Genomic DNA, 72089 nt, shown 5'->3' with positions numbered 1-72089 from the left:
GATTTTCGAAAAAAAATTGTTCAAAATTAGTTAGAAAAATAAAAATTTTTTGAATTTTGAATTTTATGATGAAAGAGAAAAACACACAAAAGACACAAGACTTAAAATTTTTAGATCTAATGCTCCTTAATTTTCGAAAATTTTTGGAGGGAAAACACCAAGGAACACCAAACTTAAAAATTTTAGATCAAGCACAAGAAAAACTAGACACTTTGAAGATTCACAAACACAAAACAAAGAAGAACACCAACTAAAATTTTTAGAAAACCAAATAATTTCGAAATTAAAAATTAACAATAAAACACCAATTGGAGTTTGGCACAAGATTAAATCAAGAAAATTATTTTTGAAAAAGATTTTCAAAAGTACTGGTGCTCCTTATCAAGAATATAAGCCAATTGGGAATAAATATGACACTTGATGCAGATGTTCTTGAAAAGAAACTATCCTATCAAAATTTAATGACTCTATAACAATAAAAATAAAATAAAAATAAAAATAAATTATTCATAATCTAAGAAATAAAATAAACCTTCAATTGTCCAAACTCAATAATCCCCGGCAACGGCGCCAAAACTTGGTGGACGAAATTGTGATCTTTAATTAATGGCTCCTTGGCATGTGCCAAGGAGAACTAATTTAACTAACTGATTACTTGCTCAGAGCACAATTCCGTTCAACTAACCAGCAAGTGTACTGGGTCGTCCAAGTAATACCTTACGTGAGTAAGGTCGAATCCACAGAGATTATTGGTTTGAAGCAATCATATTTATTTTATTAGTCTTAGTCAGGATATCAATAGGATTATTTGGATTTATTTGTAAAAGCCAAACTGCAATTTCATAAAATTGTAAGTTAAAATAATAGAGTTACTTGATTTTCAGTACTGGGAATATGTTGGAGTTTTGGAGATGCTTTGCCTCTGCTTCACTCTTCCTTGAAATCCTCTTCTCACACGCAGGTTCCTTCCATGGCAAGCTCTATGTAGGGTGTCACCGTTGTCAATGGCTACTTCCCATCCTTGCAGTGAAAACTATGCACGCACTCTGTCACAGTACGGCTAATCACCGGTTGGTTCCCGCTCCTACTGGAATAGAATCACTCTTTTGCGTCTGTCACTAACGCCCAGCAGGTTAAAGTTTGAAGCACGTCACAGTCATTCAATCCCGGAATCCTACTCGGAATACCACAGACAAGGTTTAGACTTTCCGGATTCTCATGAATGCCGCCATCAATCCGGCTTATACCACGAAGATTCTGTTGGGGAATCTAAGAGATATTCATTCAATCTGATGTAGAACGGAGGTGGTTGTCAGGCACACGTTCATGGGTTGAGGAAGGTGATGAGTGTCACAGATCATCACCTTCTCCACAGTTAAGCGCGAATAAACATCTTAGATAAGAACAAGCGTGTTTGAATGGAAAACAAAGGAATTGTATTAAATCATCGAGACGCTGCAGAGCTCCTCACCCCCAACAATGGAGTTTAGAGACTCATGCCGTCACAAAGTATGTAATTCAGATCTGAAAATGTCATGTGGTACAAGATAAGTCTGTAAAAGTTGTTTAAATAGTAAACTAGTACCCTAGGTTTACAGGAAATGAATAAACTAAGATAATTGGTGCAGAAATCCACTTCTGGGGCCCACTTGGTGTGTGCTGGGGCTGAGACTAAAGCTTTTCACGTGTGGAGGCCTTTCTTGGCGTCAAACTTCAGGTTGTGACGTGTTTTGGGCGTCCAACTCCGGATAATGACGTTTTTCTGGCGTTTAACTCCAGACAGCAGCATGAACTTGGCGTTTAACGCCAAGTTACGTCGTCTATCCTCGCTCAAAGTATGGATTATTATATATTGCTGGAAAGCCCTGGATGTCTACTTTCCAACGCCGTTGAGAGCGCGTCAATTGGACTCCTGTAGCTCCAGAAAATCCATTTCGAGTGCAGGGAGGTCAGGATCCAACAACATCAGCAGTCCTTTTTCAGCCTAAGTCAGATTTTTGCTCAGCTCCCTCAATTTCAGTCAGAAAATACCTGAAATCACAGAAAAACACACAAACTCATAGTAAAGTCCAGAAATATGATTTTTGCCTAAAAACTAATATTATTCTACTAAAAACTAACTAAAACATGCTAAAATCTACATGAAATTACCCCCAAAAAGCGTACAAAATATCCGCTCATCACAACACCAAACTTAAACTGTTGCTTGTCCTCAAGCAACTAGATGAATAAAGTAGGTTCTAATAGAGATAAAGAAACAATAATATTCTCGAGTTCTAAATGAGGCTCAGATTCTTATTAGATGAGCGGGGCTTGTAGCTTTTTGTCTCTGAACAGTTTTGGCATCTCCCTGTATCTTTAAATTTTCAGAATGATTGGCATCCTTAGGAACTCGGAATTCAGATAGTATTGTTGATTCTCCTAGTGTAGTATGTTGATTCTTGAACACAGTCATTTTATGAGTCTTGGCTGTGGCCCTAAGCACTTTGTCTTCCAGTATTACCACCAGATACACAAATGCCACAGACACATGACTGGGTGAACCTTTTCAGATTGTGACTCAGCTTTGCTAAAGTCCCCAGTTAGTGGTGTCCAGAGCTCTTAAGCACACTCTTTAGCTTTGGATCACGACTTTAACCACTCAGTCTCAAGCTTTTCACTTGGACCTTCATGACACAAGCACATGGTTAGGGACAGCTTGGTTTAGCCGCTTAGGCCTGGATTTTATTTCCTTGGGCCCTCCTATCCATTGATGCTCAAAGCCTTGGATCCTTTTTACTCTTGGCTAGTGCTCATGGCTTGTGAATATTGTTTTTTTTTTTTTTGAACTGCTTTTTCTTGCTTCAAGAATCAATTTCATGATTTTTCAGATCATCAACAATATTTTTCGTGTTCCTCATCCTTTCAGGAGCCAATATTCATCAAATTCAAAGTACATATTATGCACTGTTCAAGCATTCATTCAGAGAACAAAAAGTATTGCCACCACATATAATTAATTATAAATTTTATTATTAAGAACTCGAAAAATATAAATTACTTCTTTATTCTAAAAGAATCTACTACTTTATTCATGCCTAATGATGATGAGAAAAATAAATTATAGCTTAATTGGAAATAAAATCAAAATAGACATCCTAATTACTGCTAAATATCTTCTAAGGTCAATTTCTAAAAGGAATAATCTCTACTAAGTTGGAACAGAGAAATTGGAACTCAGCAACCTGTTGTTTTGAGGAGTGGATGCTCCTCTGACTCTTTGGGGTGTGGTTCAAGGATTAATTTTTGGCGCTTCAGTTCCCTTAGATCACGCCCTTGCTCCTCTTGTTCCTTGAGCAGTTTGCAGATCATGCTACCTTGATTATTCTGTTCTTCCTTTATTTGATCCATAGCTTCTTGCAATCTGGAAACAGAAGCCTCAAGTTGTTCCCAATATTCATATTGGGGCAGTTCTGGGAGGGCTTCTTGTGCTCTCCTTCTGACAGGATCCTCTTGTTGCTGTTGCCTGACCATTGATATTCCAGTAATGGGCTTTTCAATTGGGATATATTCAGTTATTCCCATCTTTACTCCAGCCTCTTTGCAAAGCATAGAAACTAGGCTTGGATAAGCCAATTTGGCGTCCTTAGAATTCCTGTTTGCTATTTTATATAGCTCACAGGAGATCAGCTGATGGACTTCCACTTCTTTTCCCAACATGATGCAGTGAATCATGACAGCTCTTTTGATGGTAACTTCAGAATGGTTGCTGGTGGGCAAGATGGAACGACAAATAAAGTCCAGCCAGCCTCTGGCTACTGGTTTTAGATCTTCTCTTTTGAGTTGGACTGGGATGCCAGTTGTACTGGTAGTCCATTTGGATCCAGGGATGCATATGTCCTCCAGAACCTTATCCAGCCCTTTATTGACCCTTATCATTCTCCTATTAAAGGAGTCTGGGTCATCTTTCAGTTGAGGGATCTTGAATACCTCCCTGATCCTGTCAGAATGGGTATGAATGATTTTTCCTCTGACCACTATCTTATGGTCAAAGATAGCAGCTCCAATGATTCTTTGCCTTTCTGTCTGCTATAGATTAGCATAGAATTCTTGAACCATATTCTTCCCCACTTTCGTTTCAGGATTGGCCAGAATTTCCCAATTCCTGTTCCAAATTTGCTCTTGGATTTCCGGATATTCATCTTCTTTCAGATCAAATCTGACTTCCGGGATCACTGATCTGTGACTCATTATCTTGTAGTAATGGTCTGAATGTTCTTTAGTTAAGAACTTCCCTTGGTTCCAAAGTGGCTTTGGAACGCTTTCTTTCTTTCCTCTTGGGGTGGTTTGTTTCCCTTTAGGGGCCATGATCAAGAGACACAATAGTTTTTGTGATCACGGGAAAACACACCAAACTTAGAGCTTTGCTTGTCCTCAAGCAAAAGAGAGGAAAGAAGAGGGATAGGAGGAGAGCAATGTGGAATGGTGATGATGAGGAGGGCGCCGAACACAAGATATAGGGAGGGGGTGGGTAATTTTCGAAAAAAAATAAGAAAGAGATAAGATAAAAGATATAATTTTAAAAGATATGATCAGAAAAAGATATAATTTTAAAAAGGAAAAGATATAAATCAAAATTTAAAAGATATAATTGAATTTTTAATTTTGAAAAGGATTTTTTTAAAAGGAGTTAAAGATGTGTTGGAAACAAATTTGAAAAGCTGATGGCTTAAATTGGAAAGCCATTTGTTCTTTTGGGTTAAGATAAATCTAAAAAATTTGCAATCATTGGATTTTAGAAATTAGGATAAAAACTTTTGGAATTGAAAGTGATAATTTAAAATATGTTTATGCAAGAAATCATGAATTGAAACATAAAAATTTTGAAAAAATGCAAAGAAAAATGAAATTGTACCTCCTCCCACCATCCTGGCGTTAAACGCCCACATGGTGCATGGTTTGGGCGTTTAACGCCCAGATGTTGCTTCTCCTGGGCGTTCAACGCCCATGTGATGCTTCTTCCTGGCGTTTAACGCCAGGAGGTCCTTCTTTACTGGGCGTTTTTCTAAACGCCCAGAATGCTAGCAGATTGGCGTTAAACGCCCAGAAGGTGCATCTTTCTGGCGTTTAACGCCCAGAAGATGCTTCTTCTTGGCGTTTAACGCCCAGAAGGCTACCCTTACTGGCGTTAAACGCCCAGTGGGTGCTTCTTTTGGGCGTTTAACGCCCAAAGTATTTCTTACTGGCTTTTTCATGCCAGTGAGCTTCCAAATTTCTCTGTAACTCTTGGGACTTCAATCAATTACTAATTCACCTTTGAAGATACTTGGACTCAAACCTGTAAAGAAAAGAAAATTTATTTAATCAGTAGATAAACTTTGTAAATGGCTGGGTTGCCTCCCAGCAAGCGCTTCTTTAATGTCATTAGCTGGACTGACACTGATATTCAATGTAATCTCAGTCTTGAGCATTCTTGCTCGAAATTATCTTCAAGATAGTGTTTAACTCTTTGTCCATTGACAATGAACTTTTTGTTAGAGTCACTATCCTGAAGTTCTATGTATCCATATGGTGATACACTTGTGATTACATATGGACCTTTCCACCGGGATTTTAATTTCCCAGGGAATAATTTGAGCCTTGAATTAAATAGCAGAACTTTCTGTCCTGTCTCAAAGACTCTGGATGACAATTTCTTATCATGCCATCTTTTTGCTTTCTCTTTGTAAATTTTTGCATTTTCGAAAGCATTGAGTCTAAATTCCTCTAGCTCATTTAACTGGAGTAGTCGTTTTTCTCCAGCTAACTTGGCATCAAGGTTCAGGAATCTGGTTGCCCAATAGGCTTTGTGTTCCAGTTCCACTGGCAAGTGACATGCCTTTCCATACACAAGCTGGTATGGAGAGGTCCCTATAGGGGTCTTGAATGCTGTTCTATATGCCCACAGAGCATCATCCAAGCTTCTTGCCCAATCCTTTCTACGGTTAATTACAGTCCGTTCCAGGATTCTTTTAAGTTCTCTATTTGAGACTTCAGCTTGCCCATTAGTTTGTGGGTGATATGGAGTAGCCACCCTGTGGTTGACTCCATAACGTACTAGAGCAGAGTAGAGCTGCTTATTACAGAAATGAGTACCCCCATCACTGATTAACACTCTAGGGATACCAAATCTGCTGAAGATATGTTTCTGGAGGAATTTTAACACTGTTTTAGTGTCATTAGTGGGTGTTGCTATAGCTTCCACCCATTTGGATACATAATCCATTGCCACCAGAATATAGGTGTTTGAGTATGATGGTGGGAAAGGTCCCATGAAGTCAATGCCCCATACATCAAACAACTCAATTTCCAAGATTCCTTGTTGAGGCATAGCATAACTGTGAGGCAGGTTGCCTGATCTCTGGCAACTATCACAGTTAAGTACAAATGCTCGGGAATCTTTATAGAGAGTAGGCCAGTAGAAGCCACTCTGGAGGACTCTTGTGGCTGTTCGTTCACTTCCAAAATGTCCTCCATACTGTGATCCATGGCAATGCCAGAGGATCTTCTGTGCTTCTTCTTTAGGCACACATCTACGGATTACTCCGTCTGCACATCTCTTAAAGAGATATGGTTCATCCCAAAGATAGTACTTTGCATCTGTGATTAATTTCTTTGATTGCACCTTACTGTACTCTTTGGGTATGAATCTTACTGCTTTGTAGTTTGCAATGTCTGCAAACCATGGCACTTCCTGGACGGCTAGTAATTGCTCATCCGGAAAGGTTTCAGAAATTTCAGTGAGAGGGGGGGATGCCCCTTCCACTGGTTCTATTCGGGACAGGTGATCTGCTACTTGATTTTCTGTCCCTTTTCTGTCTCTTATTTCTATATCAAACTCTTGCAGAAGCAACACCCATCTAATGAGTCTGGGTTTTGAATCCTGCTTTGTGAGTAGATATTTAAGAGCAGCATGATCAGTGTACACAATCACTTTTGATCCTACTAAGTAGGATCTGAACTTGTCAATGGCGTAAACCACTGCAAGTAGCTCTTTTTCTGTGGTTGTGTAATTCTTCTGTGCATCATTTAGCACACGGCTGGCATAGTAAATGACATGCAGAAGCTTGTCATGCCTTTGTCCCAACACTGCACCAATGGCATGGTCACTGGCATCACACATCAGTTCAAATGGTAATGTCCAGTCTGGTGCAGAGATGATTGGTGCTGTAACCAATTTAGCCTTTAGAGTCTCAAATGCCTGCAGACACTCTTCATCAAAGATGAATGGCGTGTCTGCAGCTAGCAGGTTGCTCAGAGGTTTGGCGATTTTTGAAAAATCCTTTATAAACCTCCTATAGAACCCTGCATGTCCCAGAAAGCTTCTGATTGCCTTAACATTAGCGGGTGGTGGTAATTTTTCAATTACTTCTACCTTAGCTTGGTCCACCTCTATCCCCTTGTTCGAAATTTTGTGCCCAAGGACAATTCCTTCAGTCACCATAAAGTGACATTTTTCCCAGTTTAAAACCAGGTTAGTCTCTTGGCATCTTTTCAGAACAAGTGCTAAATGGTTAAGGCAGGAGCTGAATGAGTCTCCAAATACTGAAAAGTCATCCATGAAGACTTCCAGAAATTTTTCCACCATATCAGAGAAAATTGAGAGCATGCACCTCTGAAAGGTTGCAGGTGCATTGCACAGGCCAAATGGCATCCTTCTGTATGCAAATACTCCAGATGGACATGTGAAGGCCGTTTTCTCCTGATCCTGGGGATCTACTGCAATTTGATTGTAACCTGAATATCCATCCAGGAAGCAGTAGTATTCATGACCTGCTAGTCTTTCTAGCATCTGGTCTATGAATGGTAAAGGAAAATGATCCTTTCTGGTGGCTGTGTTGAGTCTTCTGTAATCAATGCACATGCGCCACCCTGTAACTGTTCTTGTAGGAACCAGTTCATTTTTTTCATTATGAACCACTGTCATGCCACCCTTCTTAGGGACAACTTGGACAGGGCTCACCCAGGGGCTGTCAGAAATAGGATAAATGATCCCAGCCTCTAGTAATTTAGTGACCTCTTTTTGCACCACTTCTTTCATAGCTGGGTTCAGCCGCCTTTGTGGTTGAACCACTGGCTTGGCGTCATCTTCCAACAAGATTTTGTGCATGCATCTGGCTGGGCTAATGCCCTTAAGATCACTAATGGACCACCCAAGAGCTGTCTTGTGTGTCCTTAGCACTTGAATTAGTGCTTCCTCTTCCTGTGGCTCTAAGGTAGAGCTTATAATTACAGGAAAGGTTTCACCTTCTCCCAGAAATGCATATTTCAGGGATGGTGGTAATGGTTTGAGCTCGGGTTTTGGAGGTTTCTCCTCTTCTTGAGGGATTTTCAGAGGTTCTATTATCTTCTCTGATTCCTCCAAATCAGGCTGAACATCTTTAAAGATGTCCTCCAGCTCTGATTCGAGACTCTCAGCCATGTTGACCTCCCTTACCAGAGAATCAATGAGATCAACACTCATGCAGTCATTTGGGGTGTCTGGATGTTGCATGGCTTTAACAACATTCAACTTGAACTCTTCCTCATTGACTCTCAAGGTTACTTCCCCTTTTTGGACATCAATGAGGGTTCGGCCAGTTGCTAGGAAAGGTCTTCCTAGAATGAGAGTTGCACTCTTGTGCTCCTCCATTTCCAGCACCACAAAGTCAGTAGGAAAGGCAAATGGCCCAACCTTGACAATCATATCTTCAATCACGCCTGATGGGTATTTAATGGAGCCATCAGCAAGTTGAAGACATATCCTGGTTGGTTTGATTTCTTCAGTCAAACCAAGCTTTCTGATAGTAGATGCAGGTATTAGGTTGATACTTGCCCCAAGATCGCATAAAGCTTGCTTGGTACAAATACCTTCTAATGTGCATGGTATCATAAAGCTCCCAGGATCTTTAAGCTTCTCAGGTAAGCTTTTCAGAATGACTGCACTGCATTCTTCAGTGAGGTAAACTTTTTCAGTTTCCCTCCAATCCTTCTTATGACTTAAGATCTCTTTCATGAACTTAGCATAAGAGGGTATTTGCTCAAGTGCTTCTGCAAACGGAATCTTTATTTCAAGAGTCCTGAGATAGTCTGCAAAGCGGGCAAATTGCTTATCCTGTTCCGCTTGGCGGAGTTTTTGAGGATAAGGCATTTTGGCTTTGTATTCCTCAACCTTAGTTGCTGCAGTTTTATTATCTACAGAAGTGGGTTGGGAAGCCTTTTTAGAAAGGTCAGCACTTGTATGTGACTGATTCCCTACTGGCATTTGAATGCTAGTGGTGGGAGCTGGAGTGGCGTCAAACGCTACTTCCTTGTTTGTTACTGGCGTTTGAACGCCAGAACCATGCTCCTTTTGGGCGTTCAACGCCAGATCCATGCTTGTTTCTGGCGTTGAACGCCAGGAATAAGCATGGTTTGGGCGTTCAGCGCCAGTTTTATCCCTTTCTGGGCTCTGCTTGTCCTCAGAGGGATTTTTAGTAGCCATTTGTTCATCTCCTGTCTTCTTGCTACTTTGAAGTGAGGTATTTAATGTTTTCCCACTTCTTAATTGAACTGCTTGACATTCTTCTGTTATTTGTCTTGACAGTTGCTTTTCTGTTTGCTTTAATTGTACTTCCATGTTCCTGTTAGCCATTCTTGTTTCCTGTAATATTTCCTTGAATTCGGCTAGCTGCTGAGTTAGAAAATCTAATTGCTGGTTGAATTTATTAGCCTGATCCACCGGACTGAGTTCTGCAGTTACTGTTTTAGCTTCTTCTTTCACGGAAGATTCACTGTTCAGATACAGATGCTGATTTCTGGCAACTGTATCAATAAGCTCTTGAGCTTCTTCAATTGTTTTTCTCATGTGTATAGATCCACCAGCTGAGTGGTCTAGAGAAATCTGAGCTTTTTCTGTAAGCCCATAGTAAAAGATGTCTAATTGCACCCATTCTGAAAACATTTCAGAGGGACATTTTCTTAGCATCTCTCTGTATCTCTCCCAGGCATCATAAAGGGACTCATTATCTCCTTGTTTGAAGCCTTGGATGCTTAGTCTTAGCTGTGTCATCCGTTTGGGAGGGAAATAGTGATTCAGGAATTTTTCTGACAGCTGTTTCCATGTTTTTATGCTGTTCTTAGGCTGGTTATTTAACCACCTCTTAGCTTGATCTTTTACAGCAAATGGAAACAGTAGTAATCTGTAGACATCCTGATTCACTTCCTTATCATGTACTGTATCAGCAATTTGCAGAAATTGTGCCAGAAACTCTGTAGGTTCTTCATGTGGAAGACCAGAATACTGGCAGTTTTGCTGCACCATGATAATGAGCTGAGGATTCAGCTCAAAGCTACTAACTCCAATGGAAGGTATACAGATACTACTCCCATATGAAGCAGTAGTGGGGTTAGCATATGACCCCAGAGTCCTCTTGGACTGTTCACTCATACTTACTTCCATAATGGAATACAAGTTGAGAATTTATAGTTTGGAATGTAGTAATAAAAATGGAATAAATACCAAAAGAAGTTAAAAATATATATATATATATATATATATATATATTTTAAAATAAAATAAAAACGAAATAAATAAAAGAAAGTGGAAATATTTTGAAATTGAAAATTGAATTTTTATAAAAGATTTTCGAAAAAAAATTGTTCAAAATTAGTTAGAAAAATAAAAATTTTTTGAATTTTGAATTTTATGATGAAAGAGAAAAACACACAAAAGACACAAGACTTAAAATTTTTAGATCTAATGCTCCTTAATTTTCGAAAATTTTTGGAGGGAAAACACCAAGGAACACCAAACTTAAAAATTTTAAGATCAAGGCACAAGAAAAACTCAAGAACACTTTGAAGATTCACAAGAACACCAAGAACACAAGGAAGAACACCAAACTTAAAATTTTTAGAAAACCAAAATAAATTTTCGAAAATTATAAAAATTAACAATAAAACACCAAACTTGGAGTTTGGCACAAGATTAAATCAAGAAAAATTATTTTTGAAAAAGATTTTCAAAAGTACTGGTGCTCCCTTATCAAGAATATAAGCCAATTGGGAATAAATATGACACTTGATGCAGATGTTCTTGAAAAGAAACTATCCTATCAAAATTTAATGACTCTATAACAATAAAAATAAAAATAAAAATAAAAATAAATTATTCATAATCTAAGAAATAAAATAAACCTTCAATTGTCCAAACTCAATAATCCCCGGCAACGGCGCCAAAAACTTGGTGGACGAAATTGTGATCTTTAATTAATGGCTCCTTGGCATGTGCCAAGGAGAACTAATTTAACTAACTGATTACTTGCTCAGAGCACAATTCCGTTCAACTAACCAGCAAGTGTACTGGGTCGTCCAAGTAATACCTTACGTGAGTAAGGGTCGAATCCACAGAGATTATTGGTTTGAAGCAATCAATATTTATTTTATTAGTCTTAGTCAGGATATCAATAGGATTATTTGGATTTATTTGTAAAAAGCCAAACTGCAAATTTCATAAAATTGTAAGTTAAAATAATAGAGTTACTTGATTTTCAGTACTGGGGAATATGTTGGAGTTTTGGAGATGCTTTGCCCTCTGACTTCAACTCTTCCTTGAAATCCTCTTCTCACACGCAGGTTCCTTCCATGGCAAGCTCTATGTAGGGTGTCACCGTTGTCAATGGCTACTTCCCATCCTTGCAGTGAAAACTATGCACGCACTCTGTCACAGTACGGCTAATCACCGGTTGGTTCCCGCTCCTACTGGAATAGAATCACTCTTTTGCGTCTGTCACTAACGCCCAGCAGGTTAAAGTTTGAAGCACGTCACAGTCATTCAATCCCGGAATCCTACTCGGAATACCACAGACAAGGTTTAGACTTTCCGGATTCTCATGAATGCCGCCATCAATCCGGCTTATACCACGAAGATTCTGTTGGGGAATCTAAGAGATATTCATTCAATCTGATGTAGAATGGAGGTGGTTGTCAGGCACACGTTCATGGGTTGAGGAAGGTGATGAGTGTCACAGATCATCACCTTCTCCACAGTTAAGCGCGAATAAACATCTTAGATAAGAACAAGCGTGTTTGAATGGAAAACAAAGGAATTGTATTAAATCATCGAGACGCTGCAGAGCTCCTCACCCCCAACAATGGAGTTTAGAGACTCATGCCGTCACAAAGTATGTAATTCAGATCTGAAAATGTCATGTGGTACAAGATAAGTCTGTAAAAGTTGTTTAAATAGTAAACTAGTACCCTAGGTTTACAGGAAATGAATAAACTAAGATAATTGGTGCAGAAATCCACTTCTGGGGCCCACTTGGTGTGTGCTGGGGCTGAGACTAAAGCTTTTCACGTGTGGAGGCCTTTCTTGGCGTCAAACTTCAGGTTGTGACGTGTTTTGGGCGTCCAACTCCGGATAATGACGTTTTTCTGGCGTTTAACTCCAGACAGCAGCATGAACTTGGCGTTTAACGCCAAGTTACGTCGTCTATCCTCGCTCAAAGTATGGACTATTATATATTGCTGGAAAGCCCTGGATGTCTACTTTCCAACGCCGTTGAGAGCGCGTCAATTGGACTCCTGTAGCTCCAGAAAATCCATTTCGAGTGCAGGGAGGTCAGGATCCAACAGCATCAGCAGTCCTTTTTCAGCCTAAGTCAGATTTTTGCTCAGCTCCCTCAATTTCAGTCAGAAAATACCTGAAATCACAGAAAAACACACAAACTCATAGTAAAGTCTAGAAATATGATTTTTGCCTAAAAACTAATATTATTCTACTAAAAACTAACTAAAACATGCTAAAATCTACATGAAATTACCCCCAAAAAGCGTACAAAATATCCGCTCATCACTAATCAACTTGCTGCCCAAGTTTCATGACTTACCTGCTTAAGAGCCTATTAAGCACCTTAGGGATTTCCAGACAGCCTGTTCTACTGTTAGTCGTCATGGTGCGAATGAAACTCCTATTCTGTTAACCACCTTCTCGTTTTCTCTTGAGGGAAATGCGAGGGAATGGTACTACACCCAACCTGAAGCGACTGTTACTAACTGGGATACGCTTAGAATAGAATTTTTGGAGAAATACTTTCCTGCTGAAGTTACTGATAGATTAAGGAAAAAAATTTTCATGATTATTCAAGGCGAATCCGAGACTCTCTACGAATATTGGGAGCGCTTCAACAATCTCCTGGACGCATGCCCCTATCACATGATCAACAAGATGGTGTTGATCAGCTACTTCACACAAGGCATGAATCCTCAGGATAAGACCACATTGGAAGGTGCTAGTAATGGTTCTATGAAAAAGTACAAGACCGAAGATGAAGTATGACAATTGATCAGCGACTTAGCTGAGTCCACTAGGAATCACAGGCATAGGCACAGCCACTCAAAAGCTGTTGCTGAAGTTTCTTCCAGCAAGGAGACTACTGCTCTGACCCAAAGTATATGTGAAATGACCAACCTACTGAAACAGATGCAGTTGAATTAACAACAAGCAGAATAAGCTCATCCTCCCCCGCCACAACAAAGCCAACAATTGGTTCCACAAAGAGTATGCAGGATCTGTGCTGATTATAGTTATTATACAGATGAATGTCCGCAGCTCCAACAGGAAGACAACACTGTGGCAGCCACTCACAACTTCTATGACTGCCCAAATCAAGGATACAATCAAGGTGGCAACTATAACCATGGATGGCAGGACAATTCCAACAAAGGTTGGAGAGACAATTCTAACCATGGTTAGAGGGACAACTATAACAGAGGAGGCAGGGATAACAATAGAAACTAAAGGTGGAATTACAGTAACAACAACAGACAGCAGAATCAGAACCAACCTTACAGAGCCCCTCACCTAAGACAGTTTCAAGGACCCCAGCACAACCAACAACAAGTACCTCAGATCACTTATTCAAATTCCTCATCAAATGAAGAGATGCTCCGTTATCTCGCACAAGGACAACAAGACATGCACACGCAGCTGAGTTCTACTTTGAATGGTCTAACTGCCACTTTACAAGCTCTTGTCTCCCGGTTAGATTCATCACCTAGTTCCACCAATCAACCTGCAAGCTCCAGTGGGATTCCTTCTCAACCCCTACTTAATCCCAAGGGTGGCATCAATGCTATCACTCTGAGGTCTGAAACCACATTACAGGAGAGGAACCAGGAAGAGCCAAGCTCAACAGTACACGTCCCATCTGAGGATGTAGTGGAAGTGGACGATGTTGAAGAGGAAGAGGATGTACAGAACATAGTTGAAGAAGAAGCAGCTCAACCACAGAATGAAACACCAAAGGATGCAGAAGCTGCAAACAACGCCCTCCTTATTCCCTTCCCACAACTTGCAAGGAAGCCCAGAAAGTAAATGGAACTTGATCCCAAAATGGTAGAAATATTCAAAAAGGTCGAGGTAACTATTCCCCTTTTTTATGTTATTCAGTAGGTACCTAAATATACAAAGTTTCTAAAAGATTTGTGCATACATAAAGATAAAATTAATGAATTTGAAACTATTCCTTTAAGTAGTTCTATATCTGCTTTAATGGGAAATATACCTGAAAAATGTAGTGATCCAGGTCCATGTATGGTTAAATGTACCATTGGAGGTGTAATTTTTTAGACTGCATGTGTGATCTAGGAGTGTGCGTGAGTATTAAGCCTTTGTCTATATATGATGCTTTGAGGCTCCCTCCTTTAAAAAGGTCGGCAGCTCGTTTTGTGTTAGTAGATAAGAGCATTATTACAGTGGCTGGAATTGCTGAAGATGTATTGGTGAGTGGTGCACGAAATTGTGATCTCAATGGCGCCAACAACTTGGTACGCACAATTGTAATCTCAACTCTTTTTCACAACTTTGCACAACTAACCAGCAAGTGCACTGGGTCGTCCAAGTAATAAACCTTATGTGAGTAATGGTCAATCCCACGGAGATTGTCGGCTTGAAGCAAGCTATGGTCACCTGGTAAATCTCAGTCAGGCGGATTCAAATGGTTGTGGAGTTTTGATAATTAAAAGATAAATAAACATAAAATAAAGATAGAGATACTTATGTAATTCATTGGTGGGAATTTCAGATAAGCGTATGCAGATGCTTCATTCTTTCTGGATCTCTGCTTTCCTACTGTCTTCATTCAATCATTCATACTCCTTTCCATGGCAAGCTGTATGTTGAGGGATCACCATTGTCAATGGCTACCGTCTGTCCTCTTAGTGAAAATGGTCCAAATGCACTGTCACTGCACGGTTAATCATCTGTCGGCTCTCACTCATGTTGGAATAGGATCCATTGATTCTTTTGCATCTGTCACTATGCCCAATACTTGCGAGTTTGAAGCTCATCATAGTCATCCCATCCCAGATCCTACTCGGAATACCACAGACAAGGTTTAGACTTTTCGTATCTCAAGAATGCTGGCAATTGATTCTAGCTTATACCACAAAGACTCTGATCGTGAACTAGAATGCTAAGAGATATGCATTCAAGCTCGTTTGCATGTAGAACGGGAGTGTTTGTCAGGCACGCATTTATAAGTGAGAATGGTGATGAGCGTCACATAATCATCACTTTCATCATGTTCTTGTATGCGAATGGATATCTTAGAACAAGAATAAGCATGAATTGAATAGAAAACAGTAGTAATTGCATTAATACTCGAGGTATAGCAGAGCTCCACACCTTAATATATGGTGTATAGAAACTCCACTGTTGAAAATACACAAGTGATTATAGTCCAGGCATGGCTGTGAGGCCAGCCCCCAATGTCTAAGGACTAAAAATGATCCCAAGATGACCCAAATGTCTAATACAATGAGAAAAAGTCCTATTTATACTAGACTAGTTTCTAGGGTTTACAGAGATAAGTAAATGATGTAGAAATCCACTTCCGGGCCCACTTGGTGTGTGCTTGCACTGAGCATTGAAGCTTTCATGTGTAGAGACTTCTCTTGGAGTTAAAGGCAAGTTTGCAGCCTGTTTTGGGCGTTTAACTCTAGCTTGTAACCTGTTTTTGGCGTTTAACGCCAGAATAGGGCAAGGAATTGGCGTTTGAACGCCAATTTTCATCATCAAAACTCGAGCAAAGTATGAACTATTATATATTTCTGGAAATTCCTGGATGTCTACTTTCCAATGCAATTGAGAGCGCACTATTTGGGTTTCTGTAGCTCCAAAAAATTCATTTCGAGTGTAGGGAGGTCAGAATCCAACAGCATCAGCAGTCTTTTTTCAGCCTCTGAATCAGATTTTTGCTCAAGTCCCTCAATTTCAGCCAAAAAATACCTGAAATCACAGAAAAACACACAAACTCATAGTAAAGTCCAGAAATGTGAATTTTGCTTAAAAACTAATAGAAATATACTAAAAACTAACTAAATCATACTAAAAACTATGTAAAATTAATGCCAAAAAGTGTATAAATTATCCGCTCATCACAACACCAAACTTAAATTGTTGCCTGTCCCCAAGCAACTGAAAACAAAATAAGATAAAAAGAAGACAATATACAATGAATCTCACAATATCAATGAAACTTAGTCCCAATTAGATGGGCATGGCCAGTAGCTTTTTGCTTCCGAACAGTTTTGGCATCTCACTTTATCCTTTGAAGTTTAGAATTATTGGGATCTATAGGAATTCAGAATTAAGATAGTGTTATTGATTCTCCTAGTTCAGTATGTTGATTCTTGAACACAGCTACTTTTATGAGTCTTGGCCGTGGCCCTAAGCACTTTGTTTTCAAGTATTACCACCGGATACATAAATGCCACAGACACATAACTGGGTAAACCTTTTCAGATTGTGACTCAGCTTTGCTAAATTCCCCAGTTAGAGAGGTGTCCAGAGTTCTTAAGCACACTCTTTTTGGTTTGGATCACGACTTTAACCACTCAGTCTCAAGCTTTTCACTTGGACCTTCAAGCCACAAGCACATGATTAAGGACAGCTTGATTTAGCCGCTTAGGCCTGGATTTTATTTCCTTGGGCCCTCCTATCCATTAATGCTCAAAGCCTTGGATCCTTTTTACCATTGCCTTTTGGTTTAAAGGGCTATTGGCTTTTTCTGCTTGCTTTTTCTTTTTCTTTCTTTTTCTCTTTTTTTTTTGCCAATTTTTTTCACTGCTTTTTCTTGCTTCAAGAATCAATTTCATGATTTTTTTAGATTATCAATAACATTTCTCTTTGTTCATCATTATTTCAAGAGCCAACAATTTTAACATTCATAAACTTCACTATAAAAAATATGCACTGTTCAAGCATTCATTCAGAAAACAAAAAGTATTGCCACCACATCAAAATAATTAAACTAATTTCAAGATAAAATTTGAAATCCAAGTACTTCTTGTTCTTTTATAATTAGGCACATTTTTCATTTAAGAGAGGTGAAGGATTCATGGAGTTATTCATTGCTTTAAGACATAGACACTAGACACTAATGATCATGTAATGAAGACACAAACATAGACAAACATAAAGCATCAAATTCAAAAAAAAACAGAAAAATAAGAACAAGGAAATCAAGGATCGGGTCCACCTTAGTGATGGCGGCTAGTTCTTCCTCGTGAAGATCCAATGGAACGCTTAAGCTCCTCTATGTCTCTTCCTTGCCTTTGTTGCTCCTCCCTCATAGCTCTTTGATCTTCTCTAATCTCATGGAGAATGATAGAGTGCTCTTGGTGCTTCACCCTTAGTTGGTCCATGTTGTAACTCAAGCCTTCCAAAGAGGTGTTGAGTTGCTCCCAATAGTTGTGTGGAGGAAAATGCATCCCTTGAGGCATCTCAGGGATTTCATGAGGAATTTCTTCATGCTCTTGTTGAGGTCCATGAGTGGGCTCTCTTGTTTGCTTCATCCTTTTCTTGGTGATGAGCTTGTCCTCTTCAATGAGGATGTCTCCTTCTATGTCAATCCCAGCCAAATTGCATAGGTGACAAATGAGATGGGGAAAGGCTAACCTTGCCAAAGTAGAGGACTTGTCAGCCACCTTGTAGAGTTCTAAAGGTATGATCTCATAAACTTCCACTTTCTCCCCAATCATGATACTATGGATCATGATGGCCCGATCCACAGTCACTTCAGAACGGTTGCTAGTAGGAATGATGGAGCGTTAGATGAACTCCAACCACCCTCTAGCCACAGGCTTAAGGTCCGGTCTTCTCAATTGAACCGGATTGCCTCTTGAGTCTCTTTTCCATTGAGCTCCTTCCACACATATGTCCATGAGGACTTGGTCCAACCTTTGATCAAAGTTGACCCTTCTAGTGTAGGGGCATGCTTTTTCTTGCATCATTGGCAAGTGGAACGCCAACCTTACATTTTCTGGACTAAAATCTAAGTATTTCCCCCAAACCATTGTAAGCTAATTCTTTGGATTTGGGTTCATACCTTGATCATGGTTCCTAGCGATCCATGCATTAGCATAGAACTTTTGAACCATTAAGATTCTGACTTGTTGAATGGGGTTGGTGAGAACTTCCCAACCTCTTCTTCGAATTTCATATCGGATTTCTGGATACTCATTCTTTTTGAGCATGAAAGGGACTTCAGGGATCACCTTTTTCTTGGCCACAACTTCATAGAAGTGGTCTTGATGGACCTTTGAGATGAATCTCTCCATCTCCCATGACTCGAATGTGGAAGCTTTTGCCTTCCCTTTCCTCTTTCTAGAGGTTTCTTCGGCCTTAGGTGCCATAAATGGTTATGGAAAAATAAAAAGTAATGCTTTTACCACACCAAACTTAAAAGGTTTGCTCGTCCTCGAGCAAAAGAAGAAAGAAAGAAAGGAGAGAAGAAGAAAATGGAGAAGATGGAGGGAGATAGAGGTTCAGCCAACGGGGTAGGAGAGTGTTTGTGATGTGTGAAAATGAAAGAGTGAATAGGGGTATTTATAGGGAAAGAGAGGGAGGTGATTGGTGAAGAGAATATAGGGTAGAGCATAGGATTTGATTGGTGAGTGGTGTTTTGGATGGAGTGTTATAGAGATGCGTGAGGGAGAGAAAGAGAGGTGGGGTAGGTGGGGATACTGTGGGGTCTACAGATCCTGAGGGGTCAAGATTTCTCATCCCTGCTCTTTTTAGGCGTGCAAAATGCCCCTATTGTGTAATCCTGGTGTTTAACACCAGACTGCTGCCTATTTCCGGCGTTCAACGCCAGCTTCTATACCTTTATTGGTGTTAAACACCAGTCTGGTGCCCATTTCTGGCGTTAAACGCCCAGAATGGTGCCAGGCTGGGCGTTTAACGCCCATTTTGCTACTCTTACTGGCGTTTAAACGCCAGTAAGCTTATCCTCCATGGTGTGCTATTTTTAATGCTATTTTTGAATTTGCTTTGATTTTTGCAGTTATTTTTGTGACTCCACATGATCATCAACCTAAAGAAAATATGAAATAACATAGATAAAATTGGGTTGCCTCCCAATAAGAACTTCTTTAATGTCAATAGCTTGACAGTGGGATCTCATGGAGCCTCATAGATATTTAGAGCATGGTTGGGGCCTCCCAACACCAAACTTAAAATTTGGTTGTGGCCTCTCAACACCAAACTTAGAGTTTGGCTGTGGCCTCCCAACACCAAACTTAGAGTTTGAATGTGGGGGCTTTGTTTGACTCTATATTGAGAGAAGCTTTTCATGCTTCCTCTTCATGTGTACAAAAGGAGAACCTTGAGTCTTGAATACAAGGTAGTCCTCATTCAATTGAAGGACCAACTCTCCTCCGTCAACATCAATCACAGCTTTTGCTGTGGCTAAGAAAGATCTGCCAAGGATGATGGATTCATCCTCATCTTTCCCAGTGTCTAGGATTATGAAATTAGCAGGGATGTAAAGGCCTTCAACCTCCACTAGCACGTCCTCTACTAATCCATAAGCCCGTTTTATTGAATTGTCTGCCATCTCTAGTGAGATTCTTGCAGCTTGAACCTCAAAGATTCCCAGTTTCTCTATTACAGAGAGTGGCATGAGGTTTATGCCTGACCCAAGGTCACACAGAGCCTTCTCAAAGGTCATGGTGCCTATGGTACAAGGTATTAAGAACCTTCCGGGATCCTCTTTCTTTTGAGGTAATGTTTGATGAACCCAGGTATTTAATTCATTAATGAGCAATGGAGGTTCATCCTCCCAAGTCTCATTACCAAATAGCTTGGCATTCAGCTTCATGATTGCTCCTAAATACTAGGCAACTTGCCATTCAGTAATATTTTCATCCTCTTCAGAGGAGGATACTCATCAGAGCTCATGAATGGCAGAAGGAGGTTCAATGGAATCTCTATGGTCTCTAGATGAGCCTCAGATTCCTTAGGTTCCTCAGATGGGAACTCCTTTTTGTCCGGAGGATGTCCCATGAGGTCTTCCTCACTGGGATTCACGTCCTCCTCCTCCTCTGTACATTTGGTCACACCAAGTAAGGTTATGGCATTGCACTCTCTTTTTGGATTCTCTTCTGTATTGTTTGGTAGAGTGCTAGGAGGAGTTTCAGTGACTCTTTTACTCAACTGGCCTACTTGTGCCTCCAAATTTCTAATGGAGGACCTTGTTTCATTCATGAAACTTAGAGTGGCCTTAGATAGATTAGAGACTATGTTTGCTAAGCTAGAGCGGCTCTGCTTAGAATTCTTTGTCTGTTGCTGAGAGGATGATGGAAAAGGCTTGCTATTACTAAACCTGTTTCTTACACCATTATTAAAGCCTTGTTAAGCCTTTTGTTGATCCTTCCATGAGAAATTTGGATGATTTCTCCATAAGGGATTTGATAAACCCCATTTGTAGGGTTTATCTTGTATTGATTTTAGGAGATTTTAACACCTTTTATCCACATTTATTCAATGAATTAGCATGATTTTGTGATTGTCTCCTTATTTGTGCTTAGATGTGAAAACATGCTTTTTTGGCCTTTAACTTGATGATTTTAATCTCCCTTTGATTCCACTAGATGCCTTGATGTGTTTGTTAGTGATTTCAGATTGAAAAGGCTATGAATGGATCAAAGGAGTGAGGAGGAAAGCATGCAAAGTGGAGAAATCATGGAAAAAGCCAAAGATTTGAACTCGCCCATGGACGCGCGCGCGCACCAGGCGCTTACGCGCACCTTGCGAAATGGCCCATGGACGCGTACGCGTGCTGTGCATGTACGCGTCGATGCTGATACTTGATTTTTAAGTGAATTCACACCCAACGAATTCTCAAGAGTTGTGGAGCCCAATCCCAACCAACTTTGGCGCCTAAACTGCTATTTAAAGCCAAGGATTGAAGAGCAAAGGGGATTCCATCATTCACACACATTAGGATTAGTTTAGAGTTAATTTTAGAGAGAGAAGCTCTCACTTCTCTCTAGAATTAGGATTAGGATTAGGTTTAGTTCTTAGATCTAGGTTTTAATCTTTGCTCTCATCTACTTCTACCTTTCAATTCCTTGTTGTTACATTCATTCTTCTTTTATTCTTTTGTTGTAATTTCCTTTGTGTTGTTCTCATACTTTGTTGTAGATCTACTCTTGTTCCTTCTCTTTTCTTTCAATTCAATTAGAGGTAATTCATAATAATTGTGTTCCTTTTAATTGTTGTTATTGATTTCTTGCAATAATTGTTGTTAGATTTTATTCTTGTTGATTGATTTATTATGCTTTTCTTTTGTACCTTCCAAGTGTTTGATAAAATGCTTGGAAGGATTCTTTAGTAGAATTTTGTGCTCTTGGCTTAGAAAGGTAACTTAGGACTTCTTAAGTTACTAATGTCCAAGTAATTGATGATTGGGAGCCATTGACTCTAGTTCTCACTAATTGAATTAGTGGAGAGTTAGGACCTATGGACTAGGATTGATATAACTCATTTGACTTTCCTTTACTAGTTAGAGGATGACTTAATGGGATTAATCCTTGCCAATTTTCATATTGTGGTTAGTGATTAGGATAGAGATCCTTGACCACCAACCTTGCCAAGACCTTTTTAGCTATTAGTTTACTTCCTTGTCATTTATCTTTCATGCCTCTTATCAAAACCCTAAAAATAACTCATAACCAATAACAAGACACTTTATTGTAATTCCTAGGGAGAACGACCCGAGGTTCAATACTTCGGTTTATAAATTTTAGGGGTTTGTACTAGTGACAAACAACTTTTTGTATGAAAGGATTATTGATTGGTTTAGAAACTATACTTGCAACAAGAATTCATTTGTGAAATTCTATACCATCAAAAATTCAATCATCAGTATTATAGGTGTTTTCATAGGCTTCACCCATGTAATTCACCTCTGCCATTGTAGTGTTCTCAGGATCATAAGCTTCTTCTTCAGAAGATGCTTCTTTAGTACTGTTGGATGCATTTTGCAGTCCATTCAGACTCTGAGAGATCATATTGACTTGTTGAGTCAACATTTTATTCTAAGCCAATATGGCATTCAAAGCATCAATTTCAAGAACTCCCTTCCTTTGAGGCATCCCATTATTCACAAGATTCCTTTCATAGGTGTACATGAACTGGTTATTTGCAACCATCTCAATGAGTTCCTGAACTTCTGTAGGTGTTTTCTTCAGGTGAATAGATCCACCTGCAGAATGGTCCAATGACATCTTAGACAATTCAGACAGACCATCATAGAATATATCCAATATGGGCCATTTTGAGAGCATGTCAAAAGGACACTTTTTGGTCAGTTTCTTGTATCTTTCCCAAGCTTCATAGAGGGATTCACCTTCTTTCTGTCTAAAGGTTTGAACATCCACTCTAAGCTTGCTTAGCTTTTGAGGAGGAAAGAACTTGGCTAAGAAAGCCGTGACCTGCTTATCCCAAGAGTTCAGGCTATCTCTAGGTTGAGAATCCAACCATATTCTAGCTTTGTCTCTTATAGCAAAAGGGAAAAGTATAAGCCTGTAGACCTCAGGATCAACCCCATTAGTCTTAACAGTATCACAAATCTGCAAGAATTCAGTTAAGAATTGAAAAGGATCTTCTGATGGAAGTCCATGAAACTTGAAATTCGGTTGCATCAGAGAAACTAATTGAGGCTTTAGCTCAAAATTGTTTACTCCAATGGCAGGGATTGAGATGCTTCTTCGATGAAAGTTAGAATTTGGTGCAGTAAAGTCACCAAGCATCTTCCTTGCACCTCCACCATTGTTATTGGGTTCGGCCATCTCTACTTCTTTTTCAAAAATTTCAGTAAAGTCCTCTTCAGAGTGTTGTGTTTTAGCTTCTCATAGCTTCCTCTTCAGAGTCCTTTCAGGTTCTGGATCAGCTTCAACAAGAATGTTCTTATCCTTGCTCCTGCTCATGTGAAAAAGAAGAGAACAGAAAAGAAGAGTAATCCTTTATGTCACAGTATAGAGAGATTCCTTTATGTGAGTAGAAGAATATAAGGAGAAGGAGAAGAGAAGAATTCGAACACAGAGAGGAAGAGAGGGTTTGAATTATAAGAAGAAGAGAAGAGTGTTAGTGATTAAATAAATAAATAGAAAGAGATGAGAGAGAGTTTTCGAAAATAATTAAAAAGAAAAGGAAAATATTTTTGTTTTTATTTTAAAATTTAGTTAGAATTCGAAAATATTTTTGTAATTGGAACATGGTTTTTGAGCTAAAGAACACACAACCCGTGAGATTTTTAGCTTATTTATATGGTTACACTATTTGACCATAAACATTTTATTCTTGTGTGTTTACTTCTCTATGATTGTAATTTATATTTTGTTTCATCCTATATGTCCAATGTTTAATGTGTTATATGCATGCATATGATTGAGGTCATTATTTGTTTAGCTCACTTATCCCAAATAGCCTAACCTTTAAATTACCTTTGTTAGCCACTTTGAGCCTTTTAATCCCATTTGTTCTATATTTTACCACATCACTAGCCTTAAGCAAAAAAACAAATTAATTATCCCAAATAGAATCTTTGGTTAGCTTAAGATAGAAATTGTGTGTTAATTAAGTATGGGAAAACTGTGGGAACAAGGGTTAATAAGGAAATGTGTCATGGCTAAATAATGGGAATTTGGGTGCCTACTCATGTAAAACAGAAAATAAAAAGAATCCATATGCATTGATATGTTATTTTATCTTTCCTAAAAAAATCCAAAAATATATAAATAAATAAATAAGGGGACAAAATTACCCCAATGCTAAGTTTAATTAAAGATCAATGCATACGTGATAAAAATTAAAAGAAAATTTGATACATGAGTATGTAATGTAAAGTGAGAAATTATGGGTAGCTAGGCATGATTCTAGAGTTATATAGAGTGTATGTATACTAGGTGAGAGCTTAGGTTAGTCAAAGATTCATATTTTAGCTCACTTAGCCTTATATATATACCCTTACCCTTACCTTAGCCCCATTACAACCTTGAAAAGACCTCATGATGTTGCATTGGTACATTGAATATTGTTGATTGGTTAGGAGAAGAACAAAATTTAGAAAGCAAGATTAGAGAAGGATAGAATGATTACCCTATACACTAGAGAGATTAGAGTGCACATACACCATCAGTGAGGGTTCAATGCTCGATCCTATGTTCCCTGCTATTATGAGCTGTCTTCTTACAAGTTTACCTGTTCTTACTTTATGACTTGAATTAGTGGAATTTGATTTATGTTTGTCTTCAAGAACTTATTTGTTTTTAACCAACTAGACAAAATCATATAGTTGCATTCTCATATATATATATATATATATATATATATATATATATATATATATATATATATATATATATATATTATAATATTATATAGGTTGCATTGTAGTCTTACATTTCCCTTACTCATTTATTTTATCTCCTTGAACTAAGCATGAGGACATGCTAATGTTTAAGTGTGGAAAGATTGATAAACCATTATTTTATGATTTTTTTGTGTTTAATTGAATGGTTTTATCAAGTCTTTAACCACTTATTTATATGATTAGCATGATATTACAATTCCTTCCCAAAGTTGTTCTATGGTTGTAAACTTGCTTCCTATAGATATTTTTATTGTGTATTTTAATTCTCTTTTATACCATTCAATGCTGTGATCCATGTGTTAAGTGTTTCATGTTTCTTAGGGCAGGAATGGCTTAGAGAATGGAGAGGAAGCTTGCAAAAATGGAAGGAACACAAGAAATCAAGGAGATGACCAGCGAACACTGTCGTGGACGCATGCCTCACGCAACCGCGCGAAATGAGAAAATCGCAATGACGCGTTTGCGTGCCTGATACGAATGCGTGGATTGGAATCTGCACGAATGACGCGAACACATGGACGACACGAACGCATGGCAAGGAAAACGCTGAATGACGCGCACGCGTGGACGGTGCATACGCGTGACATACGTGATCTGCATAATTAACAGAACACGTTGGGAGCGATTTTGGGCCGCATTTTGACCCAGTTTTCAGCCCAGAAACACAGACTAAAGCCAGGGAACATGCAGAGACTCAAGGGGAGATTCTCATTAGGCTAGTTTTTAGTTTTTAGATCCAATTTTACTCCTTCTCTAGGTTTTCGCACTACATATTGATAGTTCTTAGAATTTTATTTGCTTTTGGATTTGGATATTGAGAAGAGTTGTTACCTCCGCTAAGACTTCGTCATTCTAGTTTGTTTTCTTACTTTTCACTTACTCTTTCATATCCTTAATTTGTCCAGAGTTACAATTGGATTAATTTTAGAGTTTATTAATACAAGAACTATTTTTATTTTTAATTGATCTTTTGATTATTGTTTATCATGTCTTTCTTTATTTTCCCTTTTAATTTTATGAAGTCTACATTTATGATAATAGAGTAGTTTCCCAACTTGATTGGGAGTTGATTAAAAGGAGAACCTTGAGTTGGAATACTCAAGAGTCAAATTGTAATTAGGTTTATTGTTGGTTGAATCTCTAGTCACTAACGCTAATCCTTCCCAAGGGAGAAGATTAAAACTTGTGAATAGAAGTTGACTTTCAATTTACTTGACCTTCCTTTATTCAGTAAAGGATAACTAAGTGGAAACAACTACCAATTATCAATTGATCTTGAGAAAAATCCAACAAGGATAGAACTTCCAATTAATCTTCTCCCGGTCAAGATCTTTATTTAAATTATATAAATTCTCTTATTTATTTTCCTGTTTTTCAAACTCAAAAATTCTTGGAAAACCTCTAACCAAGAAGCTGCACTCTTTTGTCAACTCGTTGGGAGACGACCTGGGATTCATACTCCCAGTATTTTTATTCTAATTTTGTGACAACCCTTTTAAATTGATAAGCGGATTTTCACTAGTTAAGAACTGTACTTGCAACGTATTTATTCCATTAAATTCTTAATCGGTCAATTTCCGCCTCTGTCACTCCCACTTGGTCAACCTCTAACTATGAAGGTATGTTAAGTGGATAAATCAATTTGATTCCTCAGGTCCTAGTCAATTCCTAAGAAAAGACTAGAGTTAGGGGAATTCAAATCAATCAGCAAAGAATTCAAATTTTCAATCAACAAGGTGTTTGATAACTCAAGTGTCTCCAATTACTCAACACAAGCTAAGAATGTAAAAAGCTAAATTAAAATTATAAATATAAAATACCTCAAATTGCAATAAATAAAGAAATCAAATCTAACATGGAGTTCATAAAAAATAAAAGAGAAACTAAATTAAAAGAACATTGAACTTGGAATTGAGAAGAAGAAGAAATCCTAATCCTAAAACCTAAGAGAGAGGAGAGAGCCTCTCTCTCTAGAGAACTACATCTAAAACCTAAAATTGTGTGAATGAGAAGTTGTGTGTTGAATGAATGGATTGATTCCTCCACTCTGTAGCCTCTAATCTGTGTCTTTTGGGCCAAAAACTAGGTCAAAAGAAGCCCAGAAATCGCTGGGAGTGATTTCTGATACGTACAGATCGCGGCTCATGCACGCGTACATGCCAGGTGCGCATGCACGCCGATGGGAATTTCGTAGATGCGCACATCCGCGTGCTTTGCACGTGTGCATCCCTGATCGCCAGGTCAACTATGGCAAATTATATAATGTTGCGAAGCCCCAGATTTTAGCTTTCCAACACAACTAGAACCACCTCATTTGGATTTCCGTAGCTCAAGTTATGATCGATTGAGTGCGAAGAGGTCACGCTTGACAGCTTTGCAGTTCCTTCAATTTCTTGTATTCCTTCCACTTTTACATGCTTCCTTTCCATCCTCTAAGCCATTCCTGCCTTATAAAACCTGAAAAATGATGAGCGGATAATTTATACGCTTTTTGGCATTGTTTTTACATAGTTTCTAGTATGTTTTTGTTACTTTTTAGTATATTTTAATTAGTTTTTATGCAAAAATCATATTTCTGGACTTTACTATGAGCTTGTGTGTTTTTCTGTGATTTCAGGTATTTTCTGGATGAAATTGAGGGACCTGAGCAAAAATCTTATTCAGAGGCAGAGAAAGGACTACAGATGCTGTTGGATTCTGACCTCCATGCACTCGAAGTTGATTTTCTGGAGCTGTAAGAACCCAATTGGTGCCCTTTCTATTGCGTTGGAAAGTAGATATCTTGGGATTTCCAACAATGTATAATAATCCATACTTTGCCCGAGATTTGATGGCCCAAACTAGCGTCCAAACGTCCACCAAAGACCCTTTTCTAGCGTAAAACACCAGAACTGGTACCAAAGCTAGACTTAAACGCCCAAACTGGCACTAAAGCTGGCGTTTGAACTCCAAGAAAAGCCTATACACGTGAAAGCTTCATTGCTCAGCCCAAACACACACCAAGTGGACCCTGGAAGTGGATTTCTGCACTATTTACTCATTTTCTGTAAACCTAGTTTACTAGTTTAGTATAAATAGCACTTTTTACTATTGTATTCACATCTTTTGGACCATTCTTCGATCCTTAGATCTGGTCTTTAAATCCTATTTCGATTGTATTATGCCATTTGGGAGGCTGGCCATTTGGCCAAGCCTAGACCTTGTTCTTATGTATTTTTAACGGTGGAATTTCTACACCTCACAGATTAAGGTGAGGAGCTCTGCTGTTCCTCGAGTATTAATGCAAGTATTGTTGTTCTTCTATTCACTTCACGCCTACTTCTCCTCCATGATATACTCTTGTACTTAATTCAGTTAAGTCAGAATGGAGGGGTGACCCGTGACAATCACCCAATCTTCATTACTCGCTTAGCCAAGATCCGCATGCCTGACAACCACAAAGCAGTCTACATAATGTTTAACATAGTCATTGGACGACAGCTGGAGTATACTCTGTTTGGTCTCTGACCCACGGATCTGAATCACCTCTCCTGACAACAGAGCATTCGAATCCATGAAATTAGAACCTTCGTGGTATAAGCTAGAACCAATTGGCAGCATTCTTGAGATTCGAAAAGTCTAAACCTTGTCTGTGGTATTCCAAGTAGGATCTGGGATGGGATGACTGTGACGAGCTTCAAACTCGTGACTGTTGGGCACAGTGACAGTGTGCAAAAGAATAAATGTATTCTATTCCGACACGATCGAGAACCGACAGCTGATTAGCCATGCGGGAAACCATTGAGGACATGTTTTCACTGAGAGGATGGATGGTAGCCATTGACAACGGTGATCCACCAACATACAACTTGCCATGGAAGGGAGTATGCATGATTGGAAGAGGACAATAGGAAAGCAGAGGTTCAGAGGCAACAAAGCATCTCTAAACGCTTATCTGTAATTCCCACCAAGGAACTACATAAGTAACTTTATTTTATTTTCCGATTTATTTATCCTTTTATTATCAAACCTCATAATCATTTGAATCTGCCTGACTGAGATTTACAAGATGACCATAGCTTGCTTCAAAGCCGACAATCTCCGTAGGATCGACCCTTACTCACGTAAGGTATTACTTGGATGACCCAGTGCACTTGCTGGTCAGCTATGCAGAGTTGTGAAAAGTGTGATTTACAATTTTGTGTACCAAGTTTTTGGCGCCGTTGGCAGGGATTGTTCGAGTTTGGACAACTGACGGTTCATCTTGTTGCTTAGATTAGGTAATTTTCTTCTTGTTCTATTTTCAAAAATTTTTCAAAATCTTTCAAAAAAATTTTTTTCTAATTTTCAAAAATTTAATAAAAGTCATAAAAACCAAAAAAATTTTTGTGTTTCTTGTTTGAGTCTAGAGTCAAATTTTAAGTTTGGTGTCAATTGCATGTTTTTATTTTTCTAGCATTTTTCGAAAACTCATGCATATGTTCTTCTTGATCTTCAAGTTGTTCTTGATGATTGTCTTTGTTTGATCTTGTGATTTTCTTGTTTTGTGTCTTTTCTTGTTTTTCATATGCATTTTCGAATTTTTAAAGTCAAAAGTTTAAAAATTTCTAAGTTTGGTGTCTTACGTGTGTTTCTTTTCTTAAAATTTTTTCAAAAAAATAAGTTCTTGATGTTCATCATGATCTTCAAAGTGTTCTTGATGTTCATCTTGACATTCAAAGTGTTCTTGCATGTTTTCTTTGTTTTGATCTTAAATTTTCATGTATTGAGTCATTTTGTTGTTTTTCTCTTTCTTCATTAAAATTCAAAAAAATCAAAAAATATCTTTTCCTTATCTTACTCATTAATTTCGAAACTTTGGGTTGACTTAGTCAAAGATTTTTAAAATTTAGTTGTTTCTTATTAGTCAAGCCAAAATTTTAATTTAAAAAAATTCTATCTTTTCAAACATTTTTCAAAAATCAAATCTTTTTTATTTTTTTAATATTTTTGAAAAATTCTTCAAAATAAAATTTTCAAAAATTTTTTCTTAATCTTATTTCATAATTTTCAAAATTATCACTAACAATTAATGTTTTGATTCAAAAAATTCAAGTTTGTTACTTTCTTGTTAAGAATGGTTCGATCTTTAAATTCTAGAATCATATCTTTTAGTTTCTTGTTAGTCAAGTCATCAACTTCAATTTTAAAAATCAAATCTTTTTAAATTTCTTTTTCAAATCTTTTTCAAAACTTAATTTCAAAATCTTTTTCTAACTTCTTATCTTTTCAAAATTTATTTTCAAATCTTTTTCAATTAACTGCTTTTCTCTCTTTAATTTTCAAAAACCACTAACAACTTTTTCAAAAAACCTTTTTAATTAACTAATTGTTTTAAATTCTAATTTTAATTTATTTCTTATAATATTTTTGAATTTCTCTTCTCTCTCATCTCTTTCTATTTATTTATTTAATTACTAACACTTCTCTCCTTCTTAAAATTCGAACCCTCTCTCTCTGTGTGTTCGAATTCTCTTTATTTTCTTTCTACCTCATTATTCTCTTCTTCTCTTCTTCTACTCACAAAAAGGAATCTCTATACTGTGACATAGAGGATTCCTCTTCTTTTCTATTCTCTTCTTTTTCACATGAGCAGGAACAAGGATAAAGATATTCTTGTTGAAGTCGATCCTAAACCTAAAAGGACTCTGAAGAGGAAGCTAAGAGAAGCTAAAGCACAACTCTCTAGAGAAGACCTGACAAAAATTTTCGAAAAAGAAGAAGACATGGCAGCCGAAAATAACAACAATGCTAGAGATGTAAGGAATATGCTTAGTGACTATGCTGCACCAACTTCCAACTTCTATGGAAGAAGCATCTCAATTCCTGCCATTGGAGCAAACAACTTTGAGCTTAAGCCTCAATTAGTTTCTCTAGTGCAGCAAAACTGCAAGTTTCATAGACTTCCATCAGAAGATCCTCATCAGTTCTTATCTGAATTCTTGTAGATCTGTGATACTGTTAAGACCAATGGGGTTGATCTCGAGGTCTACAGACTTATGCTTTTCCCCTTTGCTGTAAAAGACAGAGCTAGAACATGGTTGGACTCACAACCTAGAGAAAGCCTGAACTCTTGGGCCAAGCTGGTCATTGCTTTCTTGACCAAATTCTTTTCATCTCAAAAGATGAGTGAGCTCAAAGTGGACGTCCAAACCTTCAGATAGAAGGAAGGTGAATCCCTCTATGAAGCTTGGGAAAGATACAAGCAATTAACCAAAAGGTGTCCTTCTGACATGTTTCCAAAATGGAGCATCATATGTATATTCTATGATGGTCTGTCTGAGTTATCCAAGATGTCATTGGACCACTCTGCTGGTGGATCTCTTCATCTAAAAATGCCTGTAAAAGCCCAGGAACTCATTGAAATGGTTGCAAATAACCAGTTCATGTACACTTCTGAGAGAAATCCTGTGAATAATGGTGTGACTCAGAAGAAAGGAGTTCTTGAGATTGATACTCTGAATGCCATATTGGCTCAGAACAAAATATTGACTCAGCAAGTCAATATGATTTCTCAGAGTCTGACTGGATTGTAAGCTAAAGACGCCTCCTCTGAAGGAGAAGCTTATGACCCTGAGAATCCTGCAATGGAAGAGGTAAATTACATGGGAGATTCCTATGGAAACACCTATAATCCTTCATGGAGGAATCACCCAAATTTCTCATGGAAGGATCAATAGAAGCCTCAACAAGGCTTCAATAACAATAATGGTGGGAGAAACAGGTTTGGCAATAGCAAGCCTTTCCCATCATCTTCTCAGCAACAGACAGAGAATTCTGAGCAGAGCCTCTCTAACTTAGCAAACATAGCCTCTGATATATCTAAGACCATCCTCAGTTTCATAACTGAAGCACAGTCCTCCATAAGAAATTTGGGGGCATAAGTGGGTCAGCTGAGTAAAAGAATCACTAAAACTCCTCCTAGTACTCTCCCAAGCAATACAGAAGAGAATCCAAAAAGAGCGTGCAAGGCCATTAATACAACCAAAATGGCCGAACCTATAGAAGTGGAGGACGTGATTCACAGTAAGGAAGACCTCATGGAATGTCCACTGGACTACAAGGAGTCTCCTATTGAAGAACCACAGGAATCTGAGGCTCATTTAGAGACCATAGAGATTCCACTAAACTTACTATTACCATTCATGAGCTCTAACGAATATTCTTCCTCTGAAGAGGATGAAAATGTTACTGAAGAGCAATTTGCTCAGTATCTAGGAGCAATCATGAAGCTGAATGCCAAATTATTTGGTAATGAGACTAGGGAAGATGAACCTCCATTGCTCATCAATGAACTAAGTGCATTGGTTCAGCTGAAGTTACCTCGAAAGAAAAAGGATCTTGGAAGGTTCTTGACACCTTGCACCATAGGCACCATGACCTTTGAAAAGGCTCTGTGTGACCTAGGATCAAGTATCAACCTCATGCCACTCTCTGTAATGGAGAAACTAGGAATCTTTGAGGTACAAGCTGCAAGAATCTCACTGGAGATGGCAGACAAATCAAAGAAACAGGCTTATGGACTTGTAGAGGATATCTTGGTAAAGGTTGAAGGTTTTTACATCCCTACTAATTTCATAATCCTAGACACTGGGAAGGATGAGGATGAATCCATCATTCTTGGAAGACCCTTTCTAGCCACAGCAAAGGCTGTGATTGATGTAGACAGAGGAGAGCTAGTCCTTCAAGTAAATGAGGACTACCTTATGTTTAAGACACAAGGATCTTCTTCTGTAAACATGGGGAAGAAGCATGAAAAGCTTCATTCAATTCTCTCCATGCAGAGTCAAGCAAAGCCCCCATATTCAAACTCTAAAATTGGTGTTGGGATGCCACAATCATGCTCTGAGCACCTGTGAAGCTCTGTAAGAGCTTCCTGTCAAGCTATTGACATTAAAGAAGTGCTTATTGGGAGGCAACCCAATTTTATTTATCTATATTATTTACTCTTTCATTTTATTTTCCATTGTTATTATATGTTTTCTTTAGGATGATAATCATGTGGAGTCACAAAAATAACTGCAAAAATTAAAGCAAAATCAAAAACAGCAAAAAAATGGCATACCCTGGAGGACGAGCTTACTGGCATTTAAACGCCAATAAGGATACCAAAATGGGCATTTAATGCCCAGCCTGGCACCATTCTGGGTGTCAAACGCCAGAACTGGCAGGCAAACTAGCGTCTAAACACCAGTAAAGGTAAAAAAATGGGCGTTTAAATTCCCAGTCTGGCACCATTCTAGGCGTTAAATGTCAGAACTGGCATGTTGACTGGCGTTTAAACACCAAAAAATGGCAACAGACTGGCGTTTAAACGCCAGAAAAGGGCATCAGCCTGGCGTTTAAATGCCAGGAATGGCACATAGAGGGCATTTAACGCCAGCAAGGTGCATGGATGAAAAAAATCCTTGACACTTCAAGATCTGTTGACCCCACATGATCCCCACCTACCCCAACCCACTCAAATTCAAACCATTTCCCTCCCAAACCCAACCCTTCTCACACGAACCAACTCCTTCTCTTACACTATAAATATCCCCTCCTTCCTCCTTTATTTTCACACATCATATACACTCAACACCCCCTTGGCCGAACCATCTCAAGCCTCCATCTCCCACTTCTCTTCTTCTTCTACTCTCTTCTTTCTTCTCTTGCTTAAGGACAAGCAAACATTTTAAGTTTGGTGTTGAAAAAAGCGTTGCTTTTTGTTTTCAATAACCATTAATGGCACCTCCTAAGGCCGGAGAAACCTCTAGAAAGAGGAAGGGGAAGACAATTGCTTCCACCTCTGAGTCATGGAAGATGGAGAGGTTCATCTCAAAGGTCCATCAAGACCACTTCTATGAAGTTGTGGCCAAGAAGAAAGTAATCCCCGAGGTCCACTTTAAGCTCAAAAGGAGCGAATATCCGGAGATCCGACATGAGATTAGGAGAAGAGGATGGGAAGCTCTCACCAATCCCATTCAACAAGTCAGAATCTTAATGGTTCAAGAGTTCTATGGTAATGCATGGATCACCAAGAACTATGATCAAAGTATGAACCCAAACCCAAAGAATTGGCTCACAATGGGTCGGGAGAAATACTTAGATTTCAGTCCGGAAAATGTGAGGTTGGCATTCAACTTGCCAATGATGCAAGGAGATCTTCATCCTTTCACAAGAAGGATCAACTTTGATCAAAGGTTGGACCAAGTCCTCATGGACATCTGTATGGAAGGAGCACAATGGAAGAGAGACTCCAAAGGGAAGCTGGTTCAACTAAGAAGGCTTGACCTTAAGCCTGTGGCTAGAGGATGGTTGGAGCTCATCCAACGCTCTATCATTCCTACTAGCAACTGATCCGAAGTAACTGTAGATCGGGCTATCATGATCCATAGCATCATGATTGGAGAGGAAGTGGAAGTTCATGAGATTATACCTCTAGAACTGTACAAAGTGGCTAACAAGTCCTCCACTTTGGCAGGGTTAGCCTTTCCTCATCTCATTTGTCACCTATGCAGTTTAGCTGAAATTGTCATAGAGGAAGACGTCCTCATTGAAGAGGACAAGCCCATCACTAAAAAGATGATGGAGCAAACAAGAGAGCCCACTCATGGACCTCAGCAAACGCATGAGGAAGTCCCTCATCAAGAAATCCCTGAGATGCCTCAAGGGATGCATTTTCCTCCACACAACTATTGGGAGCAACTCAACACTTCTCTAGGAGATTTAAGTTCCAATATGGAGCAACTAAGGATGGAGCACCAAGAGCATTCTATTATCCTCCATGAAACAAGAGAGGGCTAAAGAGCCATGAGGGATGAGCAACAAAGGCAAGGAAGAGACATTGAGGAGCTCAAGCACTCCATAGGATCTTCAAGAGGAAGAACTAGCCGCCATCACTAAGGTGGACCTGTTCTTTAATTTCCTTGTTATTTGTTTTTCTGTTTTTCAATTTTTATGCTTTATGTTTGTCTATGTTTGTGTCTTTATTACATGATCATTAGTGTCTAGTGTCTATGCCTTGAAGCTATGAATGTCCCATAAATCCTTTACCTTTCTTAAATGAAAAATGTTCCTAATTACAAAAGAACAAGAAGTACATGGATTTCGACTTTTATCTTGAAATTAGTCTAATTATTTTGATGTGGTGGCAATACTTTTTGTTTTCTAAATGAATGCTTGAACAGTGCATATTTTTTATAGTGAAGTTTATGAATGTTAAAATTGTTGGCTCTTGAAAGAATGATGAACAAAAAGAAATGTTATTGATAATCTGAAAAATCATAAAATTGATTCTTGAAGCAAGAAAAAGCAGTAAAAAACACAAGCTTGCGAAAAAAATAAAAATAAAAATAAAATAGGAGAAAAAAATAAAGAAAAAGAAAAAGCAAGCAGAAAAAGGCAATAACCCTTTAAACTAAAAGGCAAGGGTAAAAAGGATCCAAGGCTTTGAGCATTAATGGATAGGGGGCCCAAAGGAATAAAATCCTGGCCTAAGCGTCTAAATCAAATTGTCCCTAACCATGTGCTTGTGTTATGAAGGTCCAAGTGAAAAGCTTGAGACTGAGTTGTTAAAGTCGTGATCCAAAGCAAAAGAGTGTGCTTAAGAACTCTGGACACCTCTAACTGGGGACTCTAGCAAAGTTGAGTCACAATCTGAAAAGGTTCACCCAGTTATGTGTCTGTGGCATTTATGTATCCGGTGGTAATACTGGAAAACAAGTTGCTTAGGGTCACGGCCAAGACTCATAAAGTAGCTGTGTTCAAGAATCAACATACTGAACTAGGAGAATCAATAACACTATCTAAATTTTGAGTTCCTAATGGATGCCAATCATTCTGAACTTCAAAGGATAAAGTGAGATGCCAAAACTGTTCAGAGGCAAAAAGCTACTAGCCCCGCTCATCTAATTAGAACTAAGTTTCATTGATATTTTGAGATTTATTGTATATTCTCTTCTTTTTATCCTATTTTGTTTTTAGTTGCTTGGGGACAAGCAACAATTTAAGTTTGGTGTTATGATGAGTGGATAATTTATACGGTTTTTGGCATTGTTTTTACATAGTTTCTAGTATATTTTAGTTACTTTTTAGTATATTTTTATTAGTTTTTATGCAAAAATCACATTTCTGGACTTTACTATGAGCTTGTGTATTTTTCTGTGATTTCAGGTATTTTCTGGCTGAAATTGAGGGACCTGAGCAAAAATCTGATTCAGAGGCTGAGAAAGGACTGGAGATGCTGTTGGATTCTGACCTTCCTGCACTCAAAGTAAATTTTCTTAAGCTACCGAGACCCAATTGGCGCGCTCTCAATTGCGTTGAAAAGTAGACATCTTGGGCTTTCCAGCAATGTATAATAGTCCATACTTTACCCGATATTTGATGGCCCAAACTGGCGTTCAAACGCCCACCAGAGACCATTTTCTGGTGTAAAACGCCAGAACTAGTACCAAAGCTGGAGTTAAACGCCCAAACTGGCACTAAAATTGGCGTTTGAACTCCAAGAAAAGCCTATGCATGTGAAAACTTCATTGCTCAGCTTAAACACACACCAAGTGGGCCCCGAAAGTGGATTTCTGCGCTATCTACTCATTTTCTGTAAACCTACTTTACTAGTTTAGTATAAATAGCACTTTTTACTATTGTATTCATATCTTTTGGACCATTCTTTGATCCTTAGATCAGGTCTTTGAACCCTATTTTGATTTTATTATGCCATTTATGAGGTTGGCCATTTGACCATGCCTAGACCTTGTTCTTATGAATTTTCAACGGTAGAGTTTCTACACCTTATACATTAAGGTGAGGAGCTCTGCTGTTCCTCGAGTATTAATGCAAGTATTGTTGTTCTTCTATTCAATTCACGCCTACTTCTCCTCCAAGATATACTCTTGTACTTAATTAAGTTACGTCAGAATGGAGGGGTGACCCGTGACAATCACCCAATCTTCGTTACTCGCTTAGCCAAGATCTGCGTGCCTAACAACCACAAAGCAGTCTACATGATGTTCAACGTAATCATTGGACGACAGCTAGAGTATACTCTCTTTGGTTTCTGACCCACGGATCTGAATCACCTCTCCTAACAATAGAGTATTCGAATCCATGACGTTAGAACCTTCGTGGTATAAGCTAGAACCAATTGGCAGCATTCTTGAGATCCGAAAAGTCTAAACCTTGTCTGTGGTATTCCGAGTAGGATCTAGGATGGGATGACTGTGATGAGCTTCAAACTTGTGACTGTTGGACGCAGTGACAGTGTGCAAAAGAATAAATGTATTCTATTCCGACACGATCGAGAACCGACAGCTGATTAGCCATGCGAGAAACCGTAGAGGACATGTTTTCACTGAGAGGATGGATGGTAGCCATTGACAATGGTGATCCACCAACATATAGCTTGCCATGGAAGGGAGTATGCATGATTGGATGAGGACAATAGGAAAGCAGAGGTTCAGAGGCAACAAAGCATCTCTAAACGCTTATCTGAAATTCCCACCAAGGAACTACATAAGTAACTTTATTTTATTTTTCGCTTTATTTATATTTTTATTATCAAACCTCATAACTATTTGAATCCGCCTGACTGAGATTTATAAGATGACCATAGCTTACTTCAAGCCGACAATCTCCGTGGGATTGACCTTTACTCACGTAAGGTATTACTTGGACAACCCAGTGCACTTGCTGGTCAGCTATGCGGAGTTGTGAAAAGTGTGATTTACGATTTTGTGTACCAAAAACACTTAACACACATATCACGGCATCGAATGGTAATAAGAGAGGATTAAAAATAATGAATTAAAGGCCAAAGAAGCATGTTTTCTATAATAGCACGAAATCAGGAAGGAAAATGTAAAACATGCGATTTACATGAATAAGTGTGAGAATAGTGGATAAAATCCACTCAATTAAACACAAGATATACCACAAAATAGTGGTGCATCAGTGGTTGAAAAGGAAGTGAAGGTTGAGTATTCGAGGTAGAGAATTGGTCCATGCGGGATATAAGAGTTTGGAGTTTAGAGGTGAGACCAATGAGAGAAGTCAGTGTGTTCTCCATGGAGGTTTGGGGTGGATAGTAAGGTTCATTTGTTGGGAGAAAGGGCTCACAACACGGAGGTGGTTCTTCTTGATAAGGATATAGAGATGGTGTATATTGAGGTGGTGGTTCTATGTATGGTTCATATGGTGGTTGGTATGGTGGATAAGGGTTAGGGTCATATGAAGGTGAGTGGTAAAAAAGGGCTTGTGAGTAAGGTTGAGGGCTATGTTGAGGAGGGGGTCCATAGGCATATGGTGGTGGTTGTTGATAATCAAAAGGGTGTTCACCATAGCCATTATCTTGGTTTACCTCTTGGAAGGGCTCTTGGTCATAGTATGTTGGTGGAGGTTGTTGCCAAGAGGGTTGATTAAATCCTTGTGGCTCCTTCCATCTTTGGTTGTCCCAACCTTGATGCATGTTCTCATTATAGCTTCTATTTCCTGCAACATAGTTTGAACCAAACTCATAGCCAAAGGGGTGAGAATTCATAGTAGCAAATAAAAACAAAAACTAATAAAAATAAGCAACAAAGTCCTAAAACAAACAAAAACTAACAAACAAGCAAAAAAATAAATATTTACAATAACCAATAATAAGGCACACGTTTGCAATTCCCCGGCAACGGTGCCATTTTTTACGAACGGACTTTTGCGTGGTCTAGAATTTCACAATTAAGCTCTCGTTGAAAGTATAGCTTCTAAACCAACAAAGAATCCTTTCATACAAAAACTTGGTTGTCACAAGTAACAAACCCCTAATAAATCTAATAACCGAAGTATTTAAATCTCGGGTCATCTCTCAAGGAGTTGCAAGGATGTGTGCTTATAATTGGTTATGGAAAAATATGTTTTGGAGGTTTTGGATAAGAGAACAAGAAAAAGTAAATTGCAAACGGAATAAACTAGTAACTAGAAAAGCTCTTGGCAAGGTATGAGAACTGGAAGTCCTATCCTAGCTATCCTTATCAATTGTGATGAGAATTGTCCATTGCTCCCACTTAGTTAACCTCTAACTATGGAGAAAAGTCAAGTGGACTAATCAATTTGATTCCTCAAGTCCTAGTCAACTCCTAAGGAAAGACTAGCTTTAGAGGAATCCAAATCAATCAGCAACTTTCAATTATCAATCAACAAAGCAGTTTAATAACTCAAGTGTCACCAATTACTCAACCAAAGCGAAGAACATAAAATCCTACTCTAACATCCTTCTAAGCATTTTATCAAGTACTTGGAGGGTATAACATAAAAACATAAAAAAATAATAGGAGATAATAAAATCCAAACAATCAATTGCATTACTATGGAAATTGAATCTAGCATCAAAAGTTCACAAACTAAAGTAGTAACAATGAGTAATCAATAAGAGTAGAAGAGAAATCCTAAATCCTAAAACCTAGAGAGAGGGGAGAGCCTCTCTCTCTAGAAACTACATCTAAAACCTAAAATTGTGAATAATGAGAAGTGTATGATGAATGAATGATTCCCCCACTTTGCAGCCTCTAATCTATTTTTTTTTTGGGCCGAAAACTGGGTAAAAAATAGTGATTTCTGCAGTTGAAGTACGTCGCGCATGTCGCGCGTACGCGCTAGGTGCGCATGCGCACCGATGGACTTTTCGCCAACGTGCGTGTACGCGTCAAGTGCGCATGCGTGTCACCTAGCTGTATGGCCACTATGGCAAATAATATATCATTTCGAAGCCCTTGACGTTAGCTTTCCAACGCAACTAGAACCGCCTCATTTGGACCTCTGTAGCTCAAGTTATGATCGATTTAGTGCAAAGAGGTCAGGGTTGACAGCTTTGCAGTTCCTTCAGCTTCTTGTATTCCTTCCACTTTTGCATGCTTCCTTTCCATCCTCTATGCCATTCCTGCCCTGTAATCTCTGAAAACACTTAACACAAATATCAAGGCATCAAATGGTAATGATAGAGGATTAAAATTAGCTAAATTAAGACCAAAGAAACATGTTTTCAATTATAGCACAAAATCAGGAAGGAAATGTAAAACATGCGAATTCACTGAATAAGTGTGAGATTAGTGGATACAATCCACTCAATTAAGCACAAGATGTGCCACGAAATAGTGGTGCATCAGAGATCCTCTATTTCCAACCGAAAACAGATGATAAGGATGATTTCCATAAGTTTGAGGAGGCAATTAAGCTTATGGATTTTGACTGGGATGCCGTCTTTCGTACTGTAGCTATTCATCCTGACGTTCCGTGGGAATTCGGAACGTCGAAGCTGACTCCACGGAGCATCAAGATTGATTATCTCAATGATGAGGCTAGGTTATGGCAACAGATACTGAGCAACTACGTCATGCCTAGCACTCACGAGTCGGAGGTGCCAGCAGACATGGTGGTTCTTATTTGGTGTGTCTTGGAAGGAAAGGACCTGTACCTTCCAAGACTCATCAAGAGGTATATGTCCCGAGTACATGTCAGAGGCACCTTGGCATTCCCATGTTTGATCACTCAGATGGCTCACCAGGCTGAGGTATCCAAGGAGCCTCATGATGAGAGACTGCCGGTTGTCGACCGTAAGAAGGTTATTTCGCACGGCAAGCGGTTTGGACCTTTAGGCTGCAGAGCACCCACTACTACTTCTACAGAGGTGGCCACATCCTCAGTAGCACCTGCAGGACGTTCAGCACCTTCAACACCTTCTATATCAACAACACCATCATCTACATCACAGCCGATATACTGCCTTGTGCATTGCATCTTTGAGCACCTAGATCAGATGGAACGTCGCAACCAGCGACGTTATAAGCAGCTAGAGTGTCACAACAGGCGATGTTATGCACACTTGAGGCGGATTGTGACTTCTAGTGGCACTGACATTCCTTCTGAGCCCGACGCACCCTCGGAGCATTCTGATGAGGAGGAGGCTCAGAAAGAGGAGACCCAGCATGAGCAGCCGGTAGAGCTATAGCCACCTGCAGGAGACGGTGGAGATGATGGCGATGACCCTTCTCACCCAGCTTGATTTTAGAAGCATCGAGGACGATGCTAACATTTAAGTGTGGGAGGCCACTTTCATCGGTAGAGTTATTTTGGTGACCCATTCCATTTTAGACACTTTTATTTTATTTTACTTTTCGTACTTGCATCTTTATTTTAGTATACTTTTATATTTTTGTACGTATTGGTCCTTTTGAACTCTTTTTAGTTTATCGCACTTTATACTTTTGCTTGTATATATTTTAGACATTTCTTTTAATCTAGTTTGCATCTTTTTATGTTGGTAGTGTATATATATATATATATATATATATATATATATATATATATATATATATATATATATATATATATATATATATATATATATAGTTATTGTAGTTGATTAGTTGTGATTGAAAAAATGCGCATAATTGAACTTAGTTTATTCCGATATACACAAGAAATTGATTTGGTTGAAAGTAGGAAATGAACTAAGGATTTTTTTTATTTTTCACAATCACATCATATCATATCATATTATATATATATATATATATATATATATATATATATATATATATATATATATATATATATATATATATATAGAATAAATGTTAGTCAATTTAATAAAATTTTCAAGAAATCCTTTTTTCTTAAAAAGGGCATTAGATTCAAATTGATTGAGTTGAAATTTTTTATTGAAACTTGCATGATGTATATAGTTTGGAATATGGTTTTTGAGCTAAGAACACACAACCTATGAGTTTTTTAGCCTAATTGTATGATTATATCATTTAACCATGATTTTGATTCTTGTGTATTTTCTTCTCTTTGATTGCAATCTTTGGTTTATTCCATTCTATATGTCCATTATTTAGTGTATATTTATGCATTTACGTGATTGAGACCATCACTTCATTATAGCTCACTTATCCCAAATAGCCTACCATTTCATTTACCTTTGTTTGCCACTTTGAGCCTTTTTAATCCCCTTTTATTTTTTATATTACCACATCACTACCCTTAAGCGAAAAATAATTAATTGTCCTATTTGAATCTTTGGTTAGCTTAAGATAGTGAGTGTGTGTGTCAACTAAGTGTGAGAAAATTTTGGGAAATTGATTTATGAAAATGAGTTTATGCTTATTGAGAAATATTGGAAATTTGGGTATACACTCGTGCAATAGTTTGGGAATCATATGCATTGATGTCTTTTGTATATATTATTTTTCTTGTAAAAATAAAAAATAGAAAAGAAAAAGAAAAAATAATTAAAAAAGGGGGCAAAATAACCCCAATGTGAAATTTAATAAAAATCAATGCATATGTGATTGAATTGAATTTGATACATGAGAGAGAGAGAGAGAGAGAGAGAGAGAGAGATTTTGGGTAGCTAAGCTTAATAATAGAAGTATGTAGATTGTGTATATATTAGGTGAGAACTTAGGTTAAACAAATATTCAAATTTTAGCTCACTTCGCCATACATATATCTTTACCTTTATCCTTAGTCCCATTACAACCTTGAAAAATCCTCATGATATTTGCATATGTACATTAAATATTTGTTGATTGGTTAGACGAAGAACAAATTTTAGAAAGCATGATTAGAGGAGAATTCAGTAGATTAACCCTAAACACTTGAGCGATTAGAGTGCTCATATCAGGTGAGGGTTCAGTTGCTCAATTTTATATTTTCATCTTTGATCATTGCTTATCTTGCAAATTTGTAAACTCTTTTGGATAACTCAATTCAATTGTGAATTTGGTTTGGTATGATTATTTTAGCCCTTGAATGTGCATACATGATTTCTTGAAAATTTAATTTACTTTGACTATATATATGCTTATAGATGAATAGATAGTAATTAGAATAGTTATATGCATATAGATAGGTTGCATTTAGATAGTTTACATTTAGATAGTTATAGCCCTTGGTTTAGCATGAGGACATGCTTGGTTTAAGTGTGGGAAAGTTGATAAACCACAATTTTATGGTTTATCTTGTATTAAATTTGGTGGATTTTATCAACTTTTCTTACATTTATTCACTAAAATAGCATGGTTTTGTAATTCTCCCTAAATTATGCTTAATGATTGAAAACATACTTTTTAGGCCTTTAATTTGCCAAATTTAGTTCACTTTAATTCCATTCGATGCCTTGATATATTTGTTTAGTGATTTCAGGCTTAGGAGGCAAGGATTGGATAAAAAAAAGTGAAGAAAAAGCATGTAAAGTGGAGAATTCATGAAGAAATGATGTTTTGGAAATCTACCATGCGACGCGTATGCGTGACCCACACGTATGCATGACCTGAAAAATCACAATATGACGCGTACGCGTGACCCACGCTTACGCGTGACAAACAGCACGTGACCAACTTAAAGGCAACATGCTGGGGGCGATTTCTGGACTTGCTGAAACGCAATCCAACTCGTTTTTGAAGCTTATTAGAGGCCAAATTCAAGATGTAACAAATGGGGAGAAATTAGAGTAATGTAGGCAATATGCTTTAGGTTAGCTCTAAAGAGAGAAGCTCCCTCTTCTCTCTAGAAATTAGGGTTCTTAGTTTAATTGTCTCTTAGATTTAGGTTTTGATTCTTGTTTTCAATTAGTTTTCCTTGCAATTTCTTGTTCCTACATCTTTGTTCTCTTAGCTTTTCTTGTTAATTTCTCTTTTATGCCACATTGAGTTTCATGAACCTTTGTTACTCTTAATTTCATTTAATGCAAATTGACGTTTTCATGTTTATTGATGCTTGTTTGAGTTATTGTTGTTAGTTTCTTGCATTTGGTAGTAGTAGATTTTATTATTATTGCAATTTAATATGCTTTTCTTTTTATGCACACCAAGTGTTTGATAAAATGCTTGGCCTAGTTTTAGAGTAGATTTTGAGCATTCTTGGCCTAGAAAGAGAAGATTGGCAATCTTGAGTCATTAATACCTAAATTTAGATTGGTGATCTAGAGGTGTTAGTTTATCTTGTTTTGGTTGATGCTACTTATGGATTAGGATTAACTAGGCTTATTTATCTTTCTCTCAAAAGGGAGATAACGTAATAGGCTTAACTCTTGGTCATTATTGTGTTATGATTAATGACTAGGATAGAAAACCTTGATTCTCAATCCTTGCCAGGAATGCCTCTTTAGTAATTATTATCTTTAGTTATTTTCTTTACTTTCTTGTCATTTAAATTTTTTGTCATTTAATTTCTTGCATTTTTTTTCAACCCACCCTGTGAAACTCATAACCAATAATTAAGTATGCGATTGCAATTCCTACGGGGAACGACCCGGGAGTAATACTTTCGATTATTTTATTAGGTTGAACTTGTGACAACCAAAATTAAACTTTGATTGAGGATTGTTTGTTGGTTAGGAACTATACATCAACGAAATTTTTGTGTGAAAATTCTAAATCGACAAAAACCTTCTTTCAGTACGCACGCACTTGTGCGTACGCACAAGTAATGAAAATTGCACATCGTGCGTACACACGCACTTCTAAAACCCTAATTTGATTGTCTGACTAGATTAATCAATTGACCATTGCTTGCTTAATCCGTTAATTCTCTTGGAATCGACACTCACTCACCATGAATTATTACTTGGTACGACCCGGTGCACTTGCCAGTATTTTCTGGTTTGTAAAATCTGCATTTCCCCCACTTCTATAGCCAGCGAGCAGTGCTTCATATTTTGCTTGGTTATTAGAAGTAGGAAACTCGAACCTTAACGAGAATTCTATCCAAGTTCCTTGTTCGCTTTCCAGGATGACACATGCTCTACTGCCGGCTATATTGGATGATCCATCTACGTATAAGCTCCAAGTTGTCGAACTTCCTCGACTTTCAGTGTATTCGGCTACAAATTCGGCGAGGTACTGGGACTTGATTGTTGTTCGAGCTTCATATTTCAAATCAAACTCAGAAAATTCCATAGTCCATTGTAGCATCCTTCCTGCTAGGTTCGTTTTTTGTAGAATGTGCTTCATGGATTGATTAGTTTGGACCTTTATAGTGTGAGCTTGGAAGTAAGGTCTGTATGCAAATTTTTCTATCTTTTGGTAGTTTAGCTTTGCTCCTTGTAAAGCTTTGCTGACAAAGTAGATAGGTTGATGTTCGTTCTCATCTTCTCAGATTAGGGTGGAGGCTATAGCTCGGCTTGCCACAGCCAAATAAAGAACAAGCTCTTCTTCCGCAATAGGTCGGGTGAGTATAGGGGGTTGGCCCAGAAAGGCTTTAAAACCTTGAAAGGCTTGTTCGCATTCCTGGATCCATTCGAATTGACTCCCCTTTTTGAGTATCGAGTATAATGGTAGGGATTTCAATGCTAATCCCGCTAAAAATTTGGATAGGGCTTCCAACCTTCCATTTGGTTATTGGACTTCTTTATGGCAAGTCGGACTCTTCATCTCTAGTATGGTTGTGCACTTATCCGGGTTGGTCTCTATGCTTCTTTGAGTGAGCATGAAACCTAAGAACTTTTCGGCTTCTACTACAAAGGTGCATTTTGAGGGATTTAGTCTCATTCCATGCTTCCTTATTGTGGAGAATATCTCAGAGAGGTCAGACAAGAGAGCTAGGTCCTTCTTAGTTTTTATGAGCATGTCGTCCACATATACTTCCATGAGATTTCCTAAGTGAGGAGAAAACACCTTGTTCATCAGTCGCTGATATATGGCTCCAGCATTCTTTAATCCAAAAAGCACCACATAATAATAGTTAACCTTGGGAGTAATGAAAGAAGTCTTTTCTTAGTCCGGCTTATACGTCGGGATTTGATTGTTTCCCGAGTATGCATCCATGAAGGGCAAATACTGATAACCTGAGGCCGAGTCAACCAGAGTATCAATTCTTGGAAAAGGGTATGGATCCTTAGGACAAGCCTTATTGAGGTCGGTGTAATCGACACACATTCTCCACTTTCTATTTTGCTCTTTTACCAAAACCATGTTGGCCAGCCATAATGGATACTTTACCTCTCTTATGAATCCAGCTTCCAATAATGCTTACATCTGTTCTTCCACAACCATCCTTTTGGGCCCGAGTTTTTGAAATTTTTGCTGAATAGATCTGAAACCCGGGTAAACGACGAGCTTATGAGACATCATGTCGGGATCTATACCAGGCATGTCGAAGGCTTTCCAAGCGAAGAGATCAGAGTTTCCTCATAGGAATGCAATGAGTTGTGCTTTCAGTTCTCCTTCCAGCTTAGCCCCTATATTCGTTGTATTTTCAGGGTGATCTCCAATTTTCATTTCTTCTATCTTTCCTCCAGATTGGGGGCATAGTTCTTCCCGAGTTCTAACGCCACCAAGTTCGATAGTGTTGACTTCTTTTTCTCCTGGCCTGTCTTTTAGATTAAGGCTTTCATTGTAACACTTTCGTGCCAATTTTTGATTTCCCTTTACAGTGGTGATTCCTTCTACAGTGAGAAACTTCATGCACAAGTGAAGTATAGAGACAACTGCTACTAGTCAGTTTAAATTGGTCCGACCTATTAGGGCATTATATATCGACGTGACGTCAATCACAATATAGTCAATGCTTAACGTCCTTGACTTTGTGCTCTTTCCAAAGGTGGTGTACAGGGAGATAAATCCAAGAGGTTAGATCGGCGTGTCCCCCAGCCCAAAGAAGTTGTCTGGGTATGCCTTTAGATCCTTTTCTTCTAACCCAAGCTTGTCAAAGGTAGGTTTAAACAATATGTCTGCCGAACTTCCTTAATCCACCAAAGTTCCATAGAGATTTGTATTGGCGAGAATTATTATTATTACAATAGCGTCGTCATGGCCAAGTGTTATTCCTTGAGCATATTCTATAGTGAACGAGATGGTTGATAAATTAGGAGTTCTGTTATCTTCCTCGATCTGATACACCTCTTTAATATGCCTTTTCCATGAGGATTTTGAGATTCTTCCTCCAGAAAACCCTCCATTTATCATATGTATATGTCATTTAGGAGTTTGAGGTGGACACTCTTGTTGACCTCTATCTTCATCTCTTTTTCTTTTTCTTTGATCGTCCGACCTCTCAGCCAAGTACTTGTCTAGCCGACATTCTTTGGCCAACTTTTCAATGACATTCTTTAAATCATAGCAATCGTTGGTAGAATGCCTTTAAAGCTTGTGGCATTCGAAGTATTTTGTCCGACTTCCTTTTTTTATGTTTGATTGGGCGAAGAGGAGCAAGTTTCTCAGTGTGGCATATCTCTATGTAGACATCCAAAAAAAAGACTCGGAGTGGGGTGTAATTATAATATCTTTGAGGTTTTTTTGAGCTGTACTCCCCTTTTTTTTTTCTTAGTTTCTTTCTCATTTGAGTTGGGTAGGACAGGTTGGGCCTCGGAAGAGGCTCTCGAAGTTGGAAATTTTCTTCCACGTTGATGTATTTTTTTGCCCAATCTTGTACATCGTACAAGGAAGTCGGGTGTCACTTGGATATGGATTGAGAGAACGGTCCTTCTTTAAGGCCATTAACTAGTCCCACTATAACTTCTTTAAGGCAAGCTTTGTTGAATCTCTCCATGTAATCTCGAAGTGTCTCTCTGAATTTTTGTTTAACCGCTAGCAAGCTTGGAACATACTTTACTTTATCTTTCTGAATTGAAAATTGACGAGCGGATAATTTATACGCTTTTTGGCATTGTTTTTAGGTAGTTTTTAGTACGTTTTAGTTACTCTTTAGTATATTTTTATTAGTTTTTATGAAAAAAATCACATTTCTAGACTTTACTATAAGTTTGTGTGTTTTTTTGTGATTTTAGGTATTTTCTGGCTGAAATTGAGGGACCTGAGCAAAAATCTAATTTAGAGGCTGAGAAAGGACTGTAGATGCTGTTGGATTCTGACCCTCCTGCACTCAAAGTGGATTTTCTGGAGCTACAGAATCCCAATTGGTACGCTCTTAATTGCGTTGAAAATTAGACATCTTGGGCTTTCCATCAATATATAATAGTCCATACTTTGTCCGAAATTTGATGGCCCAAATTGGCGTCCAAACACCCACCAAAGACCCTTTTCTAAGTGTAAAACGCCGGAACTGGCACCAGAACTGGAGTTAAACGTCCAAACTGGCATCCAAGCTGGCGTTTAACTCCAAGAATGGCCTATGCACGTGAAAGCTTTAAAGCTCAGCCCAAGCACACACCAAGTGGGTCCCGAAAGTGGATTTCTGCACTATCTGCACTTAGTTACTCATTTTTTGTAAACCCTAGTAACTAGTTTAGTATATATAGCACTTTTCACTATTGTATTTAGAGGCGGGCAGCTTTTGAGAATTATCTTATGCCACTTGGGAGGCTGGCCATTCGGCCATGCCTAGACCTTTTTCTCTTATGTATTTTCTACGATGGAGTTTCTATACCTCATAGATTAAGGTGAGGAGCTCTCCTGTTCTTTATGAACTAATGCAAGTATTATTGTTTCTATTTTAATTCACGCCTACTTCTTCTCCAAGATATACTCTCGTACTTAATTCAGTTAAGTCAGAATGAAAGGGGTGACCCGTGACAATCACCCACTATCTTCATTACTCGCTTAGCCAATATCCGCGTGCCTAACAACCACAAGCGGTCTACATGATGTTCAACGTAGTCATTGGACGACAGCTAGAGTATAATCTCTTAGGTCTCTGATCCACGAACCGAGTCTGCGTGGTTAGAACCTTCGTGGTATAGGCTAGAAACAATTGGCAGCATTCCTGAGATCTGGAAAGTCTAAACCTTGTCTGTGGTATTCCGAGTAGGATCTGGGACGGGATGACTGTGACGAGCTTCAAACTCACGACTGTTGGGCGCAGTGACAGTGTGTAAAAGGATAGAGAGATCCTATTTCGCCACAAGTGGGAACCGACAGATGATTAGCCATGCGGTAGCTGTGCTTGGTATTTTTCATCCGAGACGAGAAATCTGACAGTTGATTAGCCGTACAGAAACTGTAGCCGGACCATTTTCATTAAGAAGATCATACAGCTTGCCATGGAAGGGAGGACGCATGATTGGATGAAGACAATAGGAAAGCAGAGGTTCAAAAGCAACAAAGCATCTCCGAACGCTTATCTAAAATTCCCACCAATGAATTACATAAGTATCTCTATGTTATTTTTCGTTTTATTTACCTTTTAATTATCAATACCTCATAACCATTTGAATCCGTCTGATTGAGATTTACAAGATGACCATAGCTTGCTTCAAGCCGACAATCTCTGTGGAATCGACCCTTATTCGCGTAAGGTTTATTACTTGGACGACCCAATGCACTTGCTGGTTAGTTGTGCGGAGTTGCAAAAGTGTGATTGCAATTTCGTGCACCAAAAATCTAGTAAGGAACTTCCTAGCTAGGTCATCAAAGTAAATTACCGACTTAGGAGGTAAGTTATCAAACCACTTCATCGCAGCTTTGGTCAAACTTGTCAAGAAGGCTTTGCAATGAGTTGCATCAGAGGCATCGGCTAGGTACATCCGACTCTTGAAATTACTGAAGTGGTGCCTCTGATCGGTCGTTCCATCATAGAGATCCATGTTAGGAGTTTTGAAATTTTTGGGAACCCTAGCTCGCATGATCTCTTCAACAAACGGATCTTCTCCTCCCAGAGGACTTTCCTCCCGATCTGCCCGATTGCTCCGTCTTTGGAGGTCGGCCTCCAATCTTAAGAGCTTTTCCTCCAGCTCTTTTCTTCGTCGTACCTCCCTTCGCAATTTTCGTTTTGCTTTTCGTTGTCATTCAACTACTAGTTCAAGTTGTTCTAGTCGCTCACGGTGGCCGTGAACTAACCCCAGCATTTCTGTTGGATGGGGTGGTTATTTGTCCTCGGGGTGAACCTCTGAATAGATTCGCTGTGGTTGAAGGTTTCCCGACATTCCTTCTCCGTGGAGGCATGCCTTCTTTCTCGCGGTGGAGGTAATGCCAACGTCAAGTCATCATGGTGGTGCTCTGGTTCTGACTTCGACGCCGTGTGACCGTCTTCGTATTGATTGTCCACCATTTATCAAAGGTTAAGCTCCAGGTCCCCGGCAAAGGCGTCAATGTTTCGGGAGTTACCTGAAACGGTATTTTGGGCCTGAAGATGAGGTCCAGACTCCTTCTGAGGCAGCGTTTGACTTGTATTGGTGCCGGGTGCCGCTGTCCGAGTTCCTCATGAGGAGGTGAGGGTGGTACCTGCAAGAGACTCCGATGCTTAAGTTAGCAAGGGCTTTAAGATGTTTTTAGTAGATTGGAACTTGAATATACATGAGAAGTGTCAGTGTATTTATAGTAGAGTAGATAACCACCTTTGGGAGTAGTTCCACCTTTATTGGTGGATAACCGTTCCCTCTATTTGGGAGTTTGTTGGGATCCATCTTCTAGGTGAGATAGAGATAATAAGAGAGATTTGGAGAGGTAGTTACTTATTTAGATAAGTGAAACTGAACCTTCTTGTCGCATCCGACCTTTTAGGGGGTCGAGTGAGTGAAAGAGGCCACCTTTGAGAGGCCTTTATCTTTAATGGACTTAGATTACATTTGGGACAGGATATGAATACAAAACTATTCTAATACAATAAAAATATAAATTAGTGTAGTATTTAAAATTTTAAGCAAATTCATCCATTTAAAAAATTATTTGCTAAATATAATTGAATATTAAATTTTAAAACTTTTAAAAATATCGTTGAGTTAATAATCGTTTTATTTTGTTTATAAAAATTATTTTTATTTATAAATAAATATTTAAATTGATTGCAAAAAATTTTGGATCGAACAATAAATTTTAACTTTTTAAAAGTCTTCAAAAGTTATTTTTGTCATACTGATATTTTTATTATTTTAAAGGAGAATAATTTATTTTATAATAATATTTTTAAAATTTATTTATCTTATAATAAAATTTGTTAGAGACTTATTTATTTAATATAGATATAAAAAATTGATTAAAATAAATTTTTATGACTTTTTGAAAATAAAAGTTTGAATGCCGAAAATATCCAATATATTTACTCTATTTGTTTTTCGTTAACTAATGCAAACTTTTGCGAGTTAAAGTGGTCACTGTGTGTTGGTGTGAGAAGAAGAAGCTGGGAACTCTACTGTTTTTTATTTCGCCGTGAGAGGGGAAAAGAAGATAAAGAGATTCGTGAAGGGAGGAAGAGGAAGAGGAAGAAAGAAGATGGAGTGCGTATTTGGCTTGGTGGGTAACGGGTTCGCGATCGTGGTGGCGGACACGTCGGCGGTTCACAGCATCCTTGTACACAAGTCCAACGAAGACAAGATCATGGTCCTCGACTCCCACAAACTCATCGCCGCCAGCGGTGAGCCGGGTGACAGGTCCCTCTCTCCCTCTTACCTTCTCTCCTTCCTTCTAGAACATTCGATTTTATTTTTATTTCTGAACTCTGTTGGTACTCTCTGGTTGCAGGGTTCAGTTCACCGAGTACATACAGAAGAACGTGGCTCTCTACCAGTTCCGTAATGGGATCCCTTTGACCACTGCCGCCGCTGCCAATTTCACCCGTGGCGAGTTAGCCATCGCTCTTCGCAAGGTAACCCCCATTGTTTTTCCCTTTTCCACAATTTTTGACCTAATTCTTCCTTTTCCCCTGATTTTATGAGTAATTAGGTAAATTTCTTCTTTCTTACTTCAGGCCATGCCTTTCAGCTCCTACTTTGTTATTGTGTGTATTGTTATTTCAGAATCTATGGGATTTTGCCAAATGTTTGTGTTTTAATTATATGATTAGAAAGGATTGTTACCCAGTTTGATCTGTGAAGGGGAACAATTGAGTTGCTTCGGTATGACCTAAAAGGTCATGGGGTCAAGCCCTTGAATCAGCAGCTGCTTGCATAGGTTAGGCTGCCTACTCGAACTCTGCATAACACAGGATGTTTCACACCAGACTGCCCATTTTGTTACTGTGCTTTGGGTTAATCTGTCTATGGATTTTCCTGTGCTTTGGGGGAGGTTCTTGATTGTGATGTGTTTGTGTCAGTTAAGTATTTTGATATTTCTGAGTTGCCGTAGAGATAGGAAGAGTTGGCATCGGAGATGTTTCATGCAGCTGTTCTCTGAAGTCTGAGCTGGATTTTTGTTCTGATGATAATTGTTTGATAGCCATTGTATTGTGGTTGTACTACATTGGAGCTTTATGTTGTACACTTAAACTACACTGAAGCTGTAGACATTCATGGCCATATACAACCTTCGTGTTTAACGCAGTTTTCCTGTACATAAGATTAAGTAAGTACATGGTAAGAAGATGAAATGCTTTCCGCTGTGATCTAACCCTTTCAAACCCACTAGGTGTAGGCTTGTGCACTGGGCTGCATGATCTACAACTAAGTAAGGAGTGATTGAGAGATCTTTCCGTTGTTTAAGATGAAGATGATGTAAAAGGGTTCTCATTGATTCTTGTCCTGTCTATTTAGCATTATTCTTCATGCCATTGCATCATCTAATAACATTTATCTTCTGTATTGATGGGCTGTAATCTATGTTGTGGTGTCCCTGCCTCCCACTTTGAGTTTATTTTATAATAATGCGTTAGCATTTGAGGAAGTAGTTAATGCTCGTTTCTTTTATTAATACTCTCATGTGTTACATATCCTTAAATTTTGTTCATTTTGTGAGGCTATCATCAATAAGAGTTTTGGCTTCCTCTCCCTCTCTCCTTCAACTTGGTTTAACATGGCGAGTCACATATTACATAGCTGTAACCATTAGCATTTACTTGATTTGGATACTGAATTTATATATATATCTGTTTTTTTTTTGTTTGTCAGAACCCCTACTTTGTGAACGTTCTTCTTGCTGGTTATGACAAGGAGACAGGCCCTTCACTTTACTACATTGACTACATTGCGACAATGCACAAGGTTGACAAGGGAGCTTTTGGTTATGGCTCGTACTTTTCGTTGTCAATGATGGACAGACACTACCACAGTGGAATGTCAGTGGAAGAAGCAATTGATCTGGTAGATAAATGCATTATGGAAATCAGGTCGAGGTTGGTTGTGGCACCACCAAACTTTGTTATCAAAATTGTTGACAAGGATGGAGCTAGACAGTATGCATGGCGTGAATCAGTGAAGGATGCTCCAGTTCCCTCAGCTTGAGTTACTATTATTTCGTTCTCTTTGTTGGACCTATTCCCATTTACTCTAGTTTATTTTCTCTATACTCTTCTTCTTGTCGTTTTATCTGAACCTGAATGTTCATTTAGATAATTTTCAAACTCTTGGCCTCTGAATTCTTAAAGGGGACAAATTGTCTTTTGAATTAGCCTTGCTCCCCGTTAAATTGAATTTAGATTGATATATATGATCGGCATCTCTTTTCAGAGGAATTTTATGAGCGAATTTAGATCCACTGAAGGAAGGAGATTAGTAAAAGGAAGGAGATTAGTAAAGTGATAAAATAAATAACTAATTATCAGTGGATGAGCAATTAATTGTCAATTTTCTCGCTTTAGAAGAATTTGATCCTTCGATAATATAAACAAATCCAGTGTATAAACGATTTTAGAAGAATTTGATCCTCCGGTAGCATAAACGATTCGAGGCTATAAGGGATGAGAAACTTATAGCTTCAATAAATTTTTTTTACAATATAATTAGGTATTTATTAAATTATTTCATTTTCAGTTTCTTTTTTATACAAAAATTTCAAATATATAATTACAACAAACACGTATAGATTTAAAGTTCTTTTTCTCCCTATTGTTCAAAATAATCCATTCCAATTAAAATTGCAACCTTTTAAAAATAAAAGAGTAAATTGACAATTAGGTTCCTGAAGATTTTGATTTCGGACTAATTAGTTTTGAAGAAAAAAATTTATCAATTTGGTCTTTTATGATAACAAATGGTGGATATGTGATAAATACTTCACTATCCAAAATTATATCGTTTTCATGCTTATGTGGCAACAACAGAATATATACTACTGTAGATAATGAAATATATGAACAATTCTATTTAGAGCAGGGATGATCTCATTGTTATTGATTCATTTGTTGTTCGGAGTAGTGTCTTTTAAGTATTGAAAGATGATTGGAAAATGATTATTTTACTTATTCATTTTCTAGGATGGACGATAGAGGGAAAAAAAATTTAAGTCTTTGTGGGTGGATATTTTGTCTATTTGAGAATGGAAATTTTGTTCTGTTGAAATTGCTATTTAGTGTATATGCTTTATTTGTTTTAAATGTTGTCTATTTCAATTTGTAAATAGATATGGCATATTTAAGATTATGCAAAACACAAGTCCGAATGAGTTTTGGATGTGTTTATAGACCACTCTCTACTTGGCACTTGCACATGAATATGTAAGGATAAATGAAGGAAGATGTATTTAGCTTGTGCATTGATGACGGAAATTACTGTACTATTACAATAACCCCTTCGGCAAGTATACCGAATTATCGTCAAGTAAAAACTTACAATAGAGTGAGATCGAATCCCATAGAGATTGATTGATTGAGCAATTTAAATCAGTAAGACACTCTAGTTGAACGGATCAGAATTGGGTGATGGATGCATAAATGTAAATAACAAAATTCTAAATGACTTGAAGATAAAGAAACACAGTAAAGTGCTGGGATGTAAATGGCATAGGGTTAAAGTGCAGAATCTTAAATTGCATAAAATAAATGGCAATCAAAGAACAGAAATGTAAATAACTGAATTGTAAAGGGGAATGGGTTGATGAACAGAATTTAAACAAAGCTATAAAGAATAGGGAAGATAAGAATGGGGAAGATTCATTGAGGTTAGGAGATGTTGCATTCTCCGGATTAATTTCAGATCATCTCTTCTTCAATCATGCAACTCATTGACCTCTTAGCAATCATGAGTGATTGAATCCCAATTCCTTGGTAATTCAATCTGTCAAATCTTGATCAATAGTCAATTCTTTGGTCAAATTGCTCATGAAGAGAAATAAACTTGGTTTCTGATTATACTACACATCCTCATAGATCCAAGTAGTGGGTAGATCTAGCGTCACATTTATCTAATCCCCAAACCCATATCTACTCAATGTGAGAAAGGATTTCAAGCATAATTTTATGATTCCTCTTCCAAGGTTCACATAAAACCCAAATACATTCATTCTCTTTTTCAAGATAATCGAATGCTAAGCATGAAGAACGAAATTCCTTCTAGTGAATCAAAGAGAGATGAAGAGAAGAAGAAACTCAAACTAGTATTAATTCATCAAGTACAACAGAGCTCACTCCCCCAATGAGAGGGAGTTTAGCTACTCATAGCTCAGAGAAAGTGCAGGAGATAGAAAAGTGCATAGAAAAGCGTAGTAAAAGTGAAGTGAAAGTAAAAGTTCTAAGTGTCAAAAGTCCCCTTTTCAGTACCCTTTAAGGGATACTTATACTACTCCTAAAATATAATTACAAAAAAGAAATAGAAATTAAAAAATATCCTAACTAACTGAACTTGAAGTCTCTCTCTGCTGGCGTGTGAGGTGGTGTGCCACTTGGATGATCTGGCATGCCACGCCCTCAATGATGCCTCCTCTTATTCTCTGAAGAAATGAACTGGTGTGCCACACCCATTCCCCTTATGAGGTTTAAGCTGGCGTGCCACGCCCAAGACTGGCGTGCCACGCCCTTGATGATGCACTCATTGCATTCCTCTGGAAGAATGAACTGGCGTGCCACGCCCATGACTTGGCATGTCACGCCCCTTGTGAGGGTTGACCTGGCGTTCCATGCCCAAGACTGGCATGCCACACCCTTGAGAAGGTCTTTAAAACTCTTTTCTGAAAAGTTGGCCTGGCGTGCCACGCCTTCAATGGTGCAACAACCTTCCCTCGTTGGCCAAGTGAACTGGCATGCCACGGCTTCGATTATGCATAAATCTTCCTTTCTGGCCAAATGAATTGGCGTGCCATGCCTTCAATGATGCCCAAATCTCCTTCTCTGGCTATTAGAGCTGGCATGCCACGCCCATGTTTGGCGTGCCACACCTTCAACCTGGCATGTCATGCCCATTGTGCATTTTTGCGCAACCTTTCTGGAAACTAGACCTGGCGTGCCACGCCCAGGATTGGTGTGCCACGCCCATAGTGAGATGCTGGGATTCCTTCTCTGGAGAGAAGAGCTGGCATGCCACGCCCATAGTGAGATTATGGGATTCCTTCTCTGGATACAAGAGCTGGCGTGCCACGCCCAGTGTTGGCGTGCCACTCCCACAGTGAGATGCTGGGATTCCTTCTCTGGAGACAAGAGCTGGCGTGCCACGCCCAGGGTTGGCGTGCCACGCCCTTTGCAAATTGATGAGCAACCTTCTCTGGAAATTAGAGCTGGCGTGCCATGCCTAGGGTTGGCGTGCCACACCCACAGTGAGATGCTGGGATTCCTTCTCTGGATACAAGAGCTGGCGTGCCACGCCCCTTATGAGATTTCATTAGCGTGCCACACACATAGACACACCAATCTCGCTTGCTTCAAGTGGCACGCCCAGTTAAGCGCCTACTCTTCTTTGCCTCTTTTGTTGCTCTTTTCTCCTGAAATGCATACAAAAACTAATTTCAAAGCAATGTTCTAATAATTCATGATATAGCTTTTAATAATGCATTAAATCAGTGAGAATTCATCAATTCTATAGACCTCTTTGATGAGAAAAATGTATAGATAATGCAAGTTGTCATGCATGAAGATGCATACAATGTTCAGACAAGGGCACAAAAATCACTATGGCAATGGATTTAGTATTCGTTGTGCTAGGGATGTGGTGGTGGTTTAAATGGTCGAAGCTCCACCATCTGTTAACTTTGCAACAAGCCAGACCACTCCAACTTCAATTGCTAGCACATATTTGATCAAAATTTTCAACCTTCTCCTCTTCCACTCCTAACCTATGCTAACTTTTTGTCAACTCATCCATCTCTATCTAACCACATTACTCACTTATTTGCCATATCATAACCCTACATTGTACATGAATAATGCATATGCATCTACTTCTCTTTCTCCAAGTTGCTCTTTTAGCAATGTCTTTCTATCCCTACTAACAGAGCCACAATTGAATCAATGGTTGGTTGACTAGGTTGTGAAAAGAAGAAGCAAAATTCTTCTTTTGGTTTGAAGTCAACAAAAATGGCTAGAAGTTACAAATGGAGCAAGTTGAAGTTTATAGAAGATTAAAGAACATTATAGAATTAAACTTTGTCTAAAATCAAGTATGTTCTTATCAAGTTGAAAAACTCATGAAGCCACTTGACAAGTTGTCCAACTTGTGTAGTCAAAGTTCTAGTAAAAAATTACAACATGAAGATAAGCTAGATTAGTTGTAATTTTTGACTTATTCAAAGAAATGAGTTATTACATAAGTTGATATTTATCAACTTGTCATGCAACTTGATAAAGATGAATGTTAAAGAAGACTCTAGTACACATACTTGTGCAATTTATGCACAACTTGATAAACTTGTAAACAAAATTCACTTTCACAAAATACTATATATATGGGGTTAAGGTATTTGCTAATGTATGCCATGTTTTCCATAGAATTAGTGAGTGAAACTCAGAGAAAAAAGTAGCAAGGTCTCTCATATGTGTAATTCATTTGTATGAATTTTCAAAATATGTAAGAGAGTATTATAGACTTCTCTATGTATTGTGAGAGACTGTAATTTTTGTCATATTATTTATACTATTGTCTAAATTCTTGTTTAGTTCCATCCATTTCTCATCCACAAATTTTAGTTGCGTTATCTTGTCCCTATTAACTTTGGTACTTAACAGTGGTATCAGAGCTTTAGGTTCTTAATCTTCCACTGCAAAGGGGCAAGTTGGTGTCAAAACCATGGCAACAAAATTTAAGATCAAGAAATTCAATGGGAATAATTTTTTTCTTTGGAAACTGAAGATCAAGGCAATTTTGAAAAAGGAGAATTGGTTAAAAGCAATAGAAAGTAGGCCTTTCGGCACTCCTGATGACAAATGGAAAGAGATGGACGGAAACGTCATTGCCAATTTACATTTGGCTATGGCGGATTTCGTATTATCCAGAATTTTGGAAAAACAGACATCAAAGAAGATTTGAGAGGCACTCATTAAGTTGTACGAGGTAAAGTCACTTCACAACAGAATATTCATAAAAAGGAGGCTATATACTCTTCGTATAAGTGAATTTACATCATTAACGGATTACATCAACAATCTTAATACTGTACTTTTACAACTGACAGCCATGGAGTGTTAGATTGTAGAGAATGAATGTGCTCAACTTCTTCTCCAAAGTTTAGCAGATTCATATGATCAAATCATCATCAACATCACAAATAACAATGTTGCTAATCAACTCCGATTTGATGGTATTGCTGCCACTATTCTTGAAGAAGAAAGTAGGCACAAAAATAAAGATGATTGAATGAAAAGTTTAAATCTAGCAAAAGTTTTGTTGGTGATGAGAAGCAGATCAATGGAACGTGGCTCTAGTGGGAGTCAAAGTCATAGTAAATCAAAGTCTCGAAAGAAGAACCTTACTTGTTACAACTGTGGTAAAAAATGGTACTTGAAGAAAGATTGTTAGTTCAACAAGAAGCACACATAGAAAACTATTGATGCAACTACTTCACATGGTTGTGTTGCAAACACCTCTGATGATGGAGATGTCTTGTGCATCGAAACTACAATTGGTCATGAAGATAATAAACTACTAGCTGATGTCTGGCTATTAGATTGCCTAGCAACATATCACATGACTCTACATCATGAGCGATTTAACACTTATGAACCAATTCAAAAGGATCTATACTCATGGGAGATGATCATGCCTTAGAAATTGTAAGAATCGGTACTATCAAAATTAAGATTTTTGATGGTTGCATCCATATAGTTCAAGGTGTAAGACATGTGAACGGTGACGTGGCGAAAAAATCACCGATTAAAAGTTTATAGAGAAAATAGCGTTGCAAGTATAGCTCTTAACCAATGAAGATTCAGCATATCAATTTAAAAGAGTTGTCACGAAATTTAGAAATAAAAAATATTGGGAGCATGAGTCCCAAGTCGTTTCCTAACTAGTTGCAGAGAGAATGCTAATTTATTAATCAGGGGTTTTCAAGAGAGTTGATTTGAATAATGAGCAATTAACTAGTTGTAAAATAAAAACTAAGAATGATTATTAATATTCTAAATAAAAGGCCTTGATTGGGGGAATGATCAATTGGAAGTTCTATCCTTGTTGGGACCTCTTAGGTGTAGTATTAAAAAGGTTATTGTTTTTACTTAGTTAACCCTTACTAAATAAAGGAAAGTCAAGTGATTGAGCTAACTCTTATTCGCAAATCCTAGTCCTCTCCCTTGGGAAGGTCTAGCGTTAGTAAATACAGAACTTAGCCAACAACTTCCAATTTAATCTTCACTTAAGCCTTCTAACTCAAGTGTCTCCTCTTAATCAACCCCCTTGTCAAGTAGAGAATCTACTCCATTGACATGAATATAATACTCAAAAAAATATAAGAAGAAGACATAATAAATTAAATAAAATAGAGACTGAAATTTAATTAAAAATAAAAGTAATCCTCTGTATCAACAATCCATGAAAATAATCCAATTATCACTCTAAACAAGAGTTAGGAATATGGAATAAATAAAAGAGCAAATAAAGAAACAAACTAGAATAGTAGCTTCAACGGAGGTGATGACTCTTCAATATCCAAAGCAAAAAGCATAAAACTAATAAACTATGAATGTAAAGTGAACCTAGAGGAAGAATAGCTTCTCTCTAGATTCAGATCTAAAATCCTAAAACTATCCTAATGAGAATGTGTTGATGTTCTCTTAAGTCTCTGCATGTTCCCTGGCTTTATTCTGTGTTTTCGAGCCGAAAACTAGGTCAAAACGTGGCCCAAAATCGCCCCCAGCATTTTTTGTTATTTCTGCAGATCGCGCAAGTCATGCGTACACGTCGGTCACGCATGCGGGTCATCCAGCGGTTTTCCTTGTCGCGCGTCTGCATCGTCCACGCGTACGCGTCATTCGTGCAGACTCCAATCCGCGCGTACGCCTCAGGCACACCACGTGTCGCTGCGATTTTCTCCATTCCGCACGCTCGCGTGAGCGACGCGCGCGCGTCGATGCTCGCTGGTCATCTCCTTAGTTTCTTGTGTTCCTTCTATTTTTGCAAGCTTCTTCTCCATTCTCTAAGCCATTCCTACCTTGTAAAGCCTGAAACACTTAACACACGGATCACAGCATCGAATGGTACAAAGGAGAATTGAAATACACAAATTAAAGATCTTTAAGAAGCAAGTTTTCAACCATAAAACAATCTTAGGAAGGGATTGTAAAATCATGCAGTTCATATGAATAAGTGGGTAAAGACTTGATAAAATCACTTAATTAAACACAAGATAAACCATAAAATAGTGGTTTATCAACCTCCCCACACTTAAACATTAGCATGTCCTCATGCTTAAGGAGATAAAATAAACATGTAGGGAAAAGTAAGACTAATGCAATGCAATGCAACCTATGTATATGAATGCAACTATATGCTAAGATGATTTTGTCTACTTGGTTAAAAGTAAATAAATTCTTCAAGACAAACATAAATCAAATTCCACTAATTATACAGTGAAGACAGGTAAACTTGTAAGAAGACAGCTCATGAAAGCAGGGAACATAAAATTTAAGCATTGGACCCTTACTGATGGTGTATGTGCACTCTAATCACTCAAGTGTATAGGGTAATCACTCTACTCTTCTCTAGTCATGCTTTTTAAATTTTATTCTTCACCTAACCAATCAACAAATAATTAATGTACCAATACAAACATCATGAGGTCTTTTCAAGGTTGTAATGGGGCCAAGGTAAAGGTAAGGATATATATATATATATATAGTTAAGTGAGCTATAAATTGAATCCTTTGATTAACCTAAGCTCTTACCTATACATACTTTATAAACTTTTAAATTCATGCCTAGCTACCCAAAATTCCCCACTTTTGCATTACATACTTATGCATCACCCTTTCTTTTAATTTTTATCGCATATGCATTGATCTTTTCATTAACTTAACTTAGCATTGGGGTAATTTTGTCTCCTTATTTAATTACTTAATTACTTTGAATGTTTTTTTTAAATAAAATATATAAAAATAAACATAACTTTATCAATGCACATGGACTTTTAATTTTTTGGTCTTACATGAGTAGGTACCCAAATTTCCTTTATTTTATCATGACATGTTCCTTTATTAACCCATGTTCCCACGATCTTTCCACACTCAATTGATACACAATCTCTAACTTAAGCTAACCAATGATTCAACTGGGGTATTTAATTGTTTTTCTGCTTGAGGTTAGTGATGTGGTAAAATATAGAATAAATGGAGATTTAAAAGGCTCAAAGTGGCTAACAAGGGTAATTGAAAAGGTAGGCTATTTTGGGATAAGTGAGCTAAAACAATTAATGGCCTCAATCATATGCATGCATATAAATACACTAACTATTGGACTGATGACTTACATCATCTACCCTTTTTCTTGCATAAAAAAGACCATAAAAGGGGCATAATCTCATTTGATCATTGCAATTCATGCCTTAATTGATGAATATCAAGTACATTGCTTTGAAATGAGTTTGTGCTGGATTTCAGGTGGAGAAGATATCAAAAATGGGAAAGAAAACAACAAAACAAGTGGGGCGTGTGAAGCATGCGTGCCACTTGGAACAGACACCATAAAGATGTATTGGCATGGCACGCCAGAAGCTGGGCGTGACACGCTGGTACAACATTCCAGAGAGCAAAAATGAAGACCATCAAAGGGGCGTGGCACGCGAATTCGTTACTAGAAGAACCATTACTATGGCGTGCCACTTTGTGTCGAAGGCATGGCACGCCAGCCCCAGAGTACACTAGGGCGTGCCACTTGAGGACCAAGGAGTGGAACGCCAAGTCTAAAAGACCCACAATTGAATGGGCATGCCACTTGAGCAACAAGGCGCGGCACGCCAGTGAACAAGGAGACAATGCAAAAGCTGGGCATGTCACTTGGTATCGAAGGTGTGGCACGCCAGCTCAAGAAGTCCCACTAAGGCGTGCCACTTGAGTAATGAGGCGTGGCACGCCAGCACCTAAGGAGGCCAAATAAAGCTGGGCGTGCCACTTTGTATCGAAGGTGTGGCACACCAGCTCAATCATCTCACTTTAGCGTGCCACTTGAACATCCAGGCATGGCACGCCAACCTCTGGGACCATGGCAAATGAAGGGGGTGACACGCTAGTCTCGTGGCATGGCACACTGGTAGTGTTTTCTAGAGGAAGAATTAAAGGGCCAGTGAACTCAGGCGTGCCACTTGGGAGATGAGGCGTGGCACGCCAGCAAGAAGATGAAGCAAATGAAGGGCGTGACACGCCAGTCTCATGTCGTGGCACGATGGTAGTATTTTCCAGAGAGGAAGAAGAGGAGCCAATGAACTCAAGCGTGCCACTTGGATGACGAGGCATGGCACGCCGGCAAGAGGGTGAAGCTTTAAGAAGGGTGTGGCACGCCAAACCCTGGGCGTGCTACGCTGGTACAAATTTCCAGAAGCATAGAGATAAGGAAGATGACCTTGGGCGTGCCACTTTGGCTCGAAGGCGTGGCACGCCAGAGGTTAAACAGAGGATGGAGTGCCACTTGAATAGAGAGGCGTGACACGCCAAATCAGAAACAAGAAGGAGCATGACACGCCAGAGAAGCGCCAGTCACACGCCAGCTGGAAGATCACATTTGTTGAGTTTCTTTTCCCTCCAAATTGTAATTTTCTTTTCACTTTTGTAATTTTCTTTTATTTTCTAGATCTAGGAGTAGTATAAATACCCTTGGAAGTATTGGAAAAAAGGGGTTAGCAAGTCACAGAGTTGAGTTTTGGGATTTCACTTTTTAGTTTTCACACGTCATCTCTTCCATCTTTTGTACTTTCTCTTTGAGCTATGAGTAGCTAAATTCCCTCTCATTGAGAGAGGGAGCTCTATTGTACTTGATGGATTAATGATAGTAAATTTCTTCTTCTCTTCATCTTCTCTTTGATTTGCTAGAAGGAATTTTGATATTCATGCTTAGTGTTCAATTAACTTGGAAAAGAGATTGAATGCAAAATGGGTTTCATAGGAACCTTGGAAAAGGAAACATGAAACCATGCTAGAAATCCCTTCTCACACTTGAGTAAAATCTGGATTTTGGTGTTTGGATATGGTGACATACAATCCTCCCTCTACCTGGACCTATGATGATGTGTGGTATAATCAGGGACCAAGCATATCTCTCTTCATGAGCAATTAGACCAAGGAATTGGCTATTGATCAAGATCTGAGAGATTGAGTCACCAAGGGATTGGGGCTCAATCAATCATGATTGCGAGAGGTCAATGAGTTGCATGATTGAAGAGGATATGAGCTGGATTTAATCCAAAGAGACAATATCTCCTGATCTCAATGAATTCCCCCATTCTTATCTCTCCCATTCTTTTATAGCTTTACTTACATTCTGTAAAATCTCATTCCCCTTTACATTCCTGTTATTTTCATTTCTGCATTTTATTGCTTTTTTTATTCCTTTGCCATTTATGTTTCTGCCATTTATAATTCTGCACTTACAACTTATTCTGTTGAGCTTGACTAATTCACCAATTGATTAAAATTACTCAAATCTACCAATCTCTGTGGATACGATCCTACTCCACTGTGGGTTAATACTTGACGATAATTTTGGTGCGCTTGCCAAGAGCGGATTCATCAATATTATTGGGAAAGGGTAGTGAATTCTGCCCATCATGGACATATAGGATGGAACAAAATAAAGATTACAATCATAGAGAAGTAAACACACAAGAATAAAATTTTTATTGTTAAATAATGTAACCATGTAATTAAGCTCAAATCTCACAGGTTGTGTGTTCTTAGCCATCATTTTATGTTCCAAATACAACTTCGAACAAGTTTTAACAAAAAGATTTTCTTTCTAAATTAGTGAAATTTTTCAAAAATAGAGTCTTAAAAAGAAGCTTATTATTTTTCAACCAAATAGATCATGCATGAAAATTACCTATTACTATGCAATCTATCCTATCCTAATTAAAAGAAAAAAATAAAAAAGTATCCTATTTTATTGGTGTTAAGGAAGAGAAATTACCTTCGGAAGTCAGGTACTGACCGACCTCCCCACACTTAAAGCTTTGCATCGTCCTCGGTGTCATCTGTCAGGAACAAAGGGGGGCTGGTAGCAGTGTCTCCACAAGCGGGACCGTCATGGCTCCCTGTACTGGTAAAAGAAGTGGAGTCCGGATCTTCCTCGGGTGGGTGGTTGCCAACAAGCAGCTCCTTGAGGTATGTAAATTGGTGCTTATTACGGTGCTCTCTTTGCTTTCCTTGCCGGTCTAGCCAGTCCAATCTCTCAAGTATCTGATGGAGCAGTTGGTTTGTTGGAGGTGCTTGTGATGTAGAAGGAGAAGGAATATATCCGGCCGGATCTATAGGCCGGCTAGTCGTGGCTGTTGGAGGTTTGATGTACTTCCCGTTAGGGACATACTGATCATTCCACGAAAGTATGGTCTTGGTATCCCCAGCTCTGTAGGAGACTCCGGCTGCTGAGACTAGATCTGAAACCAAGGCGAAAAAAGGTAAGTTGCTCGCAATTTGTACGTGTCCCATAGTATTCTGGATGTGTCTTGGTAAATTGAAGTGCTGGTCTGTAAGGATACACCAGAGTAGAACAGCCATGTCTGCGGTGAAGGAGGACTTGTGAGTTCTTGGAAAGACGTAGTGGGACATAATCTGTGCCCATACTCGAGCCTCCAAGGTCAGTGCTGAAGCCAATATTCCCTTAGGTCGGGATCGATGGTATCCATAGATCCATCTGCTGCTAGGTTGTGCTATAACTCTGAGAACGGCGTCTCAGTCAAATTTGTATGTCTGGCGTTGGACAGAGGCTTCTTGAAATGTGTCCAATCCTTCAGGGACAGGGAAAAGATCTAAAGCTCGTTGAATGGCCTCTTCAGTTATGGGGACTTGCTTCTAACGGATATAGACAGACTGCAGTGTTGGTATGTGAAAATTGGAGTAGAATTCAACTACCCATTATAGATTAACCTACCGTGGCTGTCTTCGTAAGAATTCCTATTGTCTTCTCTCAATGCGGGGTTCAACAAATTCGACGATGTGGGTTGGAAGGATTAGTAGGTATTCATTGTTATAGTTCCGCCCAGCCAGTATGGGGAACATTTGCTCAAAGTAGCGGTTGGTGAACCGCGCAGTGTCCTTTACTGGAAAGGATTTCTCTTTTTCATCCACCTTGATGATCCTCTTGATTCGCTTTGTTGAGGGCTTTACAACTATTGAAGATGGCTCTGCCATTAGTGCTCTTTTTGTTCCTTTCCTTGCTGGTGGTTTGGGAGTAGCTTTCTCTTTACCCTTCTTGGTGGCCATCCTGAAAGGGAAAAGGTAAGTACTTTAAAACTTCAAGGGTTAGAAAAAGGAAGAGAGTATGATACGTGATAATTAATGCACGGTAAAGAAGGATGTCGTTAACACATGGTCATGACTACATGTGATCAGTTCATCAATAGAAACATAGCAAGTGCATGTGATGCATTTAAAGCAAGATGTTTATTGGCATACCGACAAAGGTATAAGTAGCATAGATCAAGCATTAAATGTCCAAGTTAGATTATCAACTCTTTTAAACTAACAATCTATTTTGTATTGACAATTATATTTAATCAATAAAATATAAAAGGGATTTTGTGAAAAACGGACATCAGAGTGGTAGAATAGAATAATTTAAAATAATGCACAATGTCATATGGGCTTTTTCACAAACATTTAGCATGCATGGTAAATATGTTATAGAAAGCATTTAAATTAAACATGCAAGCAACCCTTTTTAAGAAGTAATATTAATTGTCAAACTATTCCTTAATACACTCACAAGCAAGATATAGAAGAAAATAATCACCCAATTAAATATCTAACACCAATCAAAAGAATATAAAAGGAAAAAGAAAGAAAAAAAGAAAACATAGATAATGAAAAAGAAAAAAAAGAGAAAAAAGGAAGAAGAAAACATAAATAAAAAGAAAAAGAATAATGGAAAAGCAAAGAACCTTGATAATGGTTGTGAAAAATAAGGGAGGAGAGAGTAAAAAGTGTGAAAGAATAAAGAAGGAAGAAGGGAGAAGAAAGAAATAAGAAGGGATAAGAGAAATTAAGATTGGGGAAGAAAAGATAAGATATCTGGCGCTGATCTGGATAAGATGTGCGTCGCATGTGACACGGACGCGTGGGGCATGCGGTCGCGTGGTTTGTGATAATTTCAGGTGATGCGGACGCATGTGTCACGCGTACGCGTGACCTGATTTGTGCTATTGGCGCGAAAGCAGCATTGCGCGGGCACAAGTCTCGGTTTTATACGCACATTGCCAAAATTTAGGGTGACGCGGTCGCGTGGATGACGCGGACACGTGAATGGCCTCTATTTGGATAATGACGCAGACGCGTGGGGCACGCGTTCACGTGATGGGGTTTGTGCTTCCAGCATAACTCCAGCCCCATTCAATCATATAGTTCTGCTAGACATTTATTTACGTCGATATCGCAGGGTGACGCGTGTGCGTGAGTGACGCGCTCGCGTTGAAGGCGGATTTTGCAAGTGACGCGGACGCGTCAGAGACGCGTTCGCGTGGGCGTGTTTGTGCCTATGGCACGCCTCCAGCCAAGCTCCTGCTGACTTTCTGTTTAATTCCCTTTTTTCGCTCATGCACCTATGACGCGGACGCGTCAGCGACGCTTGCGCGTCGCGTGCTTCCCCCCTTTTTTTATGCAGAATGCGAATGCAGATGCAGACTAAGTGCAGAGGTTATGAGAAGAGTCATTAAGAAGAAAATAAAGTAGAAAATGAAAAAATAAAACTAAGACTGAAACGGAACAATCATACCATGGTGGGTTGTCTCCCACCTAGCACTTTGCTTTTACGTCCTTAAGTTGGACGGTCTTTAGGCTCATTTTGCTTCTGTTGGTGGGTCATCCAGGAGGAAGATGTCTAGCTCCTTGTGATCCTTCATCTTCTCACCATGATAAAGCTTTAGGCGGTGTCCATTGACCTTAATGAATTTGGAGCTAGAATGATGACGCAGGTGAAAAACTCCGTATGGCTCTGCCTTTTCTACTCTGTAGGGGCCTTCCCATCTAGATCTCAGTTTGCCTGGCATAAGCCTCAGTCTGGAGTTGTAAAGAAGAACTAACTCCCCTGGTCTGAGTTATCTCCTTTTTATGTGCTTGTCATGGATGGCCTTCATCTTTTCTTTGTATCGCCTGGAGTTGTCATATGCCTCTAGGCGAAGGTTCTCTAATTCTGCTAGTTGCAGCTTCCTTTCAGTACCAGCTTCCTTATAATTCATGTTGCAATCCTTTACAGCCCAGAAAGCCTTGTGTTCCACTTCTGCTGGAAGGTGGCAAGCCTTACCATACACTAAGCGGAAGGGGCTCATCCCAATGTGTGTCTTGTACGCTGTTCGATATGCCCAGAGGGCATCTTGTAACTTGGCACTCTAGTCCTTCCTATGAGGCTTTACTATCTTCTCTAGAATGCGTTTAATCTCTCTGTTAGATACTTCTGCTTGCCCATTGGTCTGGGGATGATAAGCTGTTGCTATATTGTGAACAATCCCATGCTTTTTCAATAATCCTGTTAGTCTCCCGTTACAAAAGTGAGTGCCTTGATCACTCACGATTGCTCATGGTGATCCAAAGCGACAGATAATATGGTTTCTAACAAAGGAAACAACAGTGTTAGCATCATCAATACAGGTAGGAATTGCTTCCACCCATTTAGAAACATAATCTATAGCTAACAGTATATAAAGGTAACCACTAGAGTTTGGAAATGCACCCATGAAGTCAATGCCCCAAACATCAAAAATTTCACAGAAAAGCATAATTTGTTGAGACATCTCATCCCTCTTTGATATATTACCAAACCTTTGGCATGGGGAACAAGATTTACAAAAGGTAGCAACATCTTTAAAAAGAGCAGGCCACCAGAATCCACAGTCTAAAATTTTTCTAGCTGTTTATTGAGGGCCAAAATTTCCTCCACTCTCAGAAGAGTGGCAAGCCTCTAAAATGAACTGGAATTCTGATTGGGGTACACACTTACTAATTACCTGGTCAGCACCACACCTCCATAAATATGGATCATCCCATATATAATATTTGGACTCACTTATCAGCTTGTCTCTTTGATGCTTAGTAAAATTGGGAGGGAAAGTATGGCTAACTAGATAATTAGCTACGAGTGTATACTAAGGAGCTACTTCAGATACTACATGCAAGCTATCAAATGGAAAAGCATCATTGATAGGAGTGGAGTCATCCTTAATGTGCTTAAGGTGACTCAAGTGGTCTGCCACTAAATTCTGATTACCACTCCTATCCTTAATTTCTAAGTCAAATTCTTGCAGCAACAGTATCCAACGTATCAACCTTGGTTTAGACTCTTTTTTAGCTAATAAATATTTAGAGCTGCATGGTTCGAGTACACTACTACCTTAGTACCAAGTAAATAGGCTCGGAATTTATCCAGAGCAAAAATAATAGCAAGAAGTTCCTTTTCAGTAGTAGTGTAATTAGACTGAGCAGCATCTAAGGTCTTAGATGCATAAGCTATTACAAAAGGATCCTTACCATCGCGCTGAGCCAGTGCCACTCCTACTGCATGGTTGGAGGCATCACACATAATCTCAAAATGCTGGCTCCAGTCTGGTCCTCTCACAATTGGAGCTTGAGTCAGGGCGATCTTCAGCTTATCAAATGCTTGCATACAATCCTCACTAAACTCAAACTCAATATCTTTCTGCAGTAGTCTGGATAAAGGTAATGCTATCTTACTGAAGTCCTTAATAAATCTCCTGTAGAAACCTACATGGCCAAGGAACGAACGGACTTTCTTCACAGGGGAGGGGTAAGGCAAACTAGAAATGACATCTACCTTAGCTGGGTCTACAGAAATACCAGTATGAGAGACAACATGTCCTAGAACAATCCCTTGTTTCACCATAAAATGACACTTTTCAAAATTCAATACAAGGTTTGAACTAACACACCTGTCTAATACTTTGTCTAAATTATCCAAGCAAAGGATAAAGGAATCACCATATACGCTAAAATCATCCATAAAGACCTCCACACAGCTCTCAATGAGATCAGAGAAAAGACTCATCATGCACCTTTGGACAGTAGCGGGTGAATTGCATAAGCCAAAAGGCATTCTCTTGTAAGCGTAAGTCCCAAATGGACATGTAAAAGTAGTCTTTTCCTAATCCTCAGAAGCTATATGAATTTAAAAATAGCCTGTATAACCATCTAAAAAGCAGTAATGGAATTTACCTGACAGGCGATCAAGCATTTGATCAATAAATGGCAGGGGATAGTGATCCTTGCGAGTAGCTTAGTTGAGACGCCTATAGTCAATGCACACTCTTCATGAATTCTGCACTCTAGTTGTCAAGATCTCTCCATGCTCATTTTTTACTGTTGTCACTTGAGACTTCTTGGGCACCACTTGGACTGGACTGACCCATTCACTATCTGAGATGGGGTAGATAATATCTACTTCAAGTAGCCTGGTCAATTCTTTCTTGAATACTTCTAAGATGGTGGGATTCAATCTTCTTTGGGGTTGACGGACAGGCTTTGATTCCTCTTCTAAGAATATTTTGTGCTCACAAACTTGAGGGTTGATGCCTACTATATCCGCCAAGCTCCACCCAATTACTTTCTTGTGTTGTCTCAGCACACTGAGCAGCTGCTCCTCTTGTTGGGAAGTGAGTTCCCTTGCAATGATAACTGGAAACTTCTGATTATTCTCAAGGTAAGCATACTTGAGGTGTGGAGGAAGGGGCTTTAACTGATCTCTGCTCATGGCTAGGCTCTGGATCATCCGGGGTTATTAACAATGGCACAGTGTCCTTATTATGTTCAGAGGGTGTCCCCACACTTAGACCTTGCTCCAAGTGTTTCTCTTCTACTTTTTCTTGGTAAACTTCAGCTACAATTTCCTCAATGATGTCACACTGGAAGATAGAATGGTCTTCCGGAGGGTGCTTCATAGCTTCATTCAAGCTAAAACTCACTGCTCTGCCATCTATCTGATAGGAGTAAGTTCCTGAGAATGCATCCAGCTTAAACTTCGAAGTCTTCAGGAATGGTCTTCCAAGCAGGATTGATGACGGTCTTCCTGAGTCATTAGGGGGCATTTTTAGGATGTAGAAGTCGATGGGAAATGTGAGCCCCTTAATGCTCACTAATACATCTTCAGTAATTCCATCTACTGTAATAATACTTTGATCTGCTAACACAAAATGAGCTACCGACCTTTTTAAGGGAGGGAACCTCAAAGCATCATATATAGACAATGGCATTATACTAACATATGCTCCTAAATCACACATGCAGTCAGAAAATAATACACCTCCAATGGTACAGTTAACCATGCATGGACCTGGATCACTACATTTTTCAGGTATACCTCCCATTAAAGCAGATATAGAACTACCTAAAGGAATAGTTTCTAATTCATTAATTTTATCTTTGTGTATGCATAAATCTTTCAGAAATTTTGCATATTTAGGTACTTGTTGAATAACATCAAAAAGGGAAACAATTACCTCAACCTTTTTCAAAATTTCTACCATTTTGGGATCAAGTTCTATCTGCTTTCTGGATTTTCGTGTAAGGTGTGGAAATGGGATAGGAATGGTGCCATTTACAGCTTCTGCTTCCTTTGGTGCTTCATTCCTGGGGTGAGGTATTTCTTCTTCAACCAAGTCTTGCACTTTATCTTCTTCTTCAACTTCCTCCACTTCCACCATGTCCTCCATTGGGGCATGTTCTAGTGAGCTTGACTCCTCCAGATTCCTCTCTTGCAATGTGGTTCTGGACCTCAAAGTGATGGCATTAATACCTCCCTTGGGGTTGGATAAAGGTTGACAGGGAATTCCACTGGAGTTTGAAAGCTGGTTGTTGGAGTTATTCAGTGATCCAATCTGTGAGATAAGAGCTTGCAAGGTAGAGTTCAGACCGTTCAAGGTAGAAGTGAGGTTGTTCTCCATGGTCTTTTGTCTTTGATCAATCGAGTGTAGTAACTTGTCATTAGAAGATGAAGGGGGGTAAGTAATCTGAGGGGTCTGCTGTTGGTTATTCTGAGGTGCTTGGGACTGCCTTTGGTGAGGTGCTCTGTAAGGCTGGTTCTGACTCTGCTGTCTATTATTATTATTCTACCTCTGATTTCTATTGTTGTCTCTGCCTCCTCTATTATAGTTGTCCCTCCATCCCTGGTTGGAATTATCTTTCCAACCCTAGTTGGAGTTGTCCTGCCAACGTTGGTTAAAGTTCCTACCTTGGTTATAGTTGCTGCCCTGTTGATAGTATCCTTGATTCGGGCGGTCATAGAAATTGTGAGTAGCTGCCAAGGTGTTGTCCTCATGTTGAAGCTGTGGACATTCATTAATGTAATGACTATAATCAGCACATATTCTGCACACTCTCTGAGGAACCAGTTGTTGACTACGTTGTGGTTAAGGGGGTTGAGACTATTGCTGGCCTAGATGTATCTGCTTCAGTAGGTTGGTCATCTCACATATTGATTGTGTGAGAGTAGTATTTTCACTACTAGAGGAAACCTCTGCCACGACCTTGGGGTGGTTGATCCTGTTGTGCTTGTGAGTCCGAGTAGACTCAGCCAGTTCGGCGATCAATTGCCATGCTTCATCTGTGGTCTTATACTTTTTTAGAGAACCATTGCTTGCACCATCTAATGTAGTCTTATCTTAAGGCTTCATGCCTTGTGTGAAGTAGTCGATCAATACCAACTTGTCAATCATGTGGTGGGGGCATGCATCTAGGAGATTAGTGAAGTGCTCCCAGTACTCGTAGAGAGTCTCTGATTCGCCTTGGATGATCATTGAAATCTCTTTCCTTAGTCTATCAGTAACTTCAATTGGAAAATATTTTTCTAGGAATTCTCTCCTGAGCGTATCCTAGTTAGTAACAACTGCTTCAGGTTGAGTGTAGTACCACTTCCTCGCCTTTCCCTCTAGAGAAAACAGAAAAGCGGCTAGCAGAATAGAAGTCGCAGATGCACAATTACGCCTAATAGTAGAACAGGCTGTCTGAAAATCTCTGAGGTACTTGAGAGGCTCTTGAGCAGGTAGGCCGTGAAACTTCGGCAGTAGATTAATTAGTGCAGTTTTAAGTTCAATATCTACACCCAGATTTGGATTACGCTCTTGGAAAGGTGGTAATGTAAAATTTGGAGCTCCTGCCTCCTGAAGAGTAATCCTCCTGGGAGCTGCCATGTCCTCTGCATTCAAATCAACAAAATCAGTAGCAAATGAGCCTGTTTCTTCC

At 38.7% G+C, this 72089-nt stretch overlaps 1 protein-coding gene and 1 non-coding gene across 2 annotated transcripts; both read left to right on the top strand.

The window, feature by feature from the left end:
* Positions 1-22612: 22612 nt before the first annotated feature.
* LOC112793826 (small nucleolar RNA R71) lies at positions 22613-22716 on the top strand. Its single transcript, XR_003198518.1, has one exon. It is a non-coding gene; the product is annotated as a small nucleolar RNA R71 (small nucleolar RNA).
* A 27926-nt stretch (positions 22717-50642) lies between these two features.
* Positions 50643-53021, top strand: LOC112790588 (proteasome subunit beta type-2-B). The gene is made up of 3 exons (XM_025833064.2): positions 50643-51006; positions 51098-51221; positions 52459-53021. Exons 1-3 carry the CDS (start codon positions 50849-50851, stop codon positions 52789-52791), a joined length of 615 nt encoding a protein of 204 aa, XP_025688849.1. The 5' UTR covers positions 50643-50848; the 3' UTR covers positions 52792-53021.
* Positions 53022-72089: the final 19068 nt, after the last annotated feature.

Source organism: Arachis hypogaea, chromosome 3, assembly GCF_003086295.3.
Source record: "Arachis hypogaea cultivar Tifrunner chromosome 3, arahy.Tifrunner.gnm2.J5K5, whole genome shotgun sequence".
In the NCBI taxonomy this organism is placed as follows: domain Eukaryota; kingdom Viridiplantae; phylum Streptophyta; class Magnoliopsida; order Fabales; family Fabaceae; genus Arachis; species Arachis hypogaea.
The sequence above is the reverse complement of the archived record's forward strand: the minus strand, read 5'-3'. Positions and strand labels throughout refer to the sequence as shown.

What these genes read in the sequence shown, in the direction of transcription:
- LOC112790588 (XM_025833064.2), top strand. Translation starts at nt 50,849, where the DNA reads ATGGAGTGCGTATTTGGCTTGGTGGGTAACGGGTTCGCGATCGTGGTG. An exon ending in AGCGGTGAGCCGGGTGACAG is followed by an intron (nt 51,007 to 51,097) that starts GTCCCTCTCTCC and finishes CTCTGGTTGCAG; the next exon opens with GGTTCAGTTCACCGAGTACA. An exon ending in TAGCCATCGCTCTTCGCAAG is followed by an intron (nt 51,222 to 52,458) that starts GTAACCCCCATT and finishes TTTGTTTGTCAG; the next exon opens with AACCCCTACTTTGTGAACGT.